Source organism: Nannobrachium achirus, assembly GCF_963921795.1.
Source record: "Nannobrachium achirus genome assembly, chromosome: 6".
NCBI classification, from domain to species: domain Eukaryota; kingdom Metazoa; phylum Chordata; class Actinopteri; order Myctophiformes; family Myctophidae; genus Nannobrachium; species Nannobrachium achirus.
Window position 1 is genome coordinate 26,497,930 of NC_137815.1, and position 55,593 is coordinate 26,553,522.

Sequence of the window (55,593 nt, forward strand, 5' to 3'; positions counted from 1 at the left end):
GTGTGCAGCGGGTGCATAGTTGTGAGGTGTTGTGATTTTGCTATTTGCACAATATGTCTGGGAACTGAGTCACACGAAATGTAATGCCTCAACTCCTATAATTCCAAGTGCTGCTCAGAGTGGGGGTCTCCAATTCAAATATGAATATTGTGGGGGGTCATGGCCTGTAAATGTTGACAACCACTGCTGTAAATGAGATGAGTAGATTACATAATGAACACTACCGCACTAATAGGCCTATGTAGGCCTGTGTCCCATGAAGTCAGTGTAACTGCTCCTAAATGGATCTCATCCAGGCAGAAAGGAAGGCACGCTTCGACTGCTTTGCTGTTTCACATGGGTTTTATTTTTTGCCCCAAGTCAAAACACAGTGAAAACGGCAAGGTAAACAAAACAACATTTCAACACCATGAACCATAAAGCATTCTACATCAATGTCCTGGGTGGCAGCCAACTTTGCTGCCATCCCCTCAAGTCCATATTTGTATTTCAACAATAAAACCAAACTAGTGCAAAGAAATTACGTTGTACAACAATAAGATGCAATAAAAAATAAAGATGCAATGAAGAAATCTGTTGTACAATAAAAGATGCAGTACAATAAACAAAAGATACCGTGTGGCCTTCTGCACCAGATTTTAGGAGTAGTTAGGATTTTGGCATTAGATGCCCTGTACCTCTGTCTGTTTGTTCAGTCTGTCTGCCCAAGCCCCACAGGAGAGTAAAGCCTCGATCAGAGTCGGGACCGTGGTGTAGTGCGGTGTAGTCTTTTTGAGCGTTAACATTGTAGTTTTATGACTCAAAAAGACTACACCGCGGTGGATAGCCTTCCACCGCGGACCCGACTCTGTTCGAGGCTTCAAAATGCTACAGTGATTAGTGTGACATGCACCTTCTGTATAAATGACACGACCAGAACAGTAGAGGGCACCGTTGCCAAGTCAAACCAATAAAATATGCCAGGCAGTACATCAACCAAATAATAGACAGAAATAATATCTCCCAAAACACCCAGTTTGGGACCGCCACACTGCCCCCAAAATTGCAAAGATTTGTTAAGGCCTAGCAAACTATTTAGGCAGCAGAAATCTGCAATTTTCTCAGTGAACCCAGAGTGTCGCATAAAAATGTACCTTAAACCAAAAAATCTTTTTACATTTTTATTTTATCAACTTCAGAACCCAGGCTTAAGGTTTGCACTTGGGAGGTTTGCATCAGACCTTGCTTTCCTAAATTACTCTGCCCCCTTGGACCCTTCTCTTCACTCGTCATTTATTTATTCTTTTCCTCTTCCTTTTTGATCCCGATAGCCCTTTATCCTCAGTCTGAGCTGAGGATGCATCTATAGGGTTCTTCTGTTCCTCTTCAGTTGGGTTCTTGGATGCCAAGCTTGGCAGTCCTTTCAGCCTCTTCCTGGGGTTTGTTTCCTCCAAGAGTAGCACTGAGCACTCTGTGCCATGCTCAGTCTTCCTCTTGGCAATAACTGTACTCGCCTTCTTCAGGGTTACAGCCTTTGAACTTACAAGAGTTGAGGACCCCACTATACTTGACTGCATATGGCTCATAATCGTTACCTGCTATAACTCGTTTTGGTTGTAGAGCTCTTGCACAGTCATAACCGATAAGAAGTCCGATAGGACAGTCAAGCAAGTCCGGCATTTCTTCGGATATACTGTTAAGGTGAGGCCAAAGTTTTGCCCGTTGAGGGCATCCCATGCCTGTTTGTATGCTTCCTCATCACTCCTGTAAAATGCTTCTCCACAAATATATTTTTTCAAATAAAACTACAGCTGGTAAAAGTACAGCTGGCTTCGATAAGTGCCTTAAAACAGGTGTGCCATTCAATGAACTTTAGTGGATCCCCGGAAAACTGCAAGCTGGAAGCCTAGACAGTGCCAGAGACTCTCGAAGTATCATTATTATTATTAGTAGTAGTAGTAAAGAAGGGATAACGTATTTGGGTTGTTCCCAATGTAAGGAAGAATTGGAGGGCTATTCGAGGCTCCCTGTTCCCATGGAGTGCTACTTCTCTGGATCACTGGATGGTTTGAGAGCTGGACGTTCGCTTCTTCGACTTCTATGCCGCTTCTTGGGGTGTTCAATTTAGACTCCTCTTCCACATAAGCATTGTATTCTGCCTGTATTGCCTTAGTTAAGTCTTAGTTTTTCCCAATTTTTTTCAATGTAGTTTCCGCTTCCATTACTTCCAGGTCTCTTTGTGCTGCCAATTTTTTCAATTTCTCCCTTTGAGCCAAAATGTCTTCTTCCCTGTTAAGTTCAGCCCTCTTTGAAGCCAGCCGTGCCGCTGTTTTTGCCTTTTCCAGCAGTACTGCCTCCGCTGCCTGGCTTCCTCTCTGGCTGGCCCGCTCGTTCCTTGATACAGTCGAGCCATATATGGACTTGGCATTATCTCTTTGAAGTAACTGAAGTGTTGCAGCTTTTGCGGCTACAGGGTCAAACACTGTTGTTTCCACCTCAGCTAAATGTTGTTCCAAAAGCGCAACAACTTCACTCGTTACTGGAACACATATATCTATTTTCCGCCTTATGTCTGGGCTGGGAGTGGTCATTTTCCTTAGATCCTCATACTCCCTTGTTAGATCTGACTCCCATTTCTTTAAAGTTGAAATCCATTCCTCTAGTTCAGGTTTTGAGCATTCCCCTTTCAGTTTGAGTCGGACATATTGCACCTCCGGTTTAAAATTGTGATACAAGGACAGAGATTTCTTCTCTCTTTTTTTAATTGAAAGATTTAGAAAACCCAGCAGTTTCTCAGTTGGGTTTCTCTCCCTTTCAGAATGCCACAATTCAGGTTCGGGCTCAAGTGGTGGCTCAGCATCCTCTTGGCCTTGCATTAGAGGCTGTGCATGGATCTCAGTTTCTTTTGAATGATTTCTCTTTCGGACTCATTTGTCTCCAACATTTTTTCCAGTTTAGCCCTCTCCACTTTCAATGCTCCATCCATTTTTACCTTATTCAAAGTGACAGTGCCGAACGATTATTGCACACTCCAAATAAAGTGACCTTAGGATATTATTGCAAAGTGTAAACGATTATTGCACACTCCAAAATAAAGTGACCCAGTGGCGTAAAACGAATATGGCACACTCCAAATTAAAGTGACTCTAGTTCAGGCTTATCATTGCACACTCTGAAATAAAGTGACTTTGCACCCCAAATTAATTGGCACAAAGGCCAAATACCAGGGCAGGAAGGCCATCAAATAAAATGTGATTTTAGTCCATTGAAAGAATTTGTTGAATTTAAGGGTTTAGGGTTAAGGTTAACCTAATCTGCTGTGAATAGATAAATGATGGTATTTCTATTTACAATCTGATCCATGCTCATTGCTCAGCCCTGCACCAATCTCAGGGCAGGGGAGTGAAGATTTCAGAATCTCAACAAAAGACACCGGAGTCTACATGGGAAGAAAGAGACACTGGTGTCTACTGTCTACATATTGACAAGAAAGAGACAGAGGAGAAAGTGGTACAGTCAGCTGGGGCATTAAGGCCACTGTGGCCTCAGGTCATGCCATTGTTTTGAGGGGCACAAGGCCAAACTGAGGGGCAACGGCAGCCATGGCCTTCATGGCCTCCATGAAATTCCTGCCCTGGTTATAGTGTTAGTTTCATATTTGTCATTTGTCCGGTGCAGGATTCAAATAACCCAGAGTAAGTACTGTGTAATAAAAACTCGGGATGGCCAGGCTAGTGGTCCGGCCAGCGGGCACCTAGGCTACAGCGTGTCGCAGGTTTGAGTCCCGATCCCGGCGACCTTTGTTGTGTTGTGTTCGTCGCAAGGTGCGATTTCCATGACATTTTACACGGTCAACGAACAAATGCCAACCTTTTCACATTGACAGCAGGTCAACTTTTGCTAAACACATTTTTGGAACAAAATGCCTCAAATCATGAATGCAGTGTCAGATTGCTGTGAAAGGCCAAAGAAGACATGTGTGGCACCCTTTTCCCTTTGGACTATTATATCAGACCTTTCCTCACCCAAGAGGCAGCCCAGCTCCTCATCCAGACATCTGTCATATCAAAACTTGACTATTGTAACTCTCTCCTCACTGGTCTCCCGGTATGTGCACTTAGGCCATGGCTACACGGAGCTGGATATTTCATATATCCAGGTTTTTCAGATATCCACATAGAAAAATATCTAGGTCCACACGGAGCTGGATATTTCATATATCCTGGTTTTTCAGATATCCACATAGAAAAATATCTAGGTCCACACAACAAAGATATCTAGGTCTAACAAGCACACACACAGTAAAGTCTTCAGAGATATCCGGGTATCATGACTACACGGATCCAGTGAAGCGGATATTTTTCAGCGTCTCCACTTATTTATCCGGATTGAAAAATATCCAGATTCACTGCCAAAATATCCAGCTTTGTGTGGCTACATGCCCCAACAGCACCAAAAAATGTCTAGATTGACAAATATCCAGCTCCGTGTAGCCTTGGCCTTAAACCTCTCCAACTGATCCAAAATGCTGCGGCACGACTGGTCTTCAACCAGCCTAAGTTCTCACATGTCTCTCCCCTTCTCCGCAGCCTCCACTGGCTCCCGGTTGCGGCCCGCATGGAATACAAAACACTGATGCTGACCTTCAAAGCAGCCAAAGGTATGGCTCCTCCATACCTCCAAAACCTGATCAACCCGTACACCCCCACCCGTGCACTTAGATCAGGCAACACAGGGATGCTGACAGAACCCTCGCTAAAAACCCCAGGGCAAAAATCCACTCGTCCGAGACAGTTTGCCCTCCAGGCCCCCAAGCTGTGGAATAAACTCCCCGTCGCACTTAGAACAACGGACTCACTCGCTAGCTTTCGCCGTGGACTGAAGACTCACCTTTTCAGACTCCACCAAAACCCTTAGCACTACTGGAAATCAATGTCCATACATGAAGCTAGTTAGCATTTGTTTTTTAGGTTTTTTAGAAACCTTTTTTATTATTTTATTTTATTTACAAATTATACTGTTTTTCTAGATAGATATTCATTTGCATTTGTTATATTGCTGTTGATGTACTGACATTTGTTTATTATTGTGATATTTGATCTGCTTATTGTAAGTCGCTTTGGATTAAAAGCGTCTGCTAAATGCCTAAACTGTAAACTGTAAACTGTTATAGCACCAGGAAGCCACAATAAGCATCACAGAGCACAGTAAGCAATATAATAAAGTCACCCCAGCATTCTCTGCATGTCCTTCCATTCCTTTCATCGTAAATAGAACATTGACAACAGTTGCCAACAATGCCAAGGCAAAAACGCATATTAAAACACTTCCTCTGCCATTTGATTCTCTTCTGAGTGTCTCAGTGCTGCATCATGACTGACGGTGGGAGTGGCAGTTGAGATTGGAGGAGTGGCGTGGAGCTTGGGGACACACCTGGGCCTCATTCCTCAATTAACCAGTCAGCATAAAAAAGCCCTAGGCCGCCGACACACGTAAGTTTTATAATTGATCAAAAACCAGGGGGGAGGCGGGGGGTAAGGTTCTGTTCAATTCATATCTGCAAAGTAACTAGTAACTAAAGCTTTCAAATAGACGCAGTGGAGTAAAGGGTACAATATTTGGATCACAGATGTAGTGGAGTAGAAGTAAAATTTGAAATACTCTAGTAAAGTACAAATACTTCAAAATTGTATTTAAGTACAGTACTAAAGTAAATGTACTTAATGACTTTACACCACTGAATCCAAGTACCCCCTTTAATCCACAACAACATTTTGATTATAAAATACTGACATCAAAGGTCCAGTTTTTATGTCAATATGTTGAAAATAAAAGTAAGTATTGTTTTCTATTCACTAACAGCTGTGCTAGTGAAACTACATATTCAGCAACTTTGATGAGGCAGTATATTGTGTTATTCTAAAAACATTTTCTTTTTCCTGAACAGTTAATATACACAGCAGATGTGTTGTAGTTTGGAAGCGCTCTGCGTAAATCACCCAACGGTCCTGTGTACCTGTTTCTAAACTGCACATATCGCAGGAGGCAGCAGGACTTTGCGTTCTTAAAAAATGAGCACTTCCAAACTCCAATGCTTAGAAAAATAATCACCTGCATGGAATTTGGTGGAACATCTAGGGTGGATTTTTATCAAACAAATGTTTACAATCAGACGCACTTTTCTGTTTGGATGTATATGCTGTCAAGACCAGAATTATGATTATTTGTATTTATTTTTCACTCACCTCTATTCAGTAAGAGTTTTGCTAGTGAAACTATTGTTATAACAGTTGTGCTAGTGAAACTGTTGTTTTCTATTCACTAACAGTTGTGCTAGTGAAACTATTGTTATAACAGTTGTGCTAGTGAAACTATTGTTTTCTATTCACTAACAGTTGTGCTAGTGAAACTATTGTTATAACAGTTGTGCTAGTGAAACTATTGATTTCTATTCACTAACAGTTGTGCTAGTGAAACTATTGTTATAACAGTTGTGCTAGTGAATCTATTGTTATAACAGTTGCTAGTGAAACTATTGTTTGTGTCAGTTTTATCATTAAACATAACAGTAAAAAAATAAATGTTTCCATTTTCTCTCAAGTACCCTCTGTAGTACCTCTGCTTACCCCTAGGGGTGCACGTATACCACCATTTGAGAAACACTGGATAGCAACTACACTAATTAAGGCCAAGTTTAACTGTATTATTTGTTACAGTAAAACTTTGACGTGACGTGACGGTTCCTGACTGAAGATAAACAAAACCACAAATGACTTCCTCTTGCAGGCCTTACACGCAACCTGTGTGTGTGTGTGTGTGTGTGTGTGTGTGTGTGTGTGTGTGTGTGTGTGTGTGTGTGTGTGTGTGTGTGTGTGTGTGTGTGTGTGTGTGTGTGTGTGTGTGTGTGTGTGTGTGTGTGTGTGTGTGTGTGTGTGTGTGTGTGTGTGTGTGTGTGTGTGTGTGTGTGTGTGTGTGTGTGTGTGTGTGTGTGTGTGTGTGTGCGTTTGTGTGTGATCTATTCATGCATTCCGATGAGATAAAGGGTCATTTTACTCTAAATTACTGGTACACACATGCAAGTACACACATGCCCGTATCTTCTTACACACACACGCGCGCACGCACACACGCGCACACACACACACACACACACACACACACACACACAGACACACACAGAGAGACACACGCACACAGAGACAGACAGAAGGGCTGGGAGGCGGGGTTTACCCTCATCACCACCTGCTCTCCTATTGGCCCAGGGCCCAGTGCCACCCACCAATCACCACCCAGGTGTTCCAGAAGGCCCGCCCCCTCCCCTGAGCTCACAGGTCTCTCTCTCTCTGTCCCTAGGTATCTCTCTCTGTGTTTACATCAGTCTGTGTTTAGGAGGGATTCAGTCAACAGTCTTGACAGACACCACTATTTGTTCAGTTAGGAGAGAACCAGAACATCTACAATTGAAGCATTTATCAGAGGCTCTTAGACACCACTGATCCTCTCCTGCTGGTGAGTACACAACATATCTGTTTGTTTCTTTATGTCAGTTAGTCTAACACACACACACTGCTGGTGTCTGAAAGGAAGTGAAAGTCTGTCAGTTTGAGGAAGTTTGTCAGACCCTAACCCTAACCCTGACTGATTATAGCATAGTTGTATATTAAACCATGAATAATATGTAGCATAGGCATTCATAAGCTTTATAGCTTCAGCCTTTTCCTTTTGATCACCTCAAACAGTGCTACTGTTCTCTTATGTTTTTGTGGATGTAAGACTAGTATAAATGTTTGCTACTGTGAGTTGATCAAATAAACTAAACTAAAAACTGAGTTGCGTGAGAGAGAGGGGGAGAGAGAGACAGAGCGGGAGAGAGAGACGGAGAGACAGCACTGGTATGGTACATTATATAGGCCTGTAGTCTGGACTGCATTACTGTGTGTGTGTGTGTGTGTGTGTGTGTGTGTGTGTGTGTGTGTGTGTGTGTGTGTGTGTGTGTGTGTGTGTGTGTGTGTGTGTGTGTGTGTGTGTGTGTGTGTGTGTGTGTGTGTGTGTGTGTGTGTGTGTGTGTGTGTGTGAGAGAATAATAGCTACCAGACCAGTATGCTGAGGGTCTGCTATAGTTAAAATGCTTCAGCATCTTCATAAATTAGCTTGTTGCATGAAAGCCTCTCTCCTCTCCTCTCCCTCCCATGCATTCTTTCACTGCTTTATGTGGTTTCTTAACTCAACTTGATCTGTAAGTGATGATAAACCTCCTAACTCCATTGAGCTGTATTTGGGTAAAGTGATTATAATACAAAAACCTCCTAACTCCATTGAGCTGTATTTGGGTAAAGTGATGATAATATCAAAACCTCCTAACTCCGTTGAGCTGTATTTGGGTAAAGTGATGATAATATAAGGACACATTCAACTATCTGACAATGTATAAAGTCACTATATCAACGTTGATGAGGCAGTATTGTGTTATTCTAAAAACATTGTTTTTTTCCTGAACAGTTAATATACACAGCAGATGTGTTGTAGTTTAGAAGCGCTCTGAGCGCTCTGTGTAAATCACCCAACGGTCCTGTGTACCACCCGTTTCTAAACTGCACATATGGCAGGAGGCAGCAGGACTTTGCGTTCTTAAAAAATGAGCACTTCCAAACTACAATGCTTAGAAAAATAATCACCTGCATGGAATTTGGTGGAAAATCTATGGTGGATTTTTATCAAACAAATGTTTACAATCAGATGCACTTTTCTGTTTGGATGTATGTGCTGTCAAGAACAGAGTTATTTTTTACTCGGAAGGCGTTCCTGCATAACTTCCGGCTACAATGATGCATAAACAAACACATCAAGAAACATTTAAACAATTAAGAACAACAGTAAACAGCTGGAGAAGCTCAGGGTCAGATGGGGTGATCGTAAATATATACATAAATATATACTCAAGACGGTGTCCAAGATGGCCAAATCAAGAAATATTACAGGAGAGGGTGTGCTTTATCATCAATATCATCACGCCTGCGTTGCCTCAGGAACAAGCTCGAAGGCAGTGGTGTAAAGTCACTAATTAAATGTACTCAAGTACTGTACTTAAGTGCACTTTTGAGTTGTACTTTACTTGAGTATATCCAATTTACAATACTTTTACTTCTACTCCACTACATCTCAGATCCAAATATTTTACTCCACTAAATGTATTTGAAAACTTTAGTTACTAAGTTACTTTGCAGATACAAATGATAATATTATAAAACATACATAAACCACTTTAGCGCTATTTTATACCTAGGCTGTTTGAAAATAGCCGATCTACAAGCTCACAACGCATGCGTTGTGAGCTTGTATATTATTGATTGGTCAAAAAAGTTTGAATATCTCTTTTATCAATTATTTAGGTTTCAAGACATTTAACCATTTAAACCCCCAACACTCAGTAAACGTCACCTTTCACTGCTCTGTACTTGGTCTGCTCTTGTTTCCCTTTACACCAAACCTCTTTGCCCAAAACACCTCACACCGCCTCACCGTGCGAGGCGTTGTCAGCTTGTAGATCTGCTATTTTCATAATTTTCTCTCCTTTCCTCTCTTCCTTCGCTGTTCTCTCCTCTCCTCCCTGTAGACAGTTAAACTTAGTCTATTGATTTTTCAACGTGTGCGTGAGTGTGTGTGGGCCTACAGTGTACTTATGAACCATATCCTAATAATTTCACTTTAGATCACATGTCAGCTCATATTAAACCTGACTGACATCTGTCACCCCCCCCCCCCCTTTAATGTCTCAATAAATGATAATGATAACATGATAACATGGTGTTATCATTTAACAGCAGCGCTGCAGGCGGTCGGTAGCTAACGATTTGTTTTTATTACACACACACACACAGACACACACACACACACACAGGTATGTGTGAGCTTGCTGCAGCTTGCTGTAAATCTCCGGGTAATTATGACATTTTGACAGTAGTTTGATGTCAAATGAAAACAGTTACTCTGCCAAGAGAACCTTCCTGTAACATGACCCCTCTGTCTCATCTTGGTCTCTAGGGTTAGGGTGATGTCAGATGGAAACCTCATTTATGTCCAAAACTGTTACTTTTCAGGATTCAAAAGTAGCAGATCTACCAACTCAAAGCGCCTCGCTTAGCGCCATAATTCGAGCTTGTAATTTTTTTTGGTTGAAAATAAGGTTGAAAATCTCCTGGATGAGTGTGGACTGAAACAAAACAATATTTAGTATAGGCCTACTACATACTCCTCTTTTAGAAACCAATTTATTTAGGTTTGGTTCGGGGAGTCACATCATCTCAACATCCAAGACTCCTTGAAACGAACCCAAATAAATTGGTAGCCCATAGAGAGCAATGGATCTCGAGGGCTGGGGTCTCTTTGCTACATGACACAAAAACATTGTCCCAAACCAAACCGGGAAGTCTAGCTGCCATAACATGCAAGCATGTACATATGTACGCACGCGCGCGCGCACACACACACACACACGCACACACGCACACACACACACACACACACACACACACGTGCTCTAGGGCCCAGGCTGGGTGTGGTGAAGATGTGTTGTGGAAACTAAAGTGTGTAGTTGTTAAATTACATCTGTTTCAGCTGGTTACAGTTTTTAAATGACCGTAGAACTGGTTATAACTGGTTCTCTGTTGTTTTGGGTGCCTGCATTCTTCTGTTGTATAAAAGTGTGTTTGTAACGAGATGGTTGTCCCTCCACACGGACACACGCACGCGCGCGCACACACACACACACAGACACAGACACACACACACACACACACACACTCTTTCTCAGGTATGCGGGGGCCCCTTGCTTCAAAGACCACAGGGCTCTGAAATGAAGGGTCTGAACATGAACCTACTGTATGCTTTATAAGTAACGTGTGTGTGTGTGTGTGTGTGTGTGTGTGTGTGTGTGTGTGTGTGTGTGTGTGTGTGTGTGTGTGTGTGTGTGTGTGTGTGTGTGTGTGTGTGTGTGTGTGTGTGTGTGTGTGTGTGTGTGTGTGTGTGTGTGTGTGTGTGTGTGTGTGTGTGTGTGTGTCAGAGTGTTTGAGGGTGCCGAGGGAGGGGGTCCCCTGACTGACTGCTCCTAGCATTCACTGACTGCTCCTTGCATTAACCCTCTAAGGCCCGCATTAAGAAATACTTGAAATAAAAAATTGAAAAAAATCAGATGGTGTTGTAGGAGTCCTATTAACTCATTCTGAGCCCAGGACATTAACGGATTAGGGGGTCCAGAGTGCCCCCTCCCGGCCCCATTAACGGCCGCTGTCTTATTTTGAAGGCCAGAAGTCTAGACCGGAAGTACTTCCGGTCTGACGTCATCGGATCGTGCGCCGGAACCGATGCGTGTCCACGTGGAGTTGTGTAATGGCCGACCGGGAGCTTTTATAACTGTGTAAAATAAGCGAGCATCTGCCTCCATCCTAGCTTCTAAAGTGTAGTTTTGAGATAATGGACATTAAAGATGAGATCGGCCGTCCACCTCAATGTTATGGGATGACTATTGTGTGCTCGTGGAGCCGTGATGATGACAAATCAGCGCGGATTTCGTCTCCGGAGCGTCGGCCATTGTACTAGGTATTTTTACTCGCCGTTACAGTAATATATTACTTTTCCCGCGACATCGCGTGGATGGCACTATAGATACTCTATTACTTTTCCCGCGACATCGCGGGGTTGGCTTTTAATGAGTTAAGAGGAAAATGTAATGTTTTTTTCAAAAAAATGTTTTTGTAAGATTTTATAGCCATAAATCAAAAATCATAAATCATGCTCTAATTTACATATGGGGGATATTTTTCACAATAATAACATATGTACATGTTCTAGACATTCTAATGATCACCAAAAAAAATAGTACAGGTATTTTACTTATGTTTTTGTGAGGTATAGCTTCCATGAAAAAGTGAGATGTTGTTCGTCAAAACTCTGGAATTTCAGCGGGTGTGGCGGGTGTGAATGTCAGCCCCTGTGGGGGGTATTTATATGCAAATATTGTGGCCAATGGCATTGTAATACTAAACAATAGAATCCAATGGTGGTGTTTAGGTGGTAGGGGGAGCTAAAATAAAATGATTTAAACCTTTTTTTGGATAAAATACAAACGTTGTAATATTACAACCGTGGGCCTTAGAGGGTTAAACAGTGTAGTAAACAGTGTGGTGACAACAGGTTGGGAAACTAGTAGGCCTACACTTGTGTTTATGAATAGCATTCCTGTTGCGCAAATCAATGACAAAAATAAATAAATAATGATAAACGTATTACATACGTAACCAAGCAGTCTTTCAGCAGAAAAACATATGTTTAACACCTCTGACAGCCTCAGTAAAACACAGCTGGCATTTATGAGAAAAGAAAAAGTCGGGGGACTCCGCATATACTACAGGATTCTATCCAAATTGAGTTGGGCCTGAACAAAGCAATAATACATAATATAATACATTTAATTTCACAGGGGCTGTTCTGAGAGCTTCGCCTTGCAACACACACACACACACACACACACACACACACACACACACACACACACACACACACACACACACACACGCATGCACACACAAACACATTAATGTTATCCCACGCCTCCCGAGGGAAAAAATTACATCTTTACAATTACAAATCCTTCGATATGGAATTTGTGTCCCATTTTGATGATAATATGAGTTCACTTTGGCACGTTTCATTTCATATCCATCCATGGATCTGTTCAACTCTGACTTTCCCCCTCTCTCCACTGCTGAACTAGTCAAGTTGCTGCTGCGTGCCGTCTGCTTCTCATGGTGCCTGATTTATGATTAGTCGTATGACTGTGTAGCGCACAGAAAAAAAGGATCTCCCAAGACCATAACGTGTCCCTATACATCATAACAACACAAGGTACTGTTCTAAGGATGACATGAGCCTACTCTCCAACCACGTGAAGAAAGCTCAGAAGCACTTAAACAGAGTGGAGTTACAGTATGTAAAGGTTGGTCTTTGCCTGAATGCCAAGAAAACTGAGGAGATCAATCAAAACATCAAATCGGAACATCCACCTCTGTTAACAACAGGAAGTACTATGATCCTAAAGTGAAGAAGGCACTTGCACATTGGGAAAAGAATAGACGAAGTGTACAATACAATACATATTTGAAAATATCTTAATCAACTTCCTCTTTCCGATAGTCTTGGACAATACGCTAGAGTTCTCAACAGGCCTGAAAATTAAGGCCCGGCCCTAACTGTGCCAGCCTGAGGCCCTACCCGGCCCGATTAGTTAGCATACATTTTAGGCCCTACCCACTCTGAGCTGTGTAGGCAGATGGGCGCGCGGCGAATCTCTCCGCGAGTCTACGGCGAATCTCTCCGCGAGTCTATGGCGAATCTCTCCGCGAGTCTACGGCCACCCCCCTCTGCTCTTTCATTCATTCATACGTTCATACGTTCATTCATTCATTCATTCATTCATTCATTCATTCATACATACATACATATGTTCATTCATTCATATTATTGTTCATTCATTCATTCATCATTCATTCATACATACATACATACATACATACATACATACATACATACATACCTTCATATGTTCATTCATTCATATTATTGTTCATTCATTCATTCATTCATTCATACATTAATTCATTCATTCATTCAGTCAGTCATACATTCATTCATTCATTCAGTCATTCATACATACATACATACATACATCCATTCATTCATACATACATATGTTCATTCATTCATATTATTGTTCATTCATTCATTCATTCATTCATACATTCATTCATACATTCATTCATATTATTGTTCATTCATTCATTCATTCATTCATTCATATTTTTGTTCATTCATTCATTCATTCATTTATTCATTCATTCATGTTGTTTCAGAAGTATGAAGGTAGCTTCATTCAACATCCAGAAGTTTGGATTGAAAAAGGTTTCTGATCCTGATGTTCTGAGTATTCTGGTTAAGGTAAGCCACACCCCTACCTCCATCCATCCATCCATAAATGGTGCATATATATAGAGTCTTTATCCAAGGCGCTTTACATAGATTGTGCATTACATTCACCCATTCACACACATTAATTACATTCAACCCATTCACACACATTCGTTCACACACCGATGGCGGAGGAAACCATGCAAGGCACTAACCTGCTCATCAGGAGCAGTTAGGGGTTCAGAGTCTTGCTCAAGGACACTTCAACACTAACTTTCGAACTGGGAACCCTCTGTATTCTAATGACGGTTTCTCTAAGACTGAGCCACTGCTGGCCCACTGAATTTGTTATTGTGCCAGCATATACCATGAAGAAAAGGGTTTCAAAGTTTGTCCTTTTTCATAGATCTACTGGACAAGCTCATAGTAAATATATATCTTCTATTTTTTTAAGAGGTTAGTTTAGCCATCCATCCATCCATCCATCCATCCATCAACACAGTTATAATATATCCACTCTGTCGTCCCTTCAGATAATCAGTCGTTATGACATCATAGTGATCCTGGAGGTGGTGGATGTCAGTGGAGAGTCCATAAAAACCCTCCTGGAAGCTCTGAACAGGTGAGACATGTCTGTCTGTCTGTCTGTCTGTCTACCTACCTGCCTGCCTGCCTGCCTACACGCGGTGTGAGCTTGTAGATCGTCTATTTCCACTATCAATGTACTTTTTTAAGTATAAAGTTGTCAAATATGTCAGTCATTATTTTGTATATTTAGGTTATGTGTTATAATTACCATGTGCTTTGTGCAACTTCAACGCCTACAAGCCAAAGAGGAATGTAATCGTCAACAACGAAAACACAATTAAATCGTTAATAGCAATTATTTGAGTGACAAATGTCATAATCGTGACAGCCCTAGTCTTACTTTATAATATTGTTGTAAGATATTCATAACACAAACCAGGTTATAGTTATTCCTATGGGGCCTGAAGTTTAATCTTGAATCTATTCATCTTTATGTCTGTGTGTCTGTGTGTCTGTCTGTCTGTCTGTCTGTCTGTCTGTCTGTCTGTCTGTCTGTCTGTCTGTGTGTCTGTCAGAGCCAATAGGAAACATCACTACACTCTGAAGATTTCCTCTCGTCTGGGAAGGACTCGATACAAGGAGCAGTTTATGTTCCTGTACAGGTAAATGTTAGATTATACTGTATGTTATCCTAAACCCTAACCCTAATATTACATCATAATACTGTATGGTATCCTAAACCAGCGGTATTCAACCTGTGGCCCGTGGGCCGCATGCGGCCCTGCAGCATGCCTGTGCAGTCCGTCATGGTCATACAAAAAAAACAAGCCTGTTTCTAGATTTGGAATCTAGCCGGAAACCAAAAAAGTATAGGAACAAGTTATGTTTGTTTCCAAATCATTATTTTAGGGAGCACAGGTATGTTATTATTTGCACCAGCACAAGAAAGTGTGATTGATATTACAGTAGTACTATTAAACATCCACATGTTGTGAACAAAGCCTAATTTTGTAACTTTTCATCATTAATCATTCCATGACAATCTTTTTGTTCAATGAGGTTTGGCCTTATAGATGTAAATGTGTCTGTTTTCTGTGTTTCCTTAATGTTTTGACTAAATCCTTGTCTAAACGTCCAGAATAGGTCCGTCATTTTTAGCTTGCGGCCCTTGGACTTTTGGTATTTTGCTGACCTCTGGGACAATCAGATCTTATTTTTATGTTGTTTGGGACACGATCAACACAATCCTTTATTATTTAGTTATTCTTTGTGTTCAATCTGTGTTTTGAGATATTTTAGTATTTCAGCATGACTAGTGATGCATTTTGCATCATATGATGCAGCATGATGCATCATATAACATTTTTATTGTTATGATTGAATATGACTATGGCTTCTCACCCTTAGGGTGTCTTACTAGTATTACTTTATAATAACATCTAAGTGGTGCGTGTGTGTGCATGTGTGTGTGTGTGTGTGTGTGTGTGTGTGTGTGTGTGTGTGTGTGTGTGTGTGTGTGTGTGTGTGTGTGTGTGTGTGTGTGTGTGTGTGTGTGTGTGTGTAGGGATGACCTGGTGGATCTGATTGGCTCCTATCAGTATGATGATGAGAAAACCTCCAAAGAGGACGTGTTCGCTCGAGACCCCTACATCCTCCGCTTCACATGTCACTGTACTGGTATGTACTATATATACTGTACACTATACACTATACCAGGGGTCTTCAACGTTTTCAGGCCACAGACCCCTTAGCTGAGAGAGAGAGATGAAGCACGGACCCCCTCTTCATAGGTAGATTCATAGACTTGTTTGACAGCACTGTCATCAGTCGATGTTGGATTTGTGTTAATGTGTTTTTTCAGACATTTAACCACTTAAATCGCAGATATTTTGTAAACTTGACCTTTCACTCTGCTCTTTTTTACCTCTACACCAAACCTATGTGCCAAAAATAGCCGATCTACAAGCTCTCTCAATGCCTCGCAGCTTGTTTATCTGCTATTTTGGGCTAAAGTTCTCCTCAGAATAGGGATGCGAGGGTTCAAGTTGTTCATTTAAAATAATTATCCTATCACACAAGGATTTGGTGGCCCCCCTGTAGTAACTCTGAGGACCCCCTAGGGGTCCCGGACCCCCTGTTGAAGACCCCTTCAACCATTGTTGGAAAATGTAAATAAAGCATCAAAGGTTTTCCTAATATCGCCCAGTTTTAAGCTGCGTTCAAACCTGAAGCTATTTCTTTGTTTCTGGTCGCTTCAATCGCTTCACTTTGGTCACGCTGGTCAGCGTTGGAAAAGATAATTATGTCACATCAGAATCAAGGTGAAACGTCTGGAAAAAAGGGAGTCCCAAAAACCAAACACCCAAAACATCTCTGTGTCTCCGGACACGGAACATCAATGCTAATGTTGCGCGTCGTCTCGTCTTTGCATTCACTTTGTATGTAATCCCGCCGCTCGAACTATCCAGGTTCGAGCTACAGATACACAGCTTCAGTGTGCGGTATGTGTGCTTTCAAATGCCACCACATATCTGTGTGTCTGTGTGTCTGTCCTCAGTGCTGAAGGACCTGGTCCTCATCCCGATCCACACCAAACCAGAGTCTGTCTGTGTGTCTGTCCTCAGTGCTGAAGGACCTGGTCCTCATCCCGGTGTGTGTCTGTCTGTCTGTCCTCAGTGCTGAAGGACCTGGTCCTCATCCCGATCCACACCAAACCAGAGGACTCTGAGGAGGAGTTGGACGAACTTTACGATGTCTTCATGGACATCAAGAAGAAATGGAAGACGGACGTAAGGACAGCCTTTTACTCTTTACCTTACAAACTGTATGCTTTCTTTAGGGTCGATTCAGAGTCTAATAAGGAGCCTAACTTATTACGGTTTGGCACTGTCCAAACCCAAATATGGGTCGTCGTCTCCCCGGTTCGGGGGTCGCCAACCGACTAAACTCGGCCCTGCGGTGCTGCCGAACTGTTGTGACCTCCCGACTTAATTTCGGTACTCAGCGGTGTCTTCTCATTCATTCAGCCTGGCTTCAAGTTCATATTCTCGGCTGTGAATCCAAGGAAACAGCGGTCGTTTGGAAGGGAGACACGCCGACTTCCAAATGCTTGTGTGGCCGTGTATTGAGCGCCGCAGAGCGGATTCATTGCCAGCTGGTTCTCACTCTGGCTGGAGACGAGAGTGATGGACTGGGAGGCGCGCGCGCGACACACACACACACACACACACACACACACACACACACACACACACACACACACACACACACACACACACACACACACACACAGCTTTTGCTGCATGTCTCACTAGTCGCCGACCGTTTTAAAGAGAAAAGAAGAGCTTAAACACAACTTTGCTAGGGTTCCGTGTTGATAGGTTTTCCACGACGAGTTGTGACTGTGTGATGACATGCATGCAGCAAGAGAGGCGGCACGTCTATAATGTGAGCTTGTAGATGTTTTCGACAGTGCTCGTCTGCTCGAGCGTTTGTGAGATTGAGTGAGAGAGAGAGTAGAGACCCTGTCACTTGTGCTGCTGCCTGCTGGAGCTGCAACTCACTGGACCTCCAGTCATTCAGCGTGCAGCGCGAGGGCCAGTCAGATATGTATCCGCCCTGCAACGCTCATGTATCGGCCACAAACGTTGTCATGCCATGGACCTCCAATATGTACAAGCGACTTCGGCACAAGCCGTTAAGAAAGTATGAATGGACTCCCCCCGAACTTAAATAATTTCGGGTCGGGGAGCCCTCCCGAACCGAAATTAGTTAGGATCTTTATTAGAGTGTGAATCGACCCTTAGTCGCACTTTAGTCGTCCTTTAGTCGTTCTTTAGTCTTTCTTTAGTTGTCCTGGACCATTCCAAGCCCCCAAACTGTGGAATAAACTCCCGTTCGAGATCCACAGAAAATGTTCTGTGGTTCTGTGTTGTAGAACATGTTAAGGTTCTATGTTGTAGAACATGTTAAGGTTCTATGTTGTAGGACATGTTAAGGTTCTATGTTGTAATAATAATAATAATAAAACTTTATTTGTATAGCACCTTTCATGACATGAAATGCAGCTCAAAGCGCTTTACAGAGAAGAAAATGAAAGAAATAATAAAAACATAAAACATTTTAAACATTTTAAAACAGTGTGGACAATAGCACAGCAATGTAAAAATTCAGCTAAAAGCAAGAGTAAAGAAATAGGTCTTGAGCTGTGCTTTAAAGCTATCCACAGAGGCTGCCTGTCTTAGGTGTAGTAGGAGTTTATTCCAGGCTGTCGGTCCGTAGAAGCAGAAAGCTGCTTCACCATATTTTTTATATGTCATATTAGGCACGTCGAGCAGGTCTGCATTATAAGGTTTGGAATGTATCTAGGCAGGCAGTCTTGTAGAACATTTAAGGTTGAGGTTCTATGTTGTAGAACATGTTAAGGTTCTATGTTCCATGTTGCAGAACGTGATGATCCTGGGTGACTTCAACGCTGACGGTTCCTACGTCTCCAAGAAGGACATGAAGGACATCCGGATCCGTAGCAACAAGAACTTCCACTGGCTGATAGCGGACGATGTGGACACCACCGCTAGCACGAAGAATGACCACACTTATGACAGGTAATACCATGTAGACACCACACATATGACAGGTAATACCATGTAGACACCATACCTATGACGTCGAGTGGTCCGTCTCGAATGACGTGAGTATAACGCTCTTAAAGGGAATGACAGCCGCGACCTTGATTGGTGGACTAAAGTATTGTACTGGCCGAAACACGCCCATGAATAATTCTTCAGCCGCTGAGCGCACAATGAACCACAGCGCAGATGTCATAATAACCAAATGATAAATATTCACGCTTCCAAAACGTTAGTGGATAGACGGAATCTCCTTAGCGCTGCGCCCAATACCGCCATTACAATAGGGCCCTTGATGTTAAATGACCACACCTGACCTATGACATGTAACATGAAGAACGACCACACTATAAATGAGTTTCTTTTCAAATTAAATATTCAAAATCAATGTCAGTTGGTCCCCTCACTTGATACAGTGACATACTGTTCATAATCCTACATTCATTCAAACTGTGAACTCTAACTGGTGAGGGAGTCTTGGGATATGGTGGAATATTGCGATGAATATGTCATGCTTGTTAATGAGAGTTAAACAAAGTGTATGTTGGGATCTGATTAAGACGGGCAACCTGTTCAGCTTGCTTCGTTTACAGTGAGGCACTGTGTCAGTTTTACATGTTATCTTGGAGCCATCTTCACTGCTGATGGAAATGCCCTGAACCCAACCTGCCCTACATGTAAAAGAAAAGACAAAGCCCTTAAACAAACTGATTATCTCATTGTCCACCATCTATGACGGTCCATTTTGTGGAGCATCTAGTGGTCCATGGAGATGACATGTTTATAATATAGGGTTAGGTTTACTTTATATGCTATGGCAAGGGTCTTCAACAGGGGGTCCGGGACCCCTAGGGGATCCTCAGATTTACTATGGGGGCTCCTCCAAATCTTTGTGTGATAGAAACCTTGTTCTCCTTTTTTATATTAACCACTTGAACCCTAGTGTCCATATTCTGAGAACTTTAGCCAAAAATAGCAGATCTACACGTTCAAAAGGCGATGTGAGCTTGTAGATCGGCTTTTTCGGCAAAGAGGTTTGGTGAATCCAAAATACATTGATGATTTTGCTGTCATTGTGCTATCAAACAATGAAACTAGAATCCATGAACAGGTTGTGGGGGTCCCTGCTTTATCTCTCTCTCGACTAAGCGGTCCTTGGACTGAAAACGTTGAAGACCCAATGACCATATATTTTATATAATATCCCCTACAGGATAGTGGTGTATGGAGATGACATGCTGGAGGCCATCGTACCAAACTCTGCCAAACCCTTCAACTTCCAGAAAGCTTACAGACTGACCCAAGAACAGGTGTGTAGAATATAGCCTGCCCTACCACTATCCTGAAGTCTGTAAAAACAGCTTACAGACTCACAGCTCAACCACACTGCCTGCGACACGCAAATTACTGTCCTCATATGGAGCGTCGGTAGAATCGGTTATTGAATTACTGTCCTCATATGGGGCGTCGGTAGCATCGGACATTGAATTACTGTCCTCATATGGGGTGTCGGTAGCATCGGACATTGAATTACTGTCCTCATATGGGTCGTCGGTAGCATCGGACATTGAATTACTGTCCTCATATGGAGCGTCGGTAGCATCGGACATTGAATTACTGTCCTCATATGGGGCGTCGGTAGCATCGGACATTGAATTACTGTCCTCATATGGAGCGTCGGTAGCATCGGACATTGAATTACTGTCCTCATATGGAGCGTCGGTAGCATCGGTTATTGAATTACTGTCCTCATATGGAGCGTCTGTAGCATCGGTTATTGAATTACTGTCCTCATATGGAGCGGCGGTAGCATCGGACATTGAATTACTGTCCTCATATGGAACGTCGGTCATTGTGTTGTGACGTAGCTTGAACCAGTGGCAGGCAGTGAAGCGGTGTACAGTAATGGAGTAAATGTACTTGAGTAGTGTATTTAAGTACAGATTCCTAGGATCTCTAGGCCTACTTTACTTGAGTATTACATTGTTTTGATTACTCTTAATTGAGTAACATTGGTCTCATTGAAACAAATGTATTTTAATGAGACTTCATTGTTCACGTCGTGTCGCTCTCGCCCCGGTTGTGACCCAGGATCAGGTGTGTAAGACATGGCGTGTACACATGTGGAGGTTTGAGAGCTTTTAAAAACTTACACAGATGTAAAGGCTGTTCAATAGCACTGATCTATCAATGAAAATAACAAAGAAAATATGAAGATGGCGACAGCGCCGATGTACAAATCTGTAGAGTGCAGACCTTCAGCACGGTTTTAAATGTGTTTGATATAATTTCTTAATCACGGGTAATTGAATGAATGAATGAATGAATCAACCAATCAATGAATAATGAATTATCAATCCCTTATCCATCCCTCCACCCACCCACCCACCCACCCACCCACCCATCCATCCATCCATCCATCCATTCATCCATCCATCCATCTCTCCTCCATCCATAAGGCTCTGAAGGTCAGTGATCATTACCCAGTGGAGGTGGAGCTGAAATGCAGAGAAGACAACACATCCAAAGATGATGGTAATGATCAATATTATCAATATCATCAATATTATTAGCCTATCAATGACCAGACACTCATCAGATTATTAGCCTATCAATGACCAGACACTCACCAGATTATTAGCCTATCAATGACCAGACACTTATCAGATTATTGGCCTATCAATGACCAGACACTCATCAGATTATTAGCCTATCAATGACCAGACCCTCATCAGATTATTGGCCTATCAATGACCAGACACTCATCAGATTATTAGCCTATCAATGACCAGACACTCATCAGATTATTGGCCTATCAATGACCAGACACTCATCGGATTATTAGCCTATCAATGACCAGACACTTATCAGATTATTGGCCTATCAATGACCAGACACTTATCAGATTATTATCTTATCAATGACCAGACACTCATCAGATTATTAGCCTTTCAATGACCAGACACTTATCAGATTATTAGCCTATCAATAACCAGACACTCATCAGATTATTAGCCTATCAATGACCAGTGTTGGGAAGAACGTTGTTACTTGTAACAGCGTTACGTAACAAAACTACTTTTCTCGGTAACTAATAACGTAACTCGTTACCTTTCCCATTCAGGAACGCCGTTCTAGTTACTGTGGTGTAAAGTGGCTAGTTACTTGTTACTTTCTGTGGTCCAAATTAACTGTTTCTCTCCGCAGCGGAGAGGAGATTCAGAGCGGCAGCGGAGCCTCCCTGTCTGCTGCCTGTCATAAACTGTCTGACTGTGCCTGTGGTAACTCTCACAGTCAAGTGAAAGACGTGCCTGGCCTCGCACACTAACATGATGCGCTGATCAGGAGCGATGATTGGTTGACCTAGGTTAAGACACCAGGCTAAGCCAATCAGAGACGGCCTTGGGCAGGTCTTAAAAAATACACAAACAACTGAAAGCCAACGCACACACATTCACATGAACGGTCAACGGTGAAGAGAGACGGAGAGGATAGAGTACTCATGTCATCCAAATGCTGGAGAGAGCTCGGGACAACAACAGCTTTGCAACTTGGAAACATAATTTAACTTCGTGGAGATAAATGGCGCTAAAATCTACTCCACCAAAATCGCCACAGCATGTCACCCAGAGTGAACCAAACAGATTGATTGCCAAGCCACGTAATGCAAGTGCAAGCTAGATATGAAACATGCTTGATCAATGATGCTTTCCATCACAACCTTTGAGTCTGTTGCCTTCAGAGAACTAGTCAGTGTTGCACAGCACTACGATAAGTGCACAACTTGGTTTGAAAAAGGCTACAATGAATATATGCCTGTCAACATTTCTAAACATATCTTTAGCTTTATTGTTCCACTGCATTTCTATGCATAATTGCTACAATGACAGGGAGTTGTCTTTTCTCTTTATAAGGTCATTAATTGAAGCCCCCTAAAAAAAGAAAGAAAAAAAGGTGTAACTGACCTTTTCCAGAATGCTTCGTTTTGATTTATATTTTTTTAAAGTAAAGTAAGGTAACTAGTAACTAGTTACTTTTATAATTTAGTAACTAGTAACGTAACTAGTTACTTTTTCAGAGCAGTAACTAGTAAAGTGATAAGTTACTTTTTTAAAGTAACTTGCCCAACACTGTCAATGACCAGACACTTTTATTATTAGCCTATCAATGTGACAACAACTAAAACATATCCATGAATTTGATTGTCCCCCCCCCCCCCTTAAATAGGCAGTGGTTCTCAACCTTATCAGGCCGCGACCCCCAAAATAATCATATTTTAACTGGGTCACTTCGAAAGTGTCACCTTAGAAATGTGCAGGTTACCTTTATACACTTTATGTTGGTTTGTTTACTGTTGAGAGAGAAAACAATGTTGCACATTAAGTTAATCATCTGGACCCCCCCCCCCCCCCCCCCCAAAAAAAAAAAGAACCACTGAAGTAGTAGCCTCGCGTAGCCAGGCTTAAGGCCCATTCCCACTGGGCCAGATAACAGATATCTGGAGATATTTCTCCAGATATTTCTCCATGAAAAGTGGATGGTAGATACAGATAAAAAAATGTTTTGCCACAGATAAAAGTATCTGTGGCAAATATCTGTGGTATATATTTTTTTTATCTGTATCTACCATCCACTTTGAATGGAAAAATATCTGGAGAAATATCTCCAGATATCTGTTATCTGGCCCAGTGGGAATGGGCCTTTACTCATCTCCGAAGAGAAAAGCCTGGTGACAATAGAAGGCAGAAAGCGTTCAACTTCCGATGTAGGAATTTCACCGGAAGCTGTATTTTTTTCACGGTGCGGTGTTCCTGCAAACGTATTCCCTGCACGAAATTAACTCTGGTCTACGTCTCCTGCTCCGTCGGTTGCACTCGCAATAAACAATATACAAACAAAAACATTGGATTCAAGCAATGTTACACCTATTAAGAGTGAGTTAAGAGCTACAATCTATTTTAGTTTTTTCGCTGGGGAATGTAAACAGACCCGCACCGCATGACGTAACGTCCGTTAAACGCAGACTTCCGCTAGAAATCTTGGAACACACCGGAAGGCATATTGTCTACAGGGTGCTGAAGTAGAGGACCAGCATTAAATCCAGCAAGAGCCCCCCAGCTGTTGAAGTAAGCAGTGCAGGTATTAGCAGGGCCTCATGTTGGTTGCTGCTATCACAGATATAAAAAGCTAGATACCTCGTCCACCGCTGCAGTTGATTGGAGCGACCCGTCCAACTTGATAGGCACAAAAGAGGAAGTGTCGAGGGCAGGCTGCCACTCAAAAAAACTACTGGCCAATCACAACGCGTCTTTTCCGGGACTTTTCCATTCAAACCTGCCTCTGATTTGCCTACCGACCTTGTTGTCTGTTACGCACACAGAAGAATTCACCAAGGCGAGACGGGTACCAAAGAGCCGGAAGAGGCGTGAGGCGTCTACCTTTTTATGTCTGTTGCTGCTATAGCCTTGCGTGCGTGCGTGCGTGCGTGCGTGCGTGCGTGCGTGCGTGTGTGTGTCTGTGTATGTTTTCAAGCTTTGCCTTCCTGTGTGTGCATAAATGTATAAATGGCCTGCATGCGTGCGTGTGTATTTTTAAGTAGGGTGTGTATGAGTGCCGTGCTTTGCAGTGCTGTTTGAGTTGTAGTTAGGCCTACATACAGTATGTCCATGCTACATGCTATGCCATTTTGCTGCTGTATTTTGGTGAAGAACTTGGTTTCTTTTCAACCCTGCCTCCTAAAGGCAGGTTCAGTTATGTGTAGTAACCCTCACTCCCCTTTCCAGTTTAGTGAGCAGTAGTTTTTATCAGTTAAGAACCATAGCAAAACGTAAGCCTATTTTAACACTCGGGGACCTGGATTATGTTATCCATGCTTTTATCTCTTCTCGGTTAGTGTGTGTTAATGAGAGTTAAACAAAGTTTATGACCATGTTGGGATCTGATTAAGAAGGGCAACCTGTTCAGCTTGCTTCGTTTCGTACAGTGAGGCACTGTGTCAGTTTTATCTTAGAGCCATCTTCACTGCTGATGGAAATGCCCTGAACCCAATCTGCCCTACATGTGAAAGAGTAGTTCACACCCAAAATGACTTTGTTTTCTATTGATTCCTCACGCCATGGAGACTTGAGTTCAATAATATTTGTTTGTATTTGTCGCAAAAACCTTTAAGTTTAAAAAAATAAATAAAATTAAAGTTTACCCCCATTGATTCCGGATGGAGACCCAAATGCATTTGGGTCCCCATCCGGATTTATTGTTATCAAATTATTGACTTAGAAATGTGACAAAAAAAAACTAAAAATATCATTGAAGTCAAGTCTCCATGGTGTGAGTGATCAATAGGAAAATAATCTTTTTTGGGGTGAACTACACAGATTATCTACCTGTCCACCAACTATGATGCTCCTTTTTGAGTAAAACGTAAGGTTTTTGAGGCTGCTTTCTCATCGTCTGTCTTGTATGTGTGCGAGGCTTGGTTACAAAAAGTTCAAAAAGTGTGTTGAAACTGTCTATATCACTGTTTCCCAAGCACTGGGTCGGGACCCATTTGTGGATCACCAATCATGATCCTACATATTCTAGAAGTCGAGACATTGAAAAAAGAATATTCAAAGGTTCTCATTTTTCAAAGTCCAAAATGGCCACCATATTGGCTTCAGTGCAAATGGAATCATGGATTTTCTGATTTGTTATACTAAAAAAATGTATAGCTTTCCTAATTTCCATAAAATTTGAACGAACCTTACTTTTTGGACAAATGGAACTGGACTATTACTGGAGTGAAATCCCCTGTGCTTGTTGAAATGGGGTAAATCTCGCTCTTTCGATGGTTCATTCTTTCGACAACCAGTGTCGGCAGGTTATCTACTCACCCGCCTCACGGTTACTGAGGTTAGGGTTATGGTTTGGGTTAGGTTTAGGCATAGAGGTTACATTCACCCACGTCAGGACAGGAGGTTAGCTTTTCACCAGGTTAACATGCACTCACGTCGAAAGAATGGACCGTCGAACAGATGCTATGTCGCAATATCAACACGCTCCCGTTTAACCCATTAAGGCCTAGGATTATTGAATGCTTTAACTATTGAAAAATAGCAGATATACAAGCTCACAGCTGCGAGCTTGTAGATCTGCTATTTTTGAAAAATCGTGAAAATTAGAATTTTGACCCGATTCTATAAGTGTCTTTTGAATCCTTTTTGAAAAGACTTTTTGAAAAACCTATGTTTCTATGTCAGCAATCTGGCCAGCCATCGTCAAAGAAAAGGTCCTTTTCACTTAAATGGAGCTCAGTTAGTCTGTTCTTGAGAGACTACTATATGTCAGTAGTTCTCAAAATATCTAGTTCCAGGGACCACCTAGAAGCAAAATTTGAGTTACAAACATTCGCTCTAAAAATACATATGTTCAAAGTTTTGCACACATTTTCACGACTTTTTCAAAAATAGCAGATCTACAAGCTCGCAGCGCGGCACTCGGTGCCGCGCTGTGAGCTTGTATATCTGCTATTTTTCAATAGTTAAAGCGTTAAATAATGTTAGGCCTAAATTTAATGTCACCTCTCTCTCTGTGGGTCCAGGTGCGGAGGGCTCCTTGGACGCGGGGGTCTCGGTGGGTCGCTCTGTGATGGTCCCTGAGGAGCTGGTGATGCTGAAGAGAGAAAATCTTCTGTTGGAGAGAGAGAAGCTGAACCTGGAGATCCAGATGCTGAGGATGAAGGTGGCCAAGCAACAGCTGGGTCACAAGTAGAACATCTGGACCTCCAGTAGAACATCTGGAACCACAAGTAGAACAATCTGGACCAAGTAGATATGGATAAGTAAGGGATAACATCTCGCTCAGCGGTCATTATCGAGTGATAGGAGCCCGACAGGTTGATATGCCACCGACGCGGTGGCATATTATTGTTGTTGTTGTTATTGTTGTTGTTGTATATCGTCGTTGTCGGGCAGAAACCTTGTATCTCCAAGTTTAAAATGTGTCCGTACTTTCGCAAAGTAAAGCCTGCTTCATCATACAATGCCGTCGCACAAAACTAGTGAAAACAGAAGATCTACAAGCACACAATGCCTCGCGGTGCGAGGCGTTGTCTTTGTAGATCGGCTGTTTTCATTAGTTTGAATCATTTTTAAAATGATAAATGCAAAACGAACGGTTTTGGACATACAAGGTTTTCACCCGACAACGACGATATGGTCTCTCTCCAAAACTGTTACTTTTCAGGATTCAGATTCAAAAGTAACAGATCTACAAGCTCAAAACGTGTCCCTTTGTGCCATATTTCGAGCTTGTAGATCTGCAACTTTTGATGCTTTTGTATGATGCTGTAGTGTGACCAAGAAGGGCATTAATTTACCAAAATATGGATTTAAGAGCTTTTTCCATGACCTTATAACTCTTTAAAGGTTGAAATGAGTGTGGACTGAAACAAAACAATATTTAGTACTTCAGAAGTATTAGTAGTGTTAGTAGTGTTAGTAGTGTTAGTAGTGTTAGTAGTATTAGTAGTACAAGTACTAGTTATGTCGTAGTATTAGTAGTACTAGTAGTGTCATAGTATTTGTAATAGTACTACTACTTTTGAAATGTTTTCCTTTTTTAATGGTGTGGTGGGTAAAAACAGACTTCAGGTCCAGTAATAATTTAAACACTCAGGAATTAAAATATACCAGAGCTAAGTGCTGCTACACTGACGTCTTAACCACTGCTTAATTTGTCAATGAATAGGTGCCGGATCCTGGTCTGCGCGTGTATACTGTTGCGCGTGCCCAATTTACTTGTTTGTTGTTCTTTCTTTTCTTTTTCTTTTTTTACCCACTCAGTATAACATTAGCAGCAACATTTGGCACATGTGGCCCATCAGAACGCGGTAGTCAATTTATCAATTTGGAATGATCAATCTGAATAACTGGCATGTCTATTGTGTGTCACTGTCACCTATGAAGCACCACATCAGAAAGATAACAGGAAATTGTACAAAACCATGAAAATATAAATTAAAGAAAAATGCAGCGGCCAAAAAGGTCTCTATTTGTAAGGATGAAAACATAAGTGAGCAAACAGCACTATTTACATTGACAGGGAAGGTCCCGGATCCAATCAAAGAGGTTGGGGAACATGTTTGATGTTCCCCCTCGAATTAAGCACTGGCTTTAACTCTAAATGCACCAGGGAAGCAAAGCATAATGCATTCTCATGTTCACATGTTTTTAATTGTATCTGCTGATTGTATACTTAAAAACGGAATGAATCTTTGTTCTGTAGTGACAAATAAATAAAGTAAGCGTTGCAAAGACATCATTGGTTCACCGGTTGTGATATTTGACCTACAGTGAATAATCTCTGTAGAATTTAACTGTAAAACTAAACACAACCAACAGGGGCGACGTGACGCGATGTGAGCGGCTATTTTCAAATAGCCTAAGTATAAAATAGAGCTAAAGTGGATTAATGTGTGTTTTATAATATAATCATTTATTTCTACAAAGTAACAAGTACTGTATAACTAAAGTTTTCAAATAAATGTAGTGGAGTGGGTAAAAGTAAAATGTTATATACCTCAAATTTGTACTTAAGTAAGGGGAGAAGGGGAGGATTCCTCAACGATCCGTTCCTGTGATTAGAACACGTTATGTTCCTCAGGTTACGTAGCCGTGGTGAATGCAGTGAGTTTGGCTTATCAGCGTTTGCCTTATCGGCGTTTGGCTTATCAGGACGTGCCCTCTCGGTCAGGGGGTTCACAGAGGTAGAGGCTCCGGAGGTATGGTTAAAGGTCTGGTTCCTGTCGTAAGGTGGTTCATTGGAGGCCTAGCTGGTCCCTGTCGTAAGGTGGCTCATTTAGGATTATCCACCCACAGGATGACTCTGAGTCCGAAATGTTGTTCTTTTCTCAGCTGGCAGGCAGCAAAACCTTGAAATTGCGATATTATTATAAAGAAATTTCGACAAGAAACCCCAAACGTTGCAAGTATGTCGTCAGATAAGTTACAGTCTGGGTAGGTGGACCCAGATAAACTCTCAGGCACACGGAAGCAGAAACGTCCTTTGAAGAATCCTAATGAAGTACAATATAGGATACTGTTAGGGCAGTAAATTTATGTAACTATACATCAGTTCGACCAATTATATTACACAGTACAATATGGTATAACTGTCCAGTCAGAGAGATACTTCTGCTGCACTCCGCCTTTCTGGTTTGATCTAGGATAAGGTCATACATACTTGAGCTTATGCACACACATCTTATACAGTGACTCCTGGAAACTACCAGAAACCTGCGTGGTCACTCTAATGACGAGGCCTGCACCCAGGCTCTGTTAGACTGGTTTAACACAGACGCTGTATCACCCTGAGGAACTGGGGGCACGTACACACACACACACACACGCACGCCACGCACGCACGCACGCACAAAACCTTCAAAGCCAGAGGATCAGACTGTAACTTGTTTGACCACGACCACACTCTGTTTCCTTGTAATTATCATGTACTGTATGTTGTGCATGTGCAATGACCAATCAATGTATGTAACGAAACCTGTTTGTATGGTTTCACCCCATTTTATACTGCTACATCCCCTTATGCTTAAGGGGCAGGGCCAGCCAATATACTGTATACCTGTATCTTTCTCCTATTCGGGGTGCTTCACTACACTGGAGCACCCGGACGTACACTATGCCGGGTCATTCTCTTGAGACAGCGCCACACGCGCTGTCCCTAGACTCAACTGGCCCGGACATATGTGCTTTCTCTCATTGACAGCCCCAGCTGTCATGAGACAGATCACACACTTTTGCTATGTTCGTTAAATAAACAAACGCTCAGAAACTCAACCTAGTGACTTCTTATTGAAACACTCTCAGTACCGTTTGCCTCCAAGTGTACGACAATGTACACCCCATATTTGGCCACGTCAATACTAACAGGGAACTAGCACACCAAGAGACTGAAAATGATCACACTGCCAACCAGTAGCTAGCTATCATAGACTTATCACTGGGAATCGGGTTCAATGTCCAGACAGCAGTTTGGTTTCTCTGCACTTATAAAGGAATGTGATGTCAGTCCTTGATAGCATTCATCGATGTCACTTGATGACTCATCACCATCACCCTGACGAGATGGGACTGTGTGTGAATGTTTCTTTTTGTATGATATTCAGGCCTTTGCAGCCTGAAAATTTCGAATGGTCTCTATATTGCAATGGAAGTTAAACAGATCAGGAAGATGCAGGACTTAATGTCAGGAATCAAACGTCATACTTTATTGTAGATCTCATCACAGCAGAAATAGACTTGCATCTCCCTCCAAAGCTTCTCAACTTTTATATGAATTTTGTCCACCACAATATATGAGCATGTTACTGTGACCTAACGTGTGAATCATTTTTCACAAGGACTGACCCATACAGAGATCTCCATATATGGGAATATCAGTCCGAATGCAGGTGTGACATAGGTGTGACCCAGGGTCCTGGTACTGTGACAATGGGTACAATGGGTATAACTCGGTAGTTAGTACGTTAGCATTTCATTGCTGTCGGGCAGAAACCCCTCATCTGCACATTCTTTTTAGTTTTCTCGTAAATTAACGCCCTACTTGATCATACTACTGCGTCACACAAGAACACCAAAAGTAGCAGATCTGCAAGCGACGCATTTTGGGCTTGTAGATCTGCTACTTTTGCTATTTTGGAATTTGAATCCAAAACTGTCTAACTGTTTGGGACATATAAGGTTTCCACCCGACAGTCCGTCTTGCCGTCTTATGCCCATATATGGAGATCTCTGATGTCATCGATATTAAGCCCATATCTTGGAATGACCACATATGGACATACCGTTTCAGTCTCATTTGGTCAATGATGTCAGACTTATATGATGTCAGTCATCTCCATATTTGGGAAACATTGTGAAATGCTATTTTTGGCTATAGTTCTCAGAATAAGGACACTAGACCCCTGTGTTAAGGGTTACAAATGGCATGCCCCTCAAGAAGGGGCATTGCTTTGGCGGTGACGCACTTGCCATGTTATCTGTGATGTCATGATGACATCAGCACTCTGAGTCTGTCTATATTAGAATTCGGTAGACATGTCGATCAGAATGATTCCTTCTTGGCAAATTCTTCAGTTAACACACCTCTGGGTTTTTGTGCCGTGAAAATGGGCTTCGAAAACAGAACAATCGCTTACGGCGAGCCAGAGGAAGATGAGGATGAGGATGAAGATGAAGAAGAAGAGGAACTGGTGGACCCCATGGAAGCGGTGCGGGCCAAGTGTGAGCTGACTCAGCACTGTGCCCACCTGAAGGATCGTCTGCAGACGTGTGCAGACCGGGTGAGCTCCAGGTCCCACACGCTGGAGGACTGCACTGAAGAACTGATGGACTTTCTGCATGCGCGTGACCACTGTGTGGCAGGCAAGCTCTTCCACAAGCTGAAATGAACTCCATATCCATGTCCTCTTTCATTCCAGTGCTTTGTTGTTGCCCAATGGTGGACAAAGTAGAACCCCAGTACTGGAGTCAAGTGTAGATACCGCCTGGTCAGTAACCTATATAAAAGTTGTGTCAAATTTATACTTAAAAAGTACTGGATTACTTGCTTTTAAAAAATCTTAAATAATATTTAAGATTTTGAAAAGCATTTTGAATATTATTCAAAATGCTTTTCAAAATCTAATATTAAAAAGTAAAAATCACAATGTATATTTTCTTTTTAAAATCAATGCGTTGCTGTAATGCAATTTAGACATTTACCCCCAACATTAAGATTTTTTTTTAAATAAAAAAATAAAACCAGTGCAAAGTGAGCGGTGCCTACACAATAAACTATTATTACTGTATCCTAAACCATGAATATGTAGGATAGGCATTCATAAGCTTTATAGCTTCAGCCTATTCCTTTTGATCACCTCAAACAGTGCTGCTGTTCTTATGCTTTTGTGGATGTAAGACTTGTATAAATGTTTGCTACTGTGAGTTGATCAAATAAACGAAAAAAAGAAAAAAACCTTTGATGCGGTGTACGTTTTACTCATTTTGGAAACGTTTGTTTGGTATATCCATCTTTCAGTCCAACTCGTAACAAACAGGGGGGACCAAAACAAAGCAACACCGCTTCTTGTTTCCGCCTCTGTTTAGGCCACGCCCTAAACCGGATCACACCAGTTTAGAACAAATACCAGGCTGGAGGAGGAAAGTCTGGTGACGCGAGGTTACTTTATATATATGAGCACGGATCTGATCCGTACTAATACATTTGGTGAATACATTCCGTACTAAAACACACAAAGAGAAATGGAGCAGTTTGCACTTCTCAAAAAGATCAATAACAGTGAAAATAGTGGTGGCCAGCGGAAACGCTATAAGGACACCCTAAAGGCCAGTCTCAAAAGCTGTACTAGATTCGGGAGGCCGATGCCCAACACCGCTCCGATTGGCTCTCAGCAGTCAAGCATGGTGTAGCCTTGGAAACCCAGCCTTTATTTTGGCGATCGGTAGAAAAATAAAGCCTGGGCGATCGCGTTAAAATCACTGTTGTAGGAAGTGTAGAATTTCCCTAACCAATCAGAGTGGAGGCGTCGCACCGAATTTGTTGACGTCATGACGCAGCAGCGTTTTCTGCGCTGAGCAGGGGGGGGGGGGGGGGGGGGGGAGGAGAACACATGCTATTGGCCGGAGACTCCCGGTCCGCCAGTCCCGGTGAGATTCGCCGGGTTGTGTATCCCCGCCCATCTGCCGGCATAGACTGTCCACGTTACACTAGACCAGGGGTTTTCAAAGTGGGTGACGGGTCAGTCCAGGGGTGCCGCGAGATAATTCGATAATATTTGGAATTTATTTGGACACTTGCAAAAAATATTTAGTATCATTTTAAACTTGAAGTACAAAGTTATTTTCAGTCAGTTCTAACCAAAATGGCTATTATCTCAACGTTTTCCACACAACATAATCACTAAAATTGTCGGGCAGAAACCTTGTATTTCCAAGTTTTTCAAATGAAGCCCTGCTTCATCAAGACTGTCGCACAAAACTAGTGAAAACAGCCGATCTACAAGCACACAACGCCTCGCATCGCGAGGCGTTGTGTGCTTGTAGATCTGCTGTTTTCACTAGTTTAGTAAATGTTTTAGATGATAAATACAAAAGGAACGGTTTTGGACATACAAGGTTTCCACCCGACAACGATGATATGCTATAAATATAAGGTGCTGGGAGTGAAAATTATAATGTAGGGGTGCCTCGGATTAAAAAAATATTTATGGGGTGCCCTGAGACAAAAAAGTTTGGGAACCCCTGCACTAGACTAAGCATGGTGTAGCAGAGTATGAAAAGCGCCGCATCCAGGAAGCCAAACTGAAGCGACAGCTCCGAAAGACCAGAGCCTGTTTCTCCCTTTCACCCAGCCGACCCCCAACTATAACATGCCCTGCAACCGGACAGTCCGTGCGAGGATCGGCCTCATCAGCCATGTTCGCACCCACAAGACATTGTGAAATCACTTTGTCACAAACAACATCGTCTTTGTATACAATAGGGAGAGACCCTAGTTAATATGAGAGGAACTTGCAAGTGTCATGGGACCTAGCTGTACCTTAATGCATTCCAGCTTCCAGGCCTGTGCCCGGTCATCTTAACCTTATGATATTCAGATGAGCAAGAGGTGAACAACATACAGTAAGAAAAATCAAACCTTGGTTCGAAGTGAAGCGGTGAATTTTTGTGTTCTAGAGCTATGAAATCTGTGTTCTAGATCTATACTTTCTATGTGCTTTAGTTCTATATTTTTATGAATTCTGAATGAATGAATGATTTTGTCTGGAGGGCCAAATTGTCATGTGAAGCTTGACCAATCCTCAATTCTGCATGCACGGGACATGTACGGGACAGACAAAGCCACTCCTTGGAAGCGGCTTTCACCGCTTCAAAAACATAATGGTTCTACCAGAATGAATCCACAGGGTCTAGTATAGCCCTTCATAGGGTTTGAGTGGTTAAAGAATACAATTTGCACCGCTACTCACGTTCACCTAATAATAGCCATGTTGGGAACTGTTGCAAGCTGAAGGTTAAATCAACTCCCGACAACAGCCAATCACGGGAATTAGGAGCCAGTGGCGTCATCAAAGTCATCCATGACGTGTCGACGCGCAGAACCGTCAAGTTTAAAGACGCACGGTTGGACCGTAGAACGAGAAGGAAGAAGACTCACTGCCGACATCGCAATGTCTCAAGAACTGCAAGAGGACATCAAGTCTCCAGAAGACCTGCAAGAGGACATCAAGTCTCCTGACTTGCAAGACTGCATCAAGAATGTTATAGCCCCCATAGAGGAGCAGGAGCAGCATCAGCGGTGGTGGAGCCACATCGTGAAGAGCAAGTCCGGACCGCCGGACCGCTACCTGCACCTCAAGCAGATAGCCTTCGGCGGCTCCAGCGGGTGGTGCGTGGGGTTCCTGCTCCAGAAGTACGGCAGGGTGACGGCCACGGCCGCGGGTGGAGGCCTCCTGCTGCTCCAGGTGGCCAAGTGGAACAGCTACGTCCACGTGGACTGGAAGAAGGTGCAGGCGGACGTCAGCAAGGTCGGCCCCGAGCTCCGCTCCTACGTGGACGACAAGGACACCATCGTGATCACCACCGGCTTCGTCGGAGGCTTCCTGCTCGGCCTCTCGTCTTAGAGGCGTGTGCGGTTTCCCAACTGGTCCGAGCACAATGGTGGGGGCGTGGATGGGTGTGAGATGTAAGGGAGCGCTTGTTTTCGGTGACGGAGGCGCGCCGTCTCAAGCGGACTTGAGCCATGTGAGACACCGCCGAGCGAGCTAAAGCGAGATAGTCGCCGTGTCGAGCGTTGCAAAGTCCTCTTGAGCCGACTCAGCGCCGTCCGAGTTATGTCACAGCAGGAACAGAATCGTAAATCTTCATCCCCTGACTTTCGGCACCTCCGCGCGGTCCAAGTAAACACAGCTCCGGTTCAGCTCAGACCCGTTGGCAAACGAAAGGTCGCGTCTTGGAGAGAGGTTGGTTGGTTCTCAATGACGGGGATCCTCGAGGAGGGGTTCTACGGGTGTACATTTGGTTCACTGAGGATTGTACAGTGTGGATCGGGGTCCCGGATATAAAAACAAATGATAGAAAATGGGGATCCTTGGCCTGATGCATATCAAAGAAAAAGCTCAGAATCACTTGTTTCTGAGACCTCAAATGAAGCTTGTACGTTTGTTCTCAAAACATGTCAATGGCACCTCTTCTAATGAGAAGAGCTCAGGGAACATGCAATTCCTTTTTTGAAAGTTCCGTCCAGAAAATGCAGAGATACAGGAACAGGAGTGCAGAGAGCAGGGGAGGAGACACATGTCGCCAGATGTTTGACCCCAACCCGGTTCCCCCACAACTCGGGAGGAGCATGCGCTGGCGGCTGCCCCATCTCCTCTGTGAAACATGCATACTGCTTCTCTGCCGTCCGAACTCAGAGAGCATACAAATGGAACCAAATGGTTCAATTTGTTTCATTCATACCCTCTCTGAGTTAAACAAGCAACAAGGATTTTAAGAGTGTAGATTGGTGTTTCAGTATATCGTTTTTAATTTCAAGGAACCCCCACTTTTATATGCATTAGGCCACTGACCCTCATTTGATGGAATCTTTATCTTTTGGACCCCAATTTGTGTAAGATCCTCACTGTTAATTGAACTCTAAGTACACCCTGCCAGATGTGATGTACAAGAACACCACCATGGACACCATGCTAGTACTGTATGTCACAGGGACTTCACCCCCAGTCCAACCCTTGATGCTGAGGGCCAAGGGTCCCATTTCTATAGCCTTTGACTCGGCCGGGGAATCGAACCGTGACCTCCAGCTGTACAAAGGGTCCATTTGGTTCCGGACATCATTTAGCAGGGGGAACCCCTGGAACCCCATCAAGGACCCCTGGGGGTCCACAGACCCCACGTTGAGGATCCTTGTGCTATATGGGCAGCCCCACCGCATATATAGCCCAGGTGTCTGATATATCAAGCACAATCATGATCAAGTGATTTTTGATTTGTTTTGTTATGCTTTAGTATTTTTGTTGAGGGGGAACCGCTCCTATCTGGCTTTGTCCGTGTGTCCAAAGTTTGTTGTGCGCCCAGGGTCACATTGGCCAAGCTTCGTGAGACTCATAATGAAATTGACTCATAAATGGCACCGCTCACTTCACCCTGGGTGTGATTTTTAAAGAGTAAACAGCTCTATGTTCTGATTGTAATCACTGCAATTGCAAGTGTTTGTTCAGCAACAGCGGTCTTCACGTCTCTCCAGCCATTTAATAAACAGAAAATACATTTTAAGGTCTGGATACCAATTTTATAAGAGAGAGAACTCATACAGGATACAGGATAAACAAATGAAATTGGAAGTCTTGACACAACGAAGTGTGCAGACATAATTGGAAGTGGAACACGCTGATAAATGAGCTGAAATTGGCAACCCACCTGAAAATGTATTTTCTGTTCATTAAAGAACTTTATTGCGATGATTACTGTCAGAATATAACTATTTAAGCTTTTAATAACAAAAAAGAAAAAAAATGTTTTAACCAAAACATATCACTCTTCAACTGCGATTTGTGTCGCAAAATAAAACAAAAAAATAAATAAAATAAAAAATAACCCAAATGACAAAAGATAGACAAGTTGAGTTTCCATCCTCCTGCAATCGTTTTATCTTGGTGTCCTACAAAGAATTAAAAAATATTATAAAAACAACATTTAAAAATTGAAATTCCATTGAAAAGTATTGCTTTTGTTTTACATTTAATGTACAGACAAATTAAACATCTTTTCAAAAGAATCATGAATTAAAAAGGAAAATAGCAACAGTGTCTGGCACTGATTGTACCAGCAGGTGTTGCATGGAGTCTGGTGACTAATTGTCATATTCCTGTTGTGACTGGAAAGAACTGAAGAGTCTGCGAGTGCGTGCATACATGTGGCACTGGCAGAGTGTGTATTTAGACTGTTCACTCAAACATTTTAACTCGAGACCCAAAAGAGAAATTAGACGTTAAACTTTGCCTAGGACCTAAACTAGTGAAAATGGTGCCGTGTAAATTGTGCTTGTAAATCTGCTATTTTAACTACTACTTAACCATTGTTTTCTAATTTATGGAATTTCTTAGATTGTATTTATATTTATTCATGAGATGACTTACAAAATACCTTTGAAAAGTATTCATGAAAAATGAAATGCGACCCGCAAATGGGTCCCGAGTCCCGACCCACTGTTCGTGATGTAGCCTACATTTGGCAGTGTGTAAGGCCCAGTTCAGACTGATTCAGACAGGCCCAAATCTGATTTCCTACTATCCAGATTGCAGTCAGATTGGTTGCATGCAGTCTGAACAAAGGTTAAAATCTGATTAGCAAAAAATCTTGGAATCATGGAATGTTTCCATATTTTTTTGCTGTTGTTCAGACTGCATAAAACAATGCTACTCCATTCTGAATATAGGCCACAAATCAAATCAGATTAGGACTGGATTTGGGATGAACAGGGCCAGGCTGTTCACTGCATGCAGCATGCATACAGTACATGTGGTAGTGTGTGCATTTGACTGTTCACTACATGCATACATGTGGCACAAGACTAAATAAGCGATTTTTAACGCTTGTTTCAACCTGCTGCTTAAAGTTTCTTTTCCATGAAAATGTCAAACATCTGAGAGCAGGGAGCACTATGGGCCCACTTTTACTTTTCGGATACGGTTGGCGGAAAAGGTAACAATCGTTACATTTTGCTGGTGCCACATTCCCTACTATGCGGAACCTCATCTCATAGCTAGTATATCGTCGTTGTCGGGAAACCACGTATCTCCAAGTTTCAAATGTGTACGTTCTTTTGCAAAGTAAAGCCCTGCTTCATCAGACAAGGCCGTCGCACAAAAGTAGTGAAAACAGCAGATCTACAAGCACACAACGCCTCGCAGTGCGAGGCGTTGTGTGCTTGTAGATCGGCTGTTTTCACTAGTCTAAATCATTTTTAAAATGATAAATGCAAAACAAATGGTTTTGGATATACAAGGTTTTGTCCCGACAACGACGATATAGCGGAGGGAGAGGCTCCGATCGTACTCAAGTACACAATGGCTTGATGGTCTGCATTCTGCTGACTATTGGCATATTCCTGTGGTGACCATCCGAGAAGAGCTGATGTGGCTGCGTGCATACATGTGGCAAGTGAAGTGTGTGCATTTATAGCGTTCACGGCATACTATTATTTGGGTTGTTCATTGCATGTGGCAGTGGGTGTGTGCATCTAGACATGACAGGCTGCATGTGCACTGGAGCAGTAAATGGATGCGCCATGGCCTCTCTGCCAGCTATACAATTCCCACAATGCACAGGGGGGCACAGTGTTGTAGAACCGTGTGCTGAGAGGAAGAGGCACAGCAGCAGTCATGTCCACGCTCCAAGATCCTCTCTCTCTGTATCTGTGTGTGTGTGTGTGTGTGTGTGTGTGTGTGTGTGTGTGTGTGTGTGTGTGTGTGTGTGTGTGTGTGTGTGTGTCTCTCTCTCTGTTTCTTTCTGTCTCTTGCTTTCTCTCCCTTCTCTCCCATCCCGTCTCGCTCTCTCCTCTCCCCCTTCCCCCCATTATCTCTTTGACCCCTCTCTCCCTTGCGCGCGCACACACACACACACACACACACACACACACACACACACACACACACACACACACACACACACACACACACACACACACTCTATTGGGTTGGGGTGGAGGTCTGCGTGCGTGCGTGCGTGCATGCGTGCATGCGCGCGTGCACCGCCTCTCACTGTCCACACAGTGTTGTTGTTTCTGCATGATTGAGCGCAGCATTGCCAGTTTGATTAATCCCCGGCCTCTTTTCACATGTTTAGGAACACATCAGGGCTCTGGAGGAGGGCCACGCCGCCGCAAAGCAAATAGCCTGTTCATTCTGCACATTAGTGCTGCAAGAGGAGCTGGACCTGCACTCTCTGCTACCTCACGTAGGCTGTTGTCAGACAATGCTCCAAATCAACTAATATTCTGTGGTACAATTACTTGATACAATAGTGGAAAAAGGGTTCGCATTTTTTTACCTAAGTAAAAGTGTCAGTTGTAATGCAATGTAGAAACAGATCTGTTCCAAGTCTGATTCATCAACATTTATTCCAGTAAAAGTGCAAAAGCATTGACATCCAGGGACGTGCAGAGAATGTTAGAGAGGCAGGGACTGAAACTTCTAAAATGGCCTTTTGGTGAAAATCTTCAATTTTCAAATGGCCGAAATATATATGCGGCTGAAGTGGTTAGTGTGTTTTGTACTAATAATTCAAATCTACCAAGTAACTAGTAGTTTTCATATTATTGCAGTGGGGTAAAAGTACAATATTTTCCTCAGAGATGTAGTGGGCTAAAAGTATTGAAAATTGTAAATACTTAAGACAAAAAAGTAAGTACTACCTGAGTACACGTACTTAGTTACTTTACACCACTGACGCTGGTCATAATGTGGTTCAATCCAGGCCCGGGGTGGGTGTCAGTCTCTGGGTGAAACTGTCCCTTTAAGAGGTACAGAGTTGACACAGCTGAAGAGAGGCATGAATAACCACTGATGGAATGCACACGTAAAAACCGGCACATGGTCACACCACCACTGACAACACAGACAAATGGAGACATCCCACAGTCGTCGTCTATTTCCCTTTCCACAATAATAACTAATTAACTGCACTGCACGGATTAACAGCATCACAGTGCAGTGTCATTAGGACTGGGGTGGATTTGTGGGGGGCACCCAGTCATCATCATGATGCCAGCTCTTTTCAGGGTGATTTCTCTCTCTGCGAGTTTGTCACTGCTGCTGTTGTCGGTGGGTCCGTGCGAGGCAGGTTGTGGCCAGGCGGGCCTGTGCTGCCCCGGTCGGGACGCGGCCTGCGTCAGCAAGGGATGGAGAGCGGACCGCTCCTACGGGACCTGCTACTGCGACCAGGCCTGTGGCTCCACCCTGGACTGCTGCCACGACTACGAGCTGGCCTGCCCAGGTAAACACGTAAAGATCAGCCTGTTGCTATTAACTGTGTTCATCCATCGACTACAACTAAAGACTAAAACTAAAAGGGGGGATTTCTTTGTTTTTCGTTACATGTATAGTTCGAAAAAAAAAGAATGAAAACTAAAATGAACAATGCAAAACTAGCGAGATGTTCAGGGCGGAACGGATGGAGGAAAGTGTCAGGAGTGAATCGTGACAGAAGGGTACCAGCCAAGAGTGCAGTGTTGTTTTTGACACCAAATTTTGATTTAGTTTTAGTCATAGTCTTTTGAATAAAATGTATTTTAGTTTTAGTCATAATTTAGTCACCTAAAAAGTTTTAGTTTTAGTCTAATTTTAGTTGACTAAATATTATAAGATTTTAGTTGACGAAATCTACAGTTGATTTAGTCAACTGAAATGTTTTTTTGGTAGGCCTTAATGGCATCGTAATGAATGATTTTACACTTGGTTGCGTGCTGAAAATAGCGCTGCGACGCGTTGTGAGCTTGTAGATCGGCTAGTTTTTATTTTGTTGACGAAACTCTCACTGAGAGGGACGATGTATAGGACGGTAGTGAGACCAGCCATGCTGCATGGCTTGGAAACGGTGGCAGACGCTTACGAAAAGATGGGAGGAGATGGATATTGAAGATGAAACTGCCAGGTGGAGGAAGGTCAGATAGGAGGTTTATGGATGCAGGTGGCAGGAGGAAGATAATGAAAAATCACACTCGTGTGAACTGAGCGGTGGAGGCTGCGTGTGTGTGTGCGTGCGTGCGTGCGTAAGTGTATGTGTGAATGTGAGTGTGCCTGGCTGGCTGGCCTGAACAACAGCGCCCCTCCCTTAACATGTGTGGTCAGAAAAGGTACTGCAGGCTACATACAGACAGACACGCACGCACACACTTATACACACATGGCCACGTATAGGAGACGGTGTAACCACCGCTCAAAAAAGAACCAGAGGGAAACTGATGATCCGCTGTGACAACCTCTGATTGAAATCAGACGAAAGAAGATTTAAAAAAATTAAACTAAACCTACTCAACTAACTACTCATGCACTCAGGGCTTCAAAACACATTAACCACTTCAGCTTTGTGTATTTCAACCATTTGAAAACAGCAGATCTACAAGCTCAGCTATTTTCAAAAGATTCATTAATAGTTCATTCGTTAATTGAACTTGAACGTGCGCAATGAGTACTGTCACTTTCGGTACTTATTTTGATGCCGATACGTTTGCCCTTTTTACTCAAGTGCATTTTGAATATGGGACTTCTACAGATGTGACATTTCAAAACTTCAGCATTTCCTGTACTTTTCCTGCATTTGTTTCTCGAAATACTTGTTTTTCAAGGTTCTTTTCACTGTTAAGTCCTGCTCATTCTTCTCTTTTGTTACTGAAAACAAACGGCACTTTTTGACACTTTTCATCACAGAAACTGAATAGCATTTACATAACAACACCTTGGAAAATGCCCTCCTTTCTCACTGTCAATGTTCCGATGGCATGACTTTGTTCTCAAGTGTCACATCTGTACATTCACAGAGTGAATACACATTGTGGTTGCGACCGTCAGGTCGCACTTACTATCAAAACCTCCACCGGCTGTATGTCCGTCTGTCTGTCAGTCACACTTTTGCCCTGCTCATATCTCCGCAACCGTTGCCCCGATCCATGCCAAATTTTGCACACACACTCCTTGCCTGCCAAACCACAACCTCCACTTCACCCAGCGCCACTTCTCACATGGCCCTCTTCTAGCGCCACCATGAGGCCGATTCTTGCAAAACACATTTTTGGACACTGCTCCTACAATTTTTCCCCTAAAATCACGCAAATCGGTACACAGTAGATCTACACTCATCTCATCAACATGGATTTGTCCCATTTAGCGACACCTTCAGGCTGATTTTTTTAAACCACATTTTTGGACACTACTCCTACAGATTTGGCCCTAAAATCACGCAAATCACTACACAGTATGTCTACACTCATGTCATCAACATGGATCTGTCCCATATAGCGCCACCATCAGGCCGACCTTTTCAAACACATTTTTGGACACTGCTCCTACAAATTTTGCCCTAAAATCACGCAAATCGGTACACACTTGCTCTACACTAATGTCATCAACATGGATCTGTCCCGTTTAGCGCCACCTTCAGGCTGATTTTTTAAAACACATTTTTGGACACTACTCCTACAGATTTTGCCCTAAAATCACGCAAATCGCTACACAGTATGTCACTCATGTCATCAACATGGATCTGTCCCATATAGTGCCAAGATCAGGCCGATTTTTTCAAACACATTTTTGGACACTGCTCCTACACATTTTGGCCTAAAATCATGCTGCAACCTGACGGTCGCTTATCTCCCGATTAGGGAGTCTTACTGGTATTGATACTTTGACCTCAAGTAAAACATGTGAGTGCTTCTCCCATGGCTCTACAGCGGTGTCCTGTGTGGTGAGTGAGTGGACAGAGTGGTCCGGCTGTGCGGAGCCCTGCAAGGCGGCGGTGCGGAGGCGGAGCAGGGTGGTCCGCCAGGAGCCCCTCAACGGAGGCAAGCCCTGCCCCCACCTGGAGGAGCAGGCCGGCTGTGTGGAGTACCAGCGACACTGCAGCAACGCTCTGGGTGAGAGAGCCAAAACATCAACAAGTTCACCTCTCCTTTAAGGGGAACGCACGCCGGACGCAGGCGCAGCGTCGCGGTATTGACGCGCGTGAAGTACCGCGTGATAACACCAACTGGGCGTGGTTCATCCATTTCCCCCGGTGGGGAGAACATTTTCACCTTGCAGCAGCACTGGAAAAATAGAACAGCAGCGTATCGGAGCGGCGGCAGACCTGCGCCTACGATAGATAATGATGATAGTTACCTACTCCTCCCGCGAGGGAAATTCAGATATTGCAGTCCAACCCAGCTGCTTTTTTCAGCTTAACCCAGCTGAACCCAGTGCTGCCCACAAGAAGCGCAAGGGGTGGGGAGCAGTGATAGCTGGAGCGGGGAATCGTACCTGCGACCTCTGGGGCCTCCGGAGTCCTAGGTATGGACACTAACCACTCAGCCACCACTGCTCACAAACGCACATCTGCCACCGCCAGTGTGGGTTAGTTCATTGAAAATAATGTGGGCGTATGTTTTGACACGCCGCCTCCGCGCCGCCTCCGCGCCGCCTCCGCGTCCGGTGTGTGTTTCCCTTTAGAAGCACAGGAGAGGTGCTTTAACTGTGTGTACGCTGCCTAAGAGGTTTCTGCCCCGATAGCGACGATATTTCATCCTGAAAAGATCAGCGTCACACAAAAACATAACTAGTACCGTATCTTCAAGCTCATAACGTGTTTTGAGCAGGGCTTGACTGGGACATAATTTCACCCCCCTGGCATTTTGGCCAAGACCGGCCCACCACAGCCGGCACAAATCGAACATAGAAGATCTACAAGGGGCCACAGTAGCCTGTGATTGGGCTACTAGGCCGGTATACAGATTAGTTTTTTGGGCCCACTGGCCGACTGGCCCACTAGTAGTATAGTCGGCCCACTTGGCATGTGCCCGGTATGCCACAATGCCAGATTATGCCCGCTATGCCAGATACCCAGTCCACCCCTGGTTTCGAGCTTGCCGATCTGCTACTTTTGCTACGTTTGAATTAGAATCTTGAAAAGTAACAGTTTTGGACATAATGAAGTTTCCAACTGACACAGACGGTATCATTGTGGTTTTGTGAGGGTTTTGGTCTGTTGTTGTTTTTATTGTGGGGTGTGTCGTTTTTTTGTTGCAGTCCCGGCTCTCATCACCACCGGTGGCTATGGCAACGCCAGGAAGAAAAGAGACATCCCTGAAAGTGATGACGTGATAGGGTAATGCATGCACCTCGCATTCCATACAACTAGCGATACATACTAGGAATGGGACGATAATCGTATCGTGGTGATTTCATTTATCGTGAAATCGTCCTCCGTCATGCAATGGGATCAATTCACCTTGATATCTGCACGTTTCTAAAATGACAATTTAAGTCAATTTCATTTCACCTCTAAAATGAAAAATTAAACATTGGCCAAATTGTCAAATATTAGAGGCAGAAATTGTGAAAATAGCCGATCTACATGCTCACAACGCCTCGCAACGCGAGGCGTTGTGAGCATGTAGATCTGCTGTTTTCACAATAGAACCGTTTTGTACAAAATGTAATGCCTCAACTCTTAAAACTCTTTCATAGCCTGGTCAGAATGGGCTTGTCTGTGGACTAGCCGGAAATTTCTAATATTGTATTATGATCTGATATTATGTTTATAAACATCAACCCGCCCCCCCTCCTTCTTGGACGCCGTTTTTTCCTTCTTTTTTTCGATCCCACGGTCATAAACTCACCATAAATATCTGGATCTGCATTGGCATATAGTGGGGATTTTGGCCGAGTCGTATTTCCACCCGTGCGTTTCACGTGCACGATCCGTGCACATCTATGTGGGCGCATGTGATCATCTCCGTGTGTACAATCCAAGGAAAATTTTTCATTAGCCTAGCCGCTAGGACAACGGCTATGCTAACGCTAACATCTATACAGTAAGTCTATGGGAAAAGGTTAATCTCCCCCGGAAGAGATCAAAAGCACTTCCGGTTCATGCATAGAGAAGAATCATGCTATTGGTTAGACCGGTGGTGAGACAGAGAAGGGCTACCGATCGTTTTTTTTCCGATCATTATCATTTATTTCACCTATTTAGAAAAAGTGTGTAAAAGTGTGATCAGGCTGAGAAAGAGTTAAGTGCTGGTCAGGATGGGGGGGGGGGGGGTCCCCAGTTAAAATATGATTATGTTTGGGGGTCGCGGCCTGAAAAGGTTTGAGAACCACTGGTGTACATAAGAGCCTGTCTCTTTGCCCCGTGCAGGTACTGTGTGACTGTGTGTACCGGTACATAAGAGCCTGTCTCTTTGCCCCGTGCAGGTACTGTGTGCAGTTCCAGCTGCTCTCCCTGACGGCAGGCTGCCAGTGGAGCCTGGGGCCTCACACCCACTGGATGCAGTACCTGAAGGAGGGCCACCACGTGTGTGTGGAGTGCCAGGCCCCGGCCCTCGCTGCCGGCCACACACACTGCTCTGGAGACGGGGAGCAGCAAGAGGAGGACAGGTAACGCTAAATATAGGCCCAGTTTTACCCAAATTATTACCACGCCCAGACTCATGAATGGGTCTGGATCACGGTTAAATCTCTCTCCCTGTCCCACTTTTGACGATAATTCTTACAATTTTCAAAAAATGTCAAGAAAAGAATTTCAGAAATGTAAAAAAAAAAAAAAAAAAAGATACAAAGAAATATATAGTGAAAATAGTACATCTTACAATAGAGTATGTATACCCAAAGGGTTTAGATCAGGGGTCTCAAACTGGCGGCTCGGGGGCCAATTGCGGCCCGCGAGACGATATTTTGTGGCCCCCACCTTAATATGAAAGTTTAATGTTAGTAGGGCCTGCGAGTTTTATATGAACCTCAAAACAGTTAATAATAAAGTACAGTTAACAGTACAGTACATGTTCCATAAAACACAACTTGTTTACACCAGGGTCCTTGTTCATCTTATTTTGTGTTAAAAAATAAAAAAGACATTTGAGAAGACTGATGGGGAGATAGATACAGTAGTTGTTAGACTGATATGAAACTACAGTATAATAATCAAACAAATTAGTGCACATGCACCCATTTGTTTTATTAGTGCATGTGCGTTGAGGCTGCGGCCCAGCCTCAGCCAGACTTTGCCTCCAGCGGCCCCAAGGTAAATTGAGTTTGAGACCCCTGGTTTAGATCATACATGGGCAACCGGCAGCCCGGGTTCCACATGCAGCCCCCACCTTCACTTAATTAATGCAGCCCGCAGCAGGTTAATATGGCTACTGATATATTATTGATTGCTGTTCCAATTCCAAACATGCAAACATGACTCGATTTAATTACTTAAAGGAGTAGTTCACCCCCAAAATGACATTTCTACTTTTGTTTACTCACGCCATGGAGACTTGAGTTCAATAATATTTTTTCGTATTTGTTGCATTCCTAAGACAAAAATGTGATTATTGTAAATTTAACCCCATTGATTCCGGATGGGGACCTGAATGGATTTGGGTCCCATCCGGAATCAATGGGGGTAAATTTCTTGCAATCAAATTTTTATCTTAGGACTGCAACAAAAAACTAAAAATATTATTGAACTCAAGTCTCCATGGCGTGAATAATCAATAGAAGAAAAGTCATTTTGGGGGTGAACTACTCCTTTAAGTCTATATTAGTAGCTTAATTTCAAATGATATTGTATTTTACTCTTTTTTCATGTCCAATGACTTTAAGTTCATAAAGAAAAAAAAAATCAGATCTATAAACGCGTCACGTTTTGAGCTTGTACATTGCCTACTTTTGCTACTTTTGTGTGACATAATGGAATGACAAAGTATAGGACGTTAATTTACGAAAAAGTTAAAATACAGGGATAAGATGTTCATGTCCAACAGTATGTGGCCTCTGGAACAGGGGCGTCAATTGGGTATGGCAGGGGTATGCAGTTCACAACATCTCGCTGCCATATCCAGCCCACGAAACCGTAAACGGGGGGAAATAGAATGTACTTCTTAAGGTATGGCAACATGACTGGTGTCGACACCAGTCATGTTGCCATACCTTAGCTTTTTCGGAACTGACGCCACTGTTCTGGAGTGACCATGGAAATACAGTGGCCCTCTCCATCATCAAAGTTGCCCACTCCCGGTTTAGATGCTTACACTGCAAATTACACATTAAATACTCATTACACATTGGATTCACTTCAGGGCTTTTCAACTGGCCGCCTAACATCTGGCCACTTAACAGGGCTGTTAAGTGGCCAGATGGTTGGGGCGTGTTCATTTTCATAGCCTGTTTATTTTAATGATCAATCAATCGATTGTGTTCCATGTTTCAATGCAACTAATGTACAGTATGTGGGGATTATTCCTATCACAATTGTTCTTTTGTTTTTGTTTTACATAAAGCAACCAAACCTCATATGTCCAAAATCTGATCCCAATGTGGGTCTTACAGGGTTAAAACCTCTAAAATAAAACAATTAAACATTCTCCATATTGTCAAATATTAGAGGCAGAAATTGTGAAAATAGGCGATCTACATGCAATCTACATGTCATCTACATGCGATCTACATGCGATCTACAGTACATGCGATCTACATGCGATCTACATGTTCACAACGCCTCACGTTGTGAGGCGTTGTTAACATGTAGATCGCATGTAGATCTGCTATTTTCACAATAGAACCGTCTTAAACAAAATGTAATTCCTCAAGTCTCCAAGTGCTTGTCCCCAGTTCAAATAAGATTATTTTGGGGGTCGCGGACAGAAAAGGTTGAGAACCACTGACTTATAGTCAGGGTTGTGTTTGTCGCTGTTTCACAATCAGTTGAAACCCCCATTCTAAAACGTTGCACTTTGAAGATGGTATCTTTAAAATGATCGTGATAAATGAGGTGAATATGAGATTCTACAGCCAATGTCCAGTTGCATGGAAGCTGTTAGCCTGCACACTGAATTTGTGCTGATTTAGGTGAAATGGAAATCAATAATTCAACATCAATATCACATTAGCTTCCCTGTAATCTAATGCAATCAGTTTATAACCATGCATTTACTGGCCCTTCCTTCTGTTCAAGTGCAGCTGGGAGTCTTGTGACTATCCCCCTTTTTCCATATTTATCCTATATTTTATTTGACATGCATTTCCAAGCAATCAATAAATACATTTACTTTGTGCCTAGCCTCTTGTATAAGGGTTATTGGTTGCTTTAGGCACTGATAAGCTTTTGATCATAGGCATACCATCTATTCTATATAAGATAACATCTAAACAATTTAAATAAAGGAAACAAACAACAACAACAGAAACAAACCAAAGTTAAGATCAAACCCCTTTTGTGGATCTGACCAGTCTTTAAATGCAAAATACCTTTACCTTTATTTCATCTTCAGTGAAGATACAGGCTCTGCCACTAGATGGCAATATTGTACAATGTCAGCTCAATATAATCCAGTGGTGGAAATTGTACTTGAGTAGCCTACTATTTTAAGGTAGAATTATTTTACTTGAGCATTTCCATTATTTGATAGTTTACTTTGCAAAAGCAAACTTTTTTTTTAAATTAATTGGCAGCTTTACTTAATAGTTTGATAGATTTGATTAGTATTACAAAACATACATTAGCCAATTAAGCCAAATGTTATACTTTATACTTGTATTTGTTATGTTCAAAAAGGTTAAAAAAAATAAATAAAAAAAGGTTGATGTTAGTGTTTTCACTAAATTCACTGTGTTAGCCTACTGTACATTTTGAAGTCAAATTGAGAATACCCTTTCCCTGTAACAGTCAGAGTATCTTTATATTGTGATATTGCAACTTTTACTGAATTAAACAAATCAGTTTACTTCTGATATAACAAAGAGTCTGTTGAATTGCATGCTTATAAAGGAGCACTTCAACCATTTTCAACCATATATTCATATAATTGGTCCTCACTTTATAAGATGGCAGATCATGGCACCATTTCTGTCTCCTTGCTCTGTTGTCTCAGAGGAGGGCTGTGTCCTTCTCACTGCTATAAAGCAGTGGATTTCAACCTTTGTCTTATGAAGGTCCATTATTCATGCGCATCATGTGAGCCGCGGACCACCATTTGATGAGATTTAGCCTCTCAGACCCAACACTTTATATTTTGTTATCGTTTGGATAAGAATTTGTCCACATTTCCATGCTGCAGGGGTCTTCAATGTTTTCGGGCCAAGGACCCCTTAGCTGAGAGAGAGATGAAGCAGGGACCCCCAGATTCTATAAAGTTTAACCATGTTACAGCACAATCATCAGTGTATTTTGGATTCATGTCAATTTGTGTTTTCAGATATTTAACCACTTGAACCGTCAATACTTAATAAACTTGACCTTTTACTCTGTACTTAGTGTGCTCTTTTTCCCCCTCTACACCAAACCTCTTCGCCGAAAATAGCCAATCTTGGCTAAAGTTCTCAGAATATGGACGATATAAAAAAAGAGAAAAAAAGTTTCTATCACACAAAGATTTGAAGGACCCCCTGTAGTAACTCTGAGGACCCCCTATCCCGGACCCCCTGTTGCCATGCTGTATTGTGGTGCCATAGGAAAGAATAAGATAACAGCCAAACGTTGATCAAAATAACAATTCTTCTATCTCCAATTGAGTAGACTTCCTGTAAATTAAGTAATGCAGATGTTTAAGAATAATTTAACTCTTGAGAGCGTAACCGTAAAATGAAACCAAATGGACCCGTGAATATATATAAGGGCCCGTTTGGTTACCAAGTCTCCATCATTTAGCTGGGGACCACCTGGGACCCCCTCAAGGACCACTGGTGGTCCCCGGACCACTGGTTGAGAACCACTGCTTATAAAGCAAAGAGTCTGTTGAATGACATGCTTCTAACTCAGGGGTTCACAAACTTTTTTGTCTCAGGGCACCCCATAAATATTTTCTTTAATCCGAGGCACCCCTACATTATAATTTTCACTCCCAGCACCTTATATTTATAGCATATCGTCGTTGTCGGGAGGAAACCTTGTACTGTTTGTCCAAAACCGTTCGTTTTGTATTTATCATCTATAAAATGTAATAAACTAGTGAAAACAGAAGATCTACAAGCACACAACGCCTCGCGATGCGAGGCGTTGTGTGCTTGTAGATCTGCTGTTTTCACTAGTTTTGTGCGACAGTCTTGATGAAGCAGGACTTTGCTTTACCAAAAGACGACGTACACATTTGAAACTTGGAGATACGAGGTTTCTGCCCGACAGTGACGATATTTTAGTGATTATGTTGCGAGGGAAAACGTTAATAGCCATTTTGGATAGAACTGACTGAAAACAACTTTGTTTTCAAGTGTCCAAATAAATTCCAAATATTATCAAATTATCTCGCGGCACCCCTGGACTGCCGTCACGGTACCCCAGGGTGCCCCGGCCGTCACCCACTTTGAAAACCCCTGTTCTAACTGCTGCTTCTCCCTCTGGTTCCCCCAGGAGGCACTCTCTCCAGTGGCAGGCCATAGGGAACCCCCGGTGCAGGGGGGTGTGGAGGCGCGTGGGGAGGCTGGACTCCTGCTCCTGTCCCACGGTGCACAGCTTCCTCTTTATATGAGCCCTCTCTGATGTCCTGTTAGTCTACAGCAGGGGTCTTCGACGTTTTCAGGCCAAGGACCCCTTAAAACCCATTCAGAACGGGTACACATTATTGTGTATCATTATTTTATGCTTTAACTATTGAAAAATAGCAGATATACAAGCTCACAGCTGCGAGCTTGTAGATCTGCTATTTTTGAAAAATCGTGAAAATTTGAATTTTGACCCGATTCTATAAGTGTCTTTTGAATCCTTCTAAGGTGTTTTGAAAAACCTATGTTTCTGTGTCAGCAATCTGGCCAGCCATCGTCAAAGAAAAGGTCCTTTTCACTTAACTGGAGCTCAGTTGGTCTGTTCTTGAGAGACTATACTATGTCAGTGGTTCTCAAACCTTTTCATGTGAAGGACCCCCAAAATTATATTTATTTGGCCACAGACCCCCATTCAACATATTTAGTTCCAGGGACCCTCCAGAAGCCAAATTTTTGTTACAAACGTTCGCTTTGAAAATACATATATTCAAAGATTTGCACACATTTTCACAGTTTTTTCATAAATAGCAGATCTACAAGCTCGCAGCGCAGCACTCGGTGCCGCGCTGTGAGCTTGTATATCTGCTATTTTTCACTGGTTAAAGCATTCAATAATTCTAGGCCTAAATGGGTTAACTGAGAGAGAGATGAAGCAGGGACCCCCTCTACACATTGTATACGTTTATGCAGACTTTCTTCAACTTGTTTAACAGCATCAGTCCATGTTGGATTCATGTTCATGTGTATTTTCAGGCATTTAACTACTTAAATCGTCGATATTTTGTAAACCTGACCTTTCGCTATGTACTTGGTCTGCTATTTTTTACCCCCTAAACCAAACCTATTTGCCAAGAGAGAGCTTGTAGATAGGCTATTTTTGGCTAAAGTTCTCCTCAGAATAGGGATGGGAGGGTTCAAGTTAGTTTTAAAGAGTGATCCTATCACACAAGGATTTGGCGGCCCCTCTGTACTAACTCTAAGGACCCCCTAGGGTCCCGGACCCCCTGTTGAAGACGCCTGATATAAAAATCTAGATACCTCATCCGCCGCTGCAGTTCATTGGCGCGACTGGTAAAAAAAGGACTGGCGGAAGTGTGGAAGGCACTCTCCCACTCAAAGTGACTACTGAACAATCACAGCGTGTCTTTTCCGGGATTTACATTAAATTAAAAGGAGCTTTATTGGCATGAGGCAAGTGCTTCTGGGAAAGAGTGAGTCTCGCATCTGATTGGCCTACCGAACGTCCCCTTCTGTGACGCACGCAGAAGCGTCCTTCAGATTTCCGCAAGCTTACCTTAAATGCCAGTCCTCTTTTACCAACGCTTCAGAGCCGGAGGATGCGTCTGCCTTTCTATGTCTATGATATTAGTCTACCTCTTGTGTACTGTGTAGCAGTGCTTCGCAAACCTTTTTCATGTCAAGGACCCCCAAACTGATGTGTATTTGGTTGCGGACCCCTGCCGTATACCTTTCGGAAATGGACAAAACAAACTTGTGTTCCAATAGATCCACTGTTAGTTATTATTTAGTCACAAACTCTTTTTACTACTTTTCATTGGTTCAATATTTATAAAGCCCAGAGACACACTTAGCCACCATGCTTCACTTTCACTTTCAAATGTTTCCAAAACTTCCAAAAGTTGCCAAAGTTGCCAATCTACAAACGAGCGCTCTTTTTTTTAAACATACTGTAACATATATACCACATACCAGGATGTGAAAGAAAGGTTCAATCTTTTGGTTGAGTTGGCCTTTTCCACCGGCCAAGAACCGGTTCCAGAACCAGTGCCGGTTCAACTTTCTTGGAACCTTGGTTCGTTCTTGCGAACCGGCTTGCGATTCCACCAGATTGAACCATGATTGAACCAGAGGAACCAAGGATTTTGTGGTTCCCGTTCGGAACCAACTTTTACGGTTCGGAAACAACTCCGGTTCTCGGTGGAAAAGCTCACCTCTGGTTCATCCCATAGGCGGGAGAAAGAACCAGAACCAGTTCTTTGCTGGTGGAAAAGGCCCTTCAATTGTAAGCAATTGGATTTGATTTATTTCGGCATAATTGCCAATGTTTTGGTTTTGCAATTTCTTTTCTCAGAAATATCAGTTTGTTTACCGACATTGTGATATGGTCTATACCTTGCTACTATGTACTGAAAGCTGTGTTGTTCACAGCATAACAGACGTTTTGTGCTTTTGAATTCATTTAATGTTTTTGTGGTTGTGTGAATTAATTTCATTGTACCATCAAAAACCCTGAAACAAATGATTAAAAGCAAGCCAGACAATCAAAATGTAAAGTAATTAGATTTATTTCATTTCGAGTCATCCAAGGGAAACGTTGCCTTTCTAAAAGAAATAGAAATATCGTCGGACATTGAGACACTTTTTTTCTTTTTTTTTTACATGACAAAGTACTGGCTTTTTGTGTGAGTTTTACAACCTGTCACGTCTCCAAAAGGTACAACATGCATTTTCTTTAACAACGGAACATTTATACCGAAACAACAGCATATAAAGTCAACTGGTAAGAAATGTATTTTCTCTCTCTTCTCTTCTTTTTGTTTCTTTATTCATTTTTTTTAGAAAACAAACAGCCTCAAGACCTACAAACAACATTATATAAGAGCTGCAGGCGGGGGGAAATTCATTCAAATCTTTGTTCAATTCCCTGGAAAACTGTACAAAGACCGATGGCTTCAGTAAGGTTGGTGGTGGGTCATTTTCCACTGAGAGCTTCACGCTTGGAAAAATAAATAAGTAATGGTCCTATTTAAAACATCTTCTAAATATGCACTGGGGTTTTGCTACCTTTTGCTGTGTCTTAATTGTCAAATGCATTTAGCAATATATATTTCGTCGTTGTCGGGTGGAAACCGTGTATGTCCAAAACAGTTTGTTCTGTTTTCATCATTTTGAAAATGATTTAAACCATTGAAAACAGCCGATCTACAAGCACACAACGCCTCGCGGTGCGAGGCGTTGTGTGCTTGTAGATCGGCTGTTTTCACTACTTTTGTGCAACGGCCTTGTGTGATGAAGCAGGGCTTTACTTAGCGAAAAAATGATCAAATTTGAAACTTGGAGATATGAGGTATCTGCCCGACAGTGACGATATATATATATATAAATTCTACAAGGTCAAAGTTCAACCTCTTTATAATTTAATGTAGTCCCCTTGCTTTTTCTTAAATCGTATACAAAATAAATCGGGTTGAAACATGATGGCTACAATCAGTATCTCGTCTGTGGGAAAAGTTAAAGCTCTTTCTCCTCTAGTTATGTATATTAGCTGGCGTACTCGGAAACGGAGTAACATTGTTTTAATCATTGTAATCCTGTCACAGTATCACAGTCTAGGTTTCACTCCAGAACATCATTCTTGGTGTTTGTGAACGCTACTTTTTCCTAAAAGCTTAAAAGGGTCGGGATATCAGTACTCTGTTTGTTTGTGCATGTGACCTTGTGCACCTTTTGTGTGATATCGTTTGTCCATCCTAATGCGTTTTCTTTTTAACACCCCTTTGCACGACTATGTTGCAAGTCGGAAATAACCGATCTACAAGCTCGCAACGTATAGCGGATGCAACATGTTGTGAGCGCGTAGATCTGCTATTTCCGGCAAGCGACAGCGACACCGAACTCCGACTATAATCTCGGTTCTCTACGATAGTGCTTGCTGCCTATATTGACACAATATTGATTGTCATCGTTAATTTTTGTTATTTCCAAGTAGAATGGTCCCTGACTACCTCAATACAGAAAATAAATATGATTAACCTATACCCACTGTAAAATCAAACAAATCCAATCTATGGCGGCCAACAGGAAATAAATGGATATTGGTCAAGTTTGTACGCAAATCTATATATATTTTTTTAATGTCTACATGTTGAAATAAATTATTTCAACAACTTAAATTGGCCTGGACATTTAACGAGATGAAGAGATTAGACACGCAATATTGAATTCATCGGGACACGAATAGCATTGAAAATGGTCTTTTGAATGAAATGTAGGTTGTGTCTTAAACTCCATTAAGGAGCCCGGTAAATTATTGCTAAACACAGGAACATGAGACGTTTAAGGGGAAAAAAAACTCTCAACTCTGACAGTGTTCAAATGAAATTAACCAAATGAAGTACACTGTCAGAGTTACAGACTTGTATGGGTCAATTAAGACCCCCTAAAGGAACCCACTTTAGTAGATGGCCCTTTTCGGTGAATATTATTTAGTGTAGAGCGAACGAAGCCTGTAACATACAGCTATGGGGGGCTCCATTCAACCTAAGTGTATAGGGTCTTTAAGTGGTTTTTAAGTGCCTTCAGTGAGAAGAGTGAGAGAATAAGAAGGCGGCCACATTTTGTGGGAATGCGTATAGGTATATTAATGACTGGATCCACCAAAGGCCAATTTGAAGTCTGTTCTGTTAGTCTGTTTGCAGGCTCCGCGATCTCTTGCAGTTTCACTTGACCACTTGAACCCCGGTATCCCTGTTCTGGAGGGGGGGGGGGACAAATACAAGAGTTTTGGTGTATACAGAAACAAATGGTCCAGGTACTACAGTTGTAACTCAGCTATGTTTTACTGTGAATAGAGGGTTTAATGATTGAATTGTTGAAACCATTTTCTTCGAATGTAACATATCATTTTAAAGCTCTTGAAATACTTTTTCCTTCAACAATTGTGCCTCAGTCATTGAAAAATGGAAAGGGTACTGTCTGATTCAATTGGGATTTTCCCAGTTCATGTGGCAGTCATGGGGAAAAAAAGATTTAAATGAAATGAAAGGTGCTGTAAATATGTGTTTTTGTTTTGTTCAAACAAAACGTTCAAGCTCTATATTGTGATAGTACTCTTTTTGCCAAGACAGCTCTTTAGTAAACAGGAAATACATTTTCCAATCACACACATTCCTCCCAATCGAGAAAGAGAACACCACAAAGATAACCAATCAGCTGGTGTTGCAGTTCTCTCTCCTGGTTGGATGAAATGTATTTTCTGTGTTCTAAAGAGGCGTAGAGACTGCTACAGGACAAACACCCTATATACATTATTGCAATCAGAATATAGAGCTATTTAACACATCATTTTAACATAAAACAATATCCCTTTCTGCACGTTTACAGTACAAGTAAAGCAGTGTAGTAGTGGAGATAAAGGTGGGGGAATGACAACATAGGCTACTGTAACTCGCCATTGTAAGACCATATTACCATTCATGCTGACTC

General features: G+C 42.5%; 4 protein-coding genes across 4 annotated transcripts; all 4 read left to right on the top strand.

Moving 5' to 3' along the window:
* Positions 1 to 13,887: 13,887 nt before the first annotated feature.
* LOC308286950 (deoxyribonuclease-1-like) lies at positions 13,888 to 26,843 on the top strand (the record flags this gene model as incomplete). Its single annotated transcript, XM_080728072.1, has 9 exons — positions 13,888 to 13,968; positions 14,472 to 14,560; positions 15,042 to 15,128; positions 16,031 to 16,143; positions 17,143 to 17,255; positions 18,913 to 19,070; positions 20,308 to 20,404; positions 21,554 to 21,629; positions 26,674 to 26,843. The coding sequence occupies 9 exons, from the start codon at positions 13,888 to 13,890 to the stop codon at positions 26,841 to 26,843; spliced, it is 984 nt and encodes a 327-aa protein (XP_080584198.1).
* Positions 26,844 to 31,257: 4,414 nt separating this feature from the next.
* Positions 31,258 to 31,539, top strand: LOC308286795 (cytochrome b-c1 complex subunit 6, mitochondrial-like; the record flags this gene model as incomplete). Its single annotated transcript, XM_080727921.1, has 1 exon — positions 31,258 to 31,539. The coding sequence occupies one exon, from the start codon at positions 31,258 to 31,260 to the stop codon at positions 31,537 to 31,539; it is 282 nt and encodes a 93-aa protein (XP_080584047.1).
* A 2,781-nt stretch (positions 31,540 to 34,320) lies between these two features.
* LOC308286951 (FUN14 domain-containing protein 1-like) lies at positions 34,321 to 34,773 on the top strand (the record flags this gene model as incomplete). Its single annotated transcript, XM_080728073.1, has 1 exon — positions 34,321 to 34,773. The coding sequence occupies one exon, from the start codon at positions 34,321 to 34,323 to the stop codon at positions 34,771 to 34,773; it is 453 nt and encodes a 150-aa protein (XP_080584199.1).
* A 5,139-nt stretch (positions 34,774 to 39,912) lies between these two features.
* On the top strand, positions 39,913 to 50,354 carry LOC308286952 (somatomedin-B and thrombospondin type-1 domain-containing protein; the record flags this gene model as incomplete). The annotated part of the gene is made up of 5 exons (XM_080728074.1): positions 39,913 to 40,147; positions 42,600 to 42,782; positions 43,930 to 44,008; positions 45,100 to 45,282; positions 50,237 to 50,354. 5 exons carry the CDS (start codon positions 39,913 to 39,915, stop codon positions 50,352 to 50,354), a joined length of 798 nt encoding a protein of 265 aa, XP_080584200.1.
* Between the last annotated feature and the right edge of the window lie 5,239 nt (positions 50,355 to 55,593).